Source organism: Oncorhynchus keta, chromosome 35, assembly GCF_023373465.1.
Source record: "Oncorhynchus keta strain PuntledgeMale-10-30-2019 chromosome 35, Oket_V2, whole genome shotgun sequence".
NCBI lineage: Eukaryota > Metazoa > Chordata > Actinopteri > Salmoniformes > Salmonidae > Oncorhynchus > Oncorhynchus keta.
This window is the reverse complement of record NC_068455.1, coordinates 2978112-3043545: the sequence shown is the minus strand read 5'-3', so window position 1 is coordinate 3043545 and position 65434 is coordinate 2978112. Positions and strand designations below refer to the sequence as shown.

At 44.1% G+C, this 65434-nt stretch overlaps 1 protein-coding gene and 1 long non-coding RNA gene across 2 annotated transcripts; one reads left to right on the top strand and one right to left on the bottom strand.

Moving 5' to 3' along the window:
• Positions 1-17376: 17376 nt before the first annotated feature.
• Positions 17377-44507, top strand: LOC118382839 (osteoclast stimulatory transmembrane protein-like). The gene is made up of 9 exons (XM_052495927.1): positions 17377-17593; positions 26386-26498; positions 38365-38563; positions 39009-39103; positions 39341-39439; positions 39549-39756; positions 43757-43936; positions 44065-44196; positions 44324-44507. Exons 1-8 carry the CDS (start codon positions 17450-17452, stop codon positions 44188-44190), a joined length of 1164 nt encoding a protein of 387 aa, XP_052351887.1. The 5' UTR covers positions 17377-17449; the 3' UTR covers positions 44191-44196; positions 44324-44507.
• LOC127915674 (uncharacterized) lies at positions 41515-43733 on the bottom strand. Its single transcript, XR_008091570.1, has 3 exons — positions 43330-43733; positions 42862-43199; positions 41515-41662 (listed from the first exon to the last, which is right to left on the bottom strand). It is a non-coding gene; the product is annotated as an uncharacterized LOC127915674 (long non-coding RNA).
• Positions 44508-65434: the final 20927 nt, after the last annotated feature.

The following is a 65434-nucleotide window of genomic DNA, read 5'->3' as shown; positions in this document are numbered from 1 at the left end:
TTAATCTACTGGCTGTGTCCCAGCCTTCATCTACTGGCTGTGTCCCACCCTTAATCTACTGGCTGTGTCCCACCCTTAATCTACTGGCTGTGTCCTACCCTTGATCTTGTAAAAATAGCCTCCTCTCTTCTGTCCCTCCTTGACTCTCCTCTGTACTTCAAAAATAAATGCCTACCCTTTGTATATCTGTTCCACTGCTCCTGCCATCTCTGCACCATCACTCAGTATCAGGCTACTCATCTACTGGCTTGACTTCCTCGACCCACTGCAAGGCCAACAGTATGGCCATCAACTCTGCCATATATACAGCCAGATGATCTGTACATCAGAGGGATATCACACTCCTGTGAGCTGAAGTAGCTACCTTCCTCTTCTTCTCCTCCTTCTTCTCCTCCTCCTTCTTCTTCTTCTTCTTCTCCTTCTCCTTCTTCTCCTCCTTCTTCTTCTTCTTCTTCTTCTTCTTCTTCTTCTTCTTCTTCTTCTTCTTCTTCTCCTTCTCCTTCTCCTTCTCCTTCTTCTTCTTCTTCTTCTTCTTCTTCTTCTTCTTCTTCTTCTTCTCTTCTTCTTCTTCTTCTTCTTCTTCTTCTTCTTCTTCTTCTTCTTCTTCTTCTTCTTCTTCTCCTTCTTCTTCTTCTTCTTCTTCTTCTTCTTCTTCTTCTTCTTCTTCTTCTTCTTCTTTTTTAAAGTTTTATTGCCCGACTACATCCAACAAATGTGTATTGTCGCCACCTACTGGGTAAAAACGGAGATATAAAAAATAAAACATCTATAATATTCCCCAAAATATTTACAAAAGTCAATGTACTCCTTTACTTGGTCAAATGTACACTTATCTCTACAGACTCTGGGGTCTGATCCCTACAGGTCTGATTCCTACAGGCTCTAGGGTCTGATCCCTACAGGCTCTGGGGTCTGATCTCTACAGGCTCTGGGGTCTGATCCCTACAGGCTCTGTGGTCTAATCCCTACAGGCTCCGGGGTCTAATCCCGACAGGCTCTGGGGTTTGGTCCCTACAGGCTCTGGGGCCTGATCCCTACATGCTCTGTGGTCTGATCCCTACATGCTCTGGGGTCTGATCCCTACAGGCTCTGGGGTCTAATCCCTACAGGCTCCTGGGTCTGATCTCTACAGTCTCTGAGGCCTGATCCCTACAGTCTCTGATTCTTGGCCCCTACAGGCTCTGGGGCCTGATGCCTAAAGGTTTTGGGGTTTGATCCCTACAGTCTCTGATTCCTGTCCCCTACAGGCTCTGGGGTCTAATCCCTGCAGGCTCTGTGGTTTGATCCCTACATGCTCTGGAGCCTGATCCCTACAGGTTCTGAGGCCTGATCCCTACAGACCATGAGGCCTAATCCCTACAGTCTCTGATTCCTGACCCCTACAGGCTCTGGGGTCTGATCCCTTCAGGCTCTGGCGTCTGAACTCTACAGGCTCTGGGGTCTGATTCCTACAAGCTCTGGGGCCTGATCTCTACAGGCTCTGGGGTCTATCCCTATCACATCTCTCTGATGTCACTTCCTGTACTCCTACCATGCAGTTCGGAAATACGTTCCTATCACATCTCTCTGATGTCACTTCCTGTACTCCTACCATGCAGTTTGGAAATACGCCCCTATCACATCTCTCTGATGTCACTTCCTGTACTCCTACCATGCAGTTTGGAAATACGTCCCTATCACATCTCTCTGATGTCACTTCCTGTACTCCTACCATGCAGTTTGGAAATACGTCCCTATCACATCTCTCTGATGTCACTTCCTGTACTCCTACCATGCAGTTTGGAAATACGTCCCTATCACATCTCTCTGATGTCACTTCCTGTACTCCTACCATGCAGTTTGGAAATACGTCCCTATCACATCTCTCTGATGTCACTTCCTGCACTCCTACCATGCAGTTCGGAAATACGTTCCTATCACATCTCTCTGATGTCACTTCCTGTACTCCTACCATGCAGTTCGGAAATACGTCCCTATCACATGTCTTGCACCAGAGAACCCTTCCTACTCTTTGCCTACCACCTCTCTTACCACAGTCACTTCCTGTGGCTATCTGCCTTTGCTCATCTTGGCCGGGCCTTCATACTGCACCTCCCCTGTGGGTTCTCCGCATACCTCACATGGGGCTATGTTCCTATAACCTTTCTGTCCTGAATCTGTGCACCTGCTTTCGTGCCACAGCCCTGGTATTCCCACGAACTACCACTCTGCTTTCGCCAGTTGTTCGTGTCTTAGATGAGTGGTTATCCATACAGGCATCCGAGCGTCTCACCTGTATTCCTGACCTGCAGGTCAACATGTGCAGCCACTCTGGATGAACTACTCTGGTGGACATACCTTTTAAATTGTGCAACGTCTACCGTTATATCGCCGTCTACTTTGATCGTGTTTGCACTGATCACGGCAATTACCTGGTGTCTTTTTCCGTCTCAGCCCGGTCTTATGTCTTGTTGGGAGACTGCTAGTTCCTATTCCCCGTGTCAGCTCCTGGTCTTAATCCTAATCCAGTCTCCCACCTGTAACACACAAGGTAGAGGGGGAGACTGCGCATTAGTTACTCTATTCCCGTGTCAGCTCCTGGTCTGAATCCTAATCCAGTCTCCCACCTGTAACACACAAGGTAGAGGGGAGACTGCGCATTAGTTACTCTATTCCCCCGTGTCAGCTCCTGGTCTGAATCCTAATCCAGTCTCCCACCTGTAACACACAAGGTAGAGGGGAGACTGCGCCACCTATTCCCCGTGTCAGCTCCTGGTCTTAATCCTAATCCAGTCTCCCACCTGTAACACACAAGGTAGAGGGGGAGACTGCGCATTAGTTACTCTATTCCCCGTGTCAGCTCCTGGTCTTATCTAATCCAGTCTCCCACCTGTAACACACAAGGTAGAGGGGAGACTGCGCATTAGTTACTCTATCCAGTCTCCCACCTGTAACACACAAGGTAGAGGAGACTCAGCTCCTGGTCTTATCGCTAATCCAGTCTCCCACCTGTAACACACAAGGTAGAGGGGGAGACTGCGCATTAGCTATTTCCACCACTGTGCTGATGTTGGGTAGTCCCATCAATTCTCTTGGGCTAGGCCCTGTGTCTGTTGGAGTTAAGTTCATTTCCACACAGGCCTGTGCCAATTTAGGTCCCCAATCTTTCTCTGCCTTCCATAACCCTAGGGTCGTCTTTAATTTCCCTATGGTCCTCGGGCACAGCCATTGGCCTGTGGGGTGTAAGGGGGAGTATATGTGTGCGACCCCATGGTCCACACACTACTCCTCCACCTTCTTATTCTTATACTGTCTTCCATTATCGGTTCTAATGGATGGAAAGGACCTAGAGCAAGGGTTCGAAGGTTAAGCATTTGCAACACTGGCACCGCATTGGATGAATTTGATGTGAGCACTATTGAGTATCCTGTAGCCATACACACCGCTACTATAGCGTACCTGTGCCCTAAGGAGGTGGCCACCTTCATAGGACCCATAGTATCTAATGGTATCTGCTTCCATGGTGTGGTGCACTTAATGTGTTGACCTGCTATCCTGCCTAGGTTACTAACCTTTTGTTCTTGGCATATGATGCATTTCTTGCATATTTCTAGTACTTCTTCTCTAGTATAGAAAATGCCCTCGTTTGTTAGCCTTTCATTGGGACCCCAAGTGGCCCCAATCCTCATGGAGTGCTCTCAGTTTGTCTTTTTCTCGTTTATAGAGAACTATTCTTCCCATTTGAACTAGTTCATCTACCTATTTATTGCCTAGTTGGTTAAAGTATGCTTCTGCACTTACTGACTCGGCAGTGTGAGCCTTTAATGACTTACCACTATGTCCATTTGATCCATTAACTCATGGATTTTCCTCCACTCACCCTCATATTGAATTGGCTTGTTTTTGGCACACCTCTGTACCCGTTATTCTGCCAAATCTTTTTATCCGAGGCCATAGCTCGCGCACAGTAATAACTGTCGGTCACTATTTCTATCCTTTTCAGGTTAGACCTCATACAGTGTAACAGTGCCTCCAGCACTGCCATTTCCTCTGCCTTTTGGGCTGTCCCTGTTATTGTTTGACTCTGTTTGGTCAGAGTATCTCCTGTAGCTTTATTTTTCTCTATAAAGCCCCATCTGTTTTTTTCCTGACTTCTCTGCTTCCATCCGTAAACACCACTATATCACTGCGTTTTCTTTGGTGTTTTATGCTTCCTTTGCCTTGCTTTAGGAGGTTCATCTTCTTGTTCCCAACCTTGTCTGCTATAAAGAGTACTCCCTTGGTTCCTACTACATTTCTCCATTTGTCCCAGGTGGTGGTTGTCACCTCTAGCATTTTCTTTGTGTGGTTGTCTGCCCATAGCCTGTTTAGCTCCTGTTTTTTTATTATCATTTGTTGACCCTGAGTCAGTGATACTATCTTGTTCCAATATATTTCTAATAGGGCCATCTTGGCTCCTGCATACCACTGCTGGCTTGCTTCTGAAGCTAAGCAGGGTTGGTCCTGGTCAGCAACATACCACCCTGCATACCACTGCTGGCTTGCTTCTGAAGCTAAGCAGGGTTGGTCCTGGTCGGGTCCTTGGATGGGAGACCAGATGCTGCTGGAAGTGGTGTTGGAGGGCCAGTAGGAGGAACTCTTTCCTCTGGTCTAAAACATCCCAGGGTAGTGATTGGGGACACTGCCCTGTGTAGGGTGCCGTCTCTCGTGTCGGATGGGACGTTAAAATGGTTATCCTGACTCTCTGAGGTCATTAAAGATCCCATGGCACTTATCGTAAGAGTAGGGGTGTTAACCCCGGTGTCCTGGCTAAATTCTCAATCTGGCACTCAAACCATCACGGTCACCTAATAATCCCCAGTTTACAATTGGCTCATTCATCCCCCTCCTCTCCCCTGTAACTATTCCCAGGTCGTTGCTGTAAATGAGAACGTGTTCTCAGTCAACTTACCTGGTAAAATAACGGATACATTTTTAAAATATTTTTTTATCACTGGTCCCTTTAAGTGTTTACTGTAGCACTTCACTGTTCTCTCCGATCCTTCATTGGCCACCCATATGAACCCGTCCCTATGTCCTCCCCTTCTAATTTTACAAATATCCATAGGGGCAGATCTGGGTTTCTTGGCTCATTAGTCTGGGCTACAGCTGCCATCTTTTAACTTTATCCATGATTCAGTCATTTGGCGACTCCTGGCGACTCCTGGCTGACTGGCGCCACTGGCGGCTCCTTGCAGACTGGCGGCACTGGAGGCTCCTTGCAGACTGGCGGCTCCTTGCAGACTGGCGGCTCTGGAGGCTCCTTGCAGACTGGCGGCTCCTTGCAGACTGGCGGCACTGGCGGCGCTGGGCAGACTGGCGACTCTGGTGGCGCTGGGCAGACTGGCGACTCTGGTGACGCTGGGCAGACTGGCAACTCTGATGGCGCTGGGCAGACTGGTAGCTCCGGCAGCGCCCGGACAGGCGGGAGCACCTGTAGGGAGGAGACAGAGAGACAGCTTGGTGCGTGGGGCTGCCACAGGACACACCAGCCTGGGGAGACCTCCAGGAGGCTTGGTGTTAGGAGGAGGCACCTGAAGAACCAAGCTGTGGGGAGCACTGGAGCTCTTGTGCGCAGCCTTGGCACCACTCCCCAGGCTGGATAACTACTCTAGCCCGGACCCTCCAGAGTGCAGGCACAGGTTGAACCGGGCTGTGGGTAAGCACGGGAGATCTAGTTCCTACTACGTGCACCTCTCCCTTAGGCTCCACTCCCACATTTGCCCGGCACGAGTGGAGTGCAGGCATAGGACGCACTGCACCCTCCCAGCGCCCGGAGACACAGCACGCAGAGCCGGCGCCGTATACCTGGCCCGAAACGGCGTACCGGCAACCAGACACGCTGAGCAGGCACCATACGCCCTTGCTGGATGCCCACACTCACATGACGCTCTCGGGGCTGCCCTATAGCGCACCGGGCTATGGACACGCACTGGCGACACCGTGCGCTTAACCGCATAACACGGTGCCTGACCAGTAACGAGCTGCTTATAATAAGCACGAGGAGTGAGCTCAGGTCTGCTACCTGGCTTAGCCCCACCCCTCGTGTGCCCCCACCCCTCGTGTGCCTCCCCCAAAAACATTTTGGGGGCTGCCTCTCTTGTACCCGTCGCTCTGCCGTGCTGCCTCCTCATATCGCCGCAGCTCAGCTTTCGCTGCCTCCAGCTCTGTGCCCAGGGTCCCTCTCCGTTCAATATCTCCTCCCATGTCCAGGAGTCCTGTGATGCTGGCCGCTGTTGTTACTGCTATATATATATAATACACCTATATAATATATAATATATATATATATAATACACTATATAACACACTATATAATATACCTTTATAATACACTATATAATATACCTTCATAATACACTATATAATACAATATATAATACACTATATAATATACTATATCATACACTACATAATACTCCTATATAGTAGATTATATAATACACCTATATAATACACTATATAATATACCTATATAATACACTATATAATACACTATATAATATACCTATATAATACACTATATAATATACCTATATAATACACTATATAATATACCTTCATAATACACTATATAATATACCTTCATAATACACTATATAATATACCTATATAATCCACTATATAATCCACTATATAATCCACTATATAATATACTATATAATATACCTATATAATGCACTATATAATATACCTTTATAATACACTATATAATATACCTTCATAATACACTATATAATACAATATATAATACACTATATAATATACCTATATAATACACTATATAATATACCTTCATAATACACTATATAATCCACTATATAATCCACTATATAATATACCTTCATAATACACTATATAATATACCTATATAATACATATATAATATACCTATATAATACACTATATAATATACCTTCATAATACACTATATAATATACCTTCATAATACACTATATAATATACCTATATAATCCACTATATAATCCACTATATAATACACTATATAATATACTATATAATATACCTATATAATGCACTATATAATATACCTTTATAATACACTATATAATATACCTTCATAATACACTATATAATACAATATATAATACACTATATAATATACCTATATAATACACTATATAATATACCTTCATAATACACTATATAATCCACTATATAATCCACTATATAATATACCTTCATAATACACTATATAATATACCTATATAATCCACTATATAATACACTATATAATCCACTATATAATATACTATATAATATACCTATATAATGCACTATATAATATACCTTTATAATACACTATATAATATACCTTCATAATACACAATATAATATACCTTCATAATACACTATATAATACACTACATAATATACCTATATAATACACTATATAATATACCTATATAATACACTATATAATATACCTTCATAATACACTATATAATACACTATATAATATACCTATATAATATACTATATAATATACCTTCATAATACACTATATAATACACTATATAATATACCTATATAATATACTATATAATATACCTTCATAATACACTATATAATACAATATATAATACACTATATAATATACCTTCATAATACACTATATAATACACTATATAATATACCTATATAATACACTATATAATACACTATATAATATACCTTCATAATACACTATATAATACACTATATAATATACCTTCATAATACACTACATAATATACCTATATAATACACTATATAATATACCTATATAATATACTATATAATATACCTTCATAATAAACTATATAATACAATATATAATACACTATATAATATACCTTCATAATACACTATATAATACACTATATAATATACCTATATAATACACTATATAATACACTATATAATATACCTTCATAATACACTATATAATACACTATATAATATACCTTCATAATACACTACATAATATACCTATATAATACACTATATAATATACCTATATAATACACTATATAATATACCTTCATAATACACTATATAATACACTATATAATAGACTATATAATATACCTTCATAATACACTACATAATATACCTATATAATACACTATATAATATAGTAGATTATAGTAGATTATATAATACACCTATATAGTAGATTATATAATACACCTATATAATAGATTATATAATACACCTATATAGTAGATAATATAATACACCTATATATATATATATATAGTAGATTATATAATACACCTATATAGTAGATTATATAATACACCTATATAGTAGATTATATAATACACCTATATAATAGATTATATAATACACCTATATAATAGATTATATAATACACCTATATAATAGATTATATAATACACCTATATAATAGATTATATAATACACCTATATAGTAGATTATATAATACACCTTTATAAAACACCAATGTAATAGACAGTTCTGTGAACATGTATTTTTATGTTTTTGTATATTTCCAACACTGAATGTTTCTAGATCTTCACCCAAAACCTAACATTAGATGAAAGGAACCGGAGGGAACAAATAACACAACATTTTGATAATTATTTCGTTTTATAAACAAGTTATGCAACACCCAATGCCCCTGTGTGAAAAAGTAATTGGCCCCTTAAGCTCAATAACTGGTTGTGCCACCTTCAGTAATGACCACAACCAAACACTTCCTGCAGTTGTTGATCAGCCTCCTGTGGTTTATTCCCCTTCGGCCTGTACAAGTATTGAATAGAACAACACATTCAGATCTTTCTGCCACAAATAAAGAATACACCGTCAATAGATTCATCGCCTGTGGATCTAACAATGTAGTGCATCTACTGTCTTGCACAACACACAGACAACTACGGTTACGCATCAACGAGCACGAGTGCCAATCCTCTAGAAAGGACCTGAAATCACCAGACACGTCCATGAGGCTAATCATACTGTGACTGATCTTAAGTTCTGTGACATTGACCGTGTTTTCTCAAACCGCAGATGGTACGGATGAGTGCCTTCTCCAGATGGTACGGATGAGTTCCTTCTCCAGATGGTACGGATGAGTGCCTTCTCCAGATGGTATGGATGAGTGCCTTCTCCAGATGGTACGGATGAGTGCCTTCTCCAGATGGTACGGATGAGTTCCTTCTCCAGATGGTACGGATGAGTTCCTTCTCCAGATGGTACGGATGAGTGCCTTCTCCAGATGGTACGGATGAGTGCCTTCTCCAGATGGTACGGATGAGTTCCTTCTCCAGATGGTACGGATGAGTGCCTTCTCCAGATGGTACGGATGAGTTCCTTCTCCAGATGGTACGGATGAGTGCCTTCTCCAGATGGTACGGATGAGTGCCTTCTCCAGATGGTACGGATGAGTGCCTTCTCCAGATGGTACGGATGAGTTCCTTCTCCAGATGGTACGGATGAGTGCCTTCTCCAGATGGTACGGATGAGTGCCTTCTCCAGATGGTACGGATGAGTGCCTTCTCCAGATGGTACGGATGAGTTCCTTCTCCAGATGGTACGGATGAGTTCCTTCTCCAGATGGTACGGATGAGTTCCTTCTCCAGATGGTACGGATGGCTCTTCCACTTAAAACTCTACTCCCCCAAGGGGTTAATGAGGAATTGGACTTTGTATGTTTCTTGTAGTGTTGTCCACACACATCAGCAGTCCCTTACACTTTAACATTTTGTGTTATTTCTTGTCATGGTTTTGAGTGTGAGTACTTTTTTTGAGCTCTCTCCACACACCAGCCGCCTTTCATTCTAGCCTGAGCACTAACCCTCGTACTGGCTTTCTCGGCCGCCTTCATTCTAGCCTGAGTGCTAACCCTCGACAGGCTTTCTCGGCAGTCTTTCATTCTAGCCTGAGTGCTAACCCTCGTACAGGCTTTCTACGGCAGTGTTTCATTCTAGCCTGAGTGCTAACCTGAGTTCAGGCTTTCTACGGCCGCCTTTCATTCTAGCCTGAGTGCTAACCCTCGTACAGGCTTTCTACGGCCGCCTTTCATTCTAGCCTGAGTGCTAACCTCGTACAGGCTTTCTACGGCAGTCTTTCATTCTAGCCTGAGTGCTAACCCTCGTACAGGCTTTCTACGGCAGTGTTTCATTCTAGCCTGAGTGCTGGCTTTCTACTACTGCCTTATTACACAGTCATACCAGTTAATGTCTGACACACAGGACATCTGAAGTTCCATTTCAACACAGTAGAAATGAATGTTTTTCAGACCCTGTATTTATCAACATATTACATAAGTGTTTCAGCCTGCCCATGGCCAGAAAAGAGGAACCCCTCAGGGCTGTACATAAATCAATCGGTCTCTTGAATTGGACGACCAAGGGCATTTCTACACTCAACACAGCACTGTGCCAGAGAACTGAAGGTATGTTATAAACTAAGATTCATAGATTCTACACGTAACACAGCACTGTGCCAGAGAACTGAACGTATGTTATAAACTAAGATTCATAGATTCTACACGTAACACAGCACTGTGCCAGAGAACTGAACGTATGTTATAAACTAAGATTCATAGATTCTACACGTAACACAGCACTGTGCCAGAGAACTGAACGTATGTTATAAACTAAGATTCATAGATTCTACACGTAACGCAGCACTGTGCCAGAGAACTGAATATAGGTTATAAACTACAATTTATATGAATATCTGTAGACATAATAGCAGAACTAATTGTTAAAATGTTATATTGTCTGAACCAATTCTGTTTTATATAAAACACAGAAAACACCATCGTTCAATATTTACTTGTTTATTTTTCTTTTTTAATAAAATTTTTTTTTTTTTTACCAATTTGTGAATATTTCACCCATTATGTTGTTGTTGATTTAAGCCCAGTCATTGAAGTCCTCATGGAGTCTGTCTCCAGCGGTCCACACCGAGCCTCAGGATTCCTGTGAGTCCAGAGTTAATCATCTGAACCGGAGTTCAACGTGGATGTGATTATTTGTTATGGAAATAAATACTTTCTGTTTATTTGATTATTATCAAATAAATGTGGCCAAAATGAACTACTTTTATTGGAAATACTTGAAATGATTTGAAAATTATTTCCTCAAAGTCGTCTACAATTTGAAAATGTTTTCAAGTGCTTATTTGCAAATACATTATTTTAAATACTCCTAGGACCTGGGTTCAAATGCATGGGGCTATTTATTTGTATTTGAAAATAATCTGAGTATTTGAGTATTATCAAATACATCCCAATACTTTCCCAAATACATTCCAATATTCAACTGCTTTTATTTTCAACTAGAAAATATCTGATTACTGAATTTAAAATGTATGTGAAAGAAATGGAAATAATTTAAATAGTATTTGAACCAGGTCTGTTATACAGTGTATTAATTATTTAGCATTATATAATATGTTTCATGTAATTGTTTTCAAAACCGATTAACCAGACTGCTAATATTATTGCTCTCGAGTGGTCAGGGCCGAGGGCCTCGAGGGGTCGAGGGGTCGAGGGCCCAGTTCACTGTGTGTAACCTGATTTGACACATTAAAATGAGAAGTAAGATGCAACCAGGTGTTGAATGTACATGGATGGACCTTCCAGGGCCACCTTACCTTCCAGGGCCACCTTACCTTCCAGGGCCACCTTACCTTCCAGGGCCACCTTACCTTCCAGGGCCACCTTACCTTCCAGGGCCACCTTACCTTCCAGGGCCACCTTACCTTCCAGGGCCACCTTACCATCCAGGGCCACCTTACCATCCAGGGCCACCTACCTTCCAGGGCCACCTTACCTTCCAGGGCCACCTTACCTTCCAGGGCCACCTTACCTTCCAGGGCCACCTTACCATCCAGGGCCACCTTACCTTCCAGGGCCACCTTACCTTCCAGGGCCACCTTACCTTCCAGGGCCACCTTACCTTCCAGGGCCACCTTACCATCCAGGGCCACCTTACCTTCCAGGGCCACCTTACCTTCCAGGGCCACCTTACCTTCCAGCGCCACCTTACCATCCAGGGCCACCTTACCTTCCAGGGCCACCTTACCTTCCAGGGCCACCTTACCTTCCAGGGCCACCTACCTTCCAGGGCCACCTTACCTTCCAGTGCCACCTACCTTCCAGGGCCACCTTACCTTCCAGGGCCACCTTACCTTCCAGGGCCACCTTACCTTCCAGGGCCAACTTACCTTCCAGGGCCACCTTACCTTCCAGGGCCACCTACCTTCCAGGGCCAACTTACCTTCCAGGGCCACCTTACCTTCCAGGGCCACCTTACCTTCAGGGCCACCTTACCTTCCAGGGCCACCTTACCATCCAGGGCCACCTTACCTTCCAGGGCCAACTTACCTTCCAGGGCCACCTTACCTTCCAGGGCCACCTTACCTTCCAGGGCCACCTTACCTTCCAGGGCCAACTTACCTTCCAGGGCCACCTACCTTCCAGGGCCACCTTACCTTCCAGGGCCAACTTACCTTCCAGGGCCACCTACCTTCCAGGGCCAACTTACCTTCCAGGGCCACCTTACCTTCCAGGGCCACCTTACCATCCAGGGCCACCTTACCTTCCAGGGCCAACTTACCTTCCAGGGCCACCTTACCTTCCAGGGCCACCTTACCTTCCAGGGCCACCTTACCTTCCAGGGCCACCTTACCTTCCAGGCCACCTTACCATCCAGGGCCACCTTACCTTCCAGGGCCACCTTACCTTCCAGGGCCACCTTACCTTCCAGGGCCACCTTACCTTCCAGGGCCACCTTACCATCCAGGGCCACCTTACCTTCCAGGGCCACCTTACCTTCCAGGGCCACCTTACCTTCCAGTGCCACCTTACCATCCAGGGCCACCTTACCTTCCAGGGCCACCTTACCTTCCAGGGCCACCTTACCTTCCAGGGCCACCTTACCTTCCAGGGCCACCTTACCTTCCAGTGCCACCTTACCTTCCAGGGCCACCTTACCTTCAGGGCCACCTTACCTTCCAGGGCCACCTTACCTTCCAGGGCCACCTACCTTCCAGGGCCACCTTACCTTCCAGGGCCAACTTACCTTCCAGGGCCACCTTTCCAGTGCCACCTTTCCAGGGCCACCTACCTTCCAGGGCCACCTTACCTTCCAGGGCCACCTTACCTTCCAGGGCCACCTTACCTTCCAGGGCCAACTTACCTTCCAGGGCCACCTTACCTTCCAGTGCCACCTTACCTTCCAGGGCCACCTTACCTTCCAGGGCCACCTTACCTTCCAGTGCCACCTTACCTTCCAGGGCCACCTTACCTTCCAGGGCCACCTTACCTTCCAGGGCCACCTTACCTTCCAGGGCCACCTTACCTTCCAGGGCCACCTTACCTTCCAGGGCCACCTACCATCCAGGGCCACCTTACCTTCCAGGGCCACCTTACCTTCCAGGGCCACCTTACCTTCCAGGGCCACCTTACCTTCCAGGGCCAACTTACCTTCCAGGGCCACCTTACCTTCCAGGGCCACCTTACCTTCCAGGGCCACCTTACCTTCCAGGGCCACCTTACCTTCCAGGGCCACCTTACCTTCCAGGCCACCTTACCTTCCAGGGGCCACCTACCTTCCAGGGCCACCTTACCATCCAGGGCCACCTTACCATCCAGGGCCACCTTACCTTCCAGGGCCACCTTACCTTCCAGGGCCACCTTACCTTCCAGGGCCACCTTACCTTCCAGGGCCACCTTACCATCCAGGGCCACCTTACCTTCCAGGGCCACCTTACCTTCCAGGGCCACCTTACCTTCCAGGGCCACCTTACCATCCAGGGCCACCTTACCAGGGCCACCTTACCTTCCAGGGCCACCTTACCTTCCAGCGCCACCTTACCATCCAGGGCCACCTTACCTTCCAGGGCCACCTTACCTTCCAGGGCCACCTTTCCTTCCAGGGCCACCTTACCTTCCAGGGCCACCTTACCTTCCAGTGCCACCTTACCTTCCAGGGCCACCTTACCTTCCAGGGCCACCTTACCTTCCAGGGCCACCTTACCTTCCAGGGCCAACTTACCTTCCAGGGCCACCTTACCTTCCAGGGCCACCTTACCTTCCAGGGCCAACTTACCCAGGGCCACCTTACCTTCCAGGGCCACCTTACCTTCCAGGGCCACCTTACCTTCCAGGGCCACCTTACCATCCAGGGCCACCTACCTTCCAGGGCCAACTTACCTTCCAGGGCCACCTTACCTTCCAGGGCCACCTTTACCTTCCAGGGCCACCTTACCTTCCAGGGCCAACTTACCTTCCAGGGCCACCTTACCTTCCAGGGCCACCTTACCTTCCAGGGCCAACTTACCTTCCAGGGCCACCTTACCTTCCAGGGCCAACTTACCTTCCAGGGCCACCTTACCTTCCAGGGCCACCTTTACCATCCAGGGCCACCTTACCTTCCAGGGCCAACTTACCTTCCAGGGCCACCTTACCTTCCAGGGCCACCTTACCTTCCAGGGCCACCTTACCTTCCAGGGCCACCTTACCCCAGGGCCACCTTACCATCCAGGGCCACCTTACCTTCCAGGGCCACCTTACCTTCCAGGGCCACCTTACCTTCCAGGGCCACCTGACCTTCCAGGGCCACCTTACCATCCAGGGCCACCTTACCTTCCAGGGCCACCTTACCTTCCAGGGCCACCTTGACCTTCCAGTGCCACCTTACCATCCAGGGCCACCTTACCTTCCAGGGCCACCTTACCTTCCAGGGCCACCTTACCTTCCAGGGCCACCTTTACCTTCCAGGGCCACCTTACCTTCCAGTGCCACCTTACCTTCCAGGGCCACCTTACCTTCCAGGGCCACCTTACCTTCCAGGGCCACCTTACCTTCCAGGGCCACCTTACCTTCCAGGGCCACCTTACCTTCCAGGGCCAACTTACCTTCCAGGGCCACCTTACCTCCAGTGCCACCTTACCTTCCAGGGCCACCTTACCTTCCAGGGGCCACCTTACCTTCCAGGGCCACCTTACCTTCCAGGGCCACCTTACCTTCCAGGGCCAACTTACCTTCCAGGGCCACCTTACCTTCCAGTGCCACCTTACCTTCCAGGGCCACCTTACCTTCCAGGGCCACCTTACCTTCCAGTGCCACCTTACCTTCCAGGGCCACCTTACCTTCCAGGGCCACCTTACCTTCCAGGGCCACCTTACCTTCCAGGGCCACCTTACCTTCCAGGGCCACCTTACCATCCAGGGCCACCTTACCTTCCAGGGCCACCTTACCTTCCAGGGCCACCTTACCTTCCAGGGCCACCTTACCTTCCAGGGCCACCTACCATCCAGGGCCACCTTACCTTCCAGGGCCACCTTACCTTCCAGGCCACCTTACCTTCCAGGGCCACCTTACCTTCCAGGGCCACCTTACCTTCCAGGGCCAGCTTACCTTCCAGGGCCAGCTTACCTTCCAGGGCCAGCTTACCTTCCAGGGCCACCTTACCATCCAGGGCCACCTTACCTTCCAGGGCCACCTTACCATCCAGGGCCACCTTACCTTCCAGGGCCACCTTACCATCCAGGGCCACCTTACCTTCCAGGGCCACCTTACCTTCCAGGGCCAGCTCCTTCTTGACCACTGGGTCGGCCAGTCAAAGTGAATTATTATTTGTTCAGATAGTGACGAAACAGAAAAAACAAGTGTCACAGAACTCGTCTGAAGGTAACCAATACAAATGAAGGGGAGGTTTTGTGCCAACAAAAAAAAGGACTTAAATACAGTTGAAGTTGAAGTTTACATACACTTAGGTTTGAGTTATTAAAAACTCGTTTTTCAACCACTCCACAAATGATCTTGTTAACAAACTATAGTTTTGGCAAGTGTCTTAGGACATCTACTTTCTGCAGGACACAAGTTATTTTCCCAATAGTTGTTTACAGACAGATTATTTCAACTTATAATTCACTGTATCACAATTCCAGTGGGTCAGAAGTTTACATACACTAAGTTGTCTGTGCCTTTAAACAGCTTGGAAATTTCCAGAAAATGATGTCATGGCTTTAGAAGTTTCAGATGGGATAATTTCAATAATTTGAGTCAGTTGGAGGAGTACCTGTGGATGTATTTCAAGGTCTACCTTCAAACTCAGTGCCTCTTTGCTTGACATCATTGGAAAATCAAAAGAAATCAGCCAAGACCTCAGAATGTTTAGTGGTAGATTTCCACAGGTCTGTTCATCTTTGGGAGCAATGTCCAAACGCCTGAAGGGACCACGTTCATCTGTACAAACAATAGTACGCAAGTATAAACACCATGGGACCATGCAGCCATCATACTGCTCAGGAAGGAGATGCGTTCTGTCTCCTAAAGATGAAAGTACTTTCGTGCGAAAAGTGCAAATCAATCCCAGAACAACAGCAAAGGGCCTTGTGAAGATTCTGGAGGAAACAGGTACAAAAGTATCTATATCCACACAAAAACAAGTCCTATATCGACATAACCTGAAAGGCCGCTCAACAAGGAAGAAGCCACTGCTCCAAAACCTCCATAAAGACGCCAGACTACAGCTTGCAACTGCACATGGGGACAAAGATCATACTTTTGGAGAAATGTCCTCTGGTCTGAAAAATATAACTGTTTGGCCATCATGACCATCATTATGTTTGGAGGAAAAGGGAGGCTTGCAAGCCGAAGAACACCATCCGAACTATGAAGCACGGGGTGGCAGCATCATGTTGTGGGGTGCTTTGTTGCAGGAGGACTGGTGCACTTCACAAAATAGATGGGCATCACGGGTAGGAAAATTATGGGATATATTGAAGCAACATCTCAAGACATCAGTCAGGAAGTTAAAGCTTGGTCACAAAAGGGTCTTCCAGATGGACAATGACCCCAAGCATACTTCCAAAGTTGTAACAAAATGGCTGAAGGACAACGAAGTCAAGGTATTGGAGTGGCCATCACAAAGCCCTGACCTTAATCCTATGGAAGATTTGTGGGCAGAACTGAAAAAGTGTGTGCGAGCAAGGAGGCCTACAAACCTGACGCAGTTACACCATGGGCCAAAATTCACCCAACTTATTGTGGGAAGCTCGTGGAACGCTACCCGAAACGTTTGACCCAAGTTAAACAATTTAAAGGCAATGCTACCAAATAATAATTGAGTGTAAACTTCTGACCCACTGGGAATGTGATGAAAGAAATAAAAGCTGAAATAAATCATTCTCTCTACTATTATTCTGACATTTCACATTCTTAAAATAAACCGGTGATCCTAACTGACCAAAAAATTATTTTTTTGTTTGTTTCTGTTTTGAATCTATAGATCCTCTTTAAAAAAGAAGACTATCTTCCCTGTTGACTTTCCAATGGGGTGTATATTCCAAACCTTCCCAAACTAGAACACGTTAGAGGTCTTCATCCTCTTCTGTTTCTGTCTCGTCATCGGTGCAGCGATAGGAGGTCTTCTACACGTCTGGATGGTCTACAGTCTGAACTACCAGCCCTTTACCTCAATGGTGGTGTCCAGTACCTGGGGCTGTATAGTAGTCCTGCTGTTGCTCCTCCTCCACCCCGTCCGCTGTGTCCTCTCTATGTCAGTGCCCTCCCTGGGAACCAAACAGGTAGAGTTGTCATTAGGGTTTCATTGGGGTTTCACATTAGGGTTTAATTATGGTTTCACATTAGGGTTTCACATTAGGGTTTCACATTAGGGTTTCATATTAGGGTTTCACATTAGGGTTTCATTAGGGTTTCATATTAGGGTTTCATTGGGGTTTCATATTAGGGTTTCATTAGGGTTTCATATTAGGGTTTCACATTAGGCTTTCATTATGGTTTCACATTAGGGTTTCACATTAGGGTTTAAATATGGTTTAATTAGGGTTTCACATTAGGGTTTCATTAGGGTTTCATTCGGGTTTCATTAGGGTTTCACATTAGGGTTTCACATTAGGGTTTCAATAGGCTTTCATTAGGGTTTCATTAGGGTTTCATTAGGGTTTCACATTAGGGTTTCACATTAGGGTTTCACATTAGGGTTTCACATTAGGGTTTCACATTAGGGTTTCATTAGGGTTTCATATTAGGGTTTCATTGGGGTTTCACATTAGGGTTTCACATTAGGGTTTCACATTAGGGTTTCATATTAGGGTTTCATTAGGGTTTCATTGGGGTTTCACATTAGGGTTTCATATTAGGGTTTCATTAGGGTTTCATTGGGGTTTCACATTAGGGTTTCACATTAGGGTTTCATTAGGGTTTCACATTAGGGTTTCACATTAGGGTTTCATTGGGGTTTCACATTAGGGTTTCATATTAGGGTTTCACATTAGGGTTTCACATTAGGGTTTCATATTAGGGTTTCACATTAGGGTTTCACATTAGGGTTTCATATTAGGGTTTCATTGGGGTTTCACATTAGGGTTTCATTAGGGTTTCATTAGGGTTTCACATTAGGGTTTCACATTAGGGTTTCATTAGGGTTTCACATTAGGGTTTCACATTAGGGTTTCATTAGGGTTTCACATTAGGGTTTCACATTAGGGTTTCACATTAGGGTTTCATTAGGGTTTCATTGGGGTTTCACATTAGGGTTTCACATTAGGGTTTTATATTAGGGTTTCACATTAGGGTTTCATTAGGGTTTCATTGGGGTTTCACATTAGGGTTTAATTATGGTTTCACATTAGGGTTTCACATTAGGGTTTCACATTAGGGTTTCATATTAGGGTTTCATTGGGGTTTCATATTAGGGTTTCATTAGGGTTTCATATTAGGGTTTCACATTAGGCTTTCATTATGGTTTCACATTAGGGTTTCACATTAGGGTTTAAATATGGTTTAATTAGGGTTTCACATTAGGGTTTCATTAGGGTTTCATTCGGGTTTCATTAGGGTTTCACATTAGGGTTTCACATTAGGGTTTCAATAGGCTTTCATTAGGGTTTCATTAGGGTTTCATTAGGGTTTCACATTAGGGTTTCACATTAGGGTTTCATTAGGGTTTCACATTAGGGTTTCATTGGGGTTTCACATTAGGGTTTCATTGGGGTTTCATATTAGGGTTTCATTGGGGTTTCACATTAGGGTTTCATATTAGGGTTTCATTAGGGTTTCACATTAGGGTTTCATTAGGGTTTCATATTAGGGTTTCATTGGGGTTTCACATTAGGGTTTCATATTAGGGTTTCACATTAGGGTTTCACATTAGGGTTTCATATTAGGGTTTCATTAGGGTTTCATTGGGGTTTCACATTAGGGTTTAATTAGGGTTTAATTGGGGTTTCACATTAGGGTTTCATATTAGGGTTTCATTAGGGTTTCATTGGGGTTTCACATTAGGGTTTCATATTAGGGTTTCACATTAGGGTTTCATTAGGGTTTCACATTAGGGTTTCACATTAGGGTTTCATTGGGGTTTCACATTAGGGTTTCATATTAGGGTTTCACATTAGGGTTTCACATTAGGGTTTCATATTAGGGTTTCACATTAGGGTTTCATATTAGGGTTTCACATTAGGGTTTCACATTAGGGTTTCATATTAGGGTTTCATTAGGGTTTCATTGGGGTTTCACATTAGGGTTTCATATTAGGGTTTCATTGGGGTTTCACATTAGGGTTTCATTAGGGTTTCATTAGGGTTTCACATTAGGGTTTCACATTAGGGTTTCATTAGGGTTTCACATTAGGGTTTCATTAGGGTTTCATTAGGGTTTCACATTAGGGTTTCACATTAGGGTTTCATTAGGGTTTCACATTAGGGTTTCACATTAGGGTTTCACATTAGGGTTTCATTAGGGTTTCACATTAGGGTTTCACATTAGGGTTTCATTAGGGTTTCACATTAGGGTTTCACATTAGGGGGTTTCACATTAGGGTTTCATTAGGGTTTCATTGGGTTTCACATTAGGGTTTAATTATGGTTTCACATTAGGGTTTCACATTAGGGTTTCACATTAGGGTTTCATATTAGGGTTTCATTGGGGTTTCATATTAGGGTTTCATTAGGGTTTCATATTAGGGTTTCACATTAGGCTTTCATTATGGTTTCACATTAGGGTTTCACATTAGGGTTTAAATATGGTTTAATTAGGGTTTCACATTAGGGTTTCATTAGGGTTTCATTCGGGTTTCATTAGGGTTTCACATTAGGGTTTCACATTAGGGTTTCAATAGGCTTTCATTAGGGTTTCATTAGGGTTTCATTAGGGTTTCACATTAGGGTTTCACATTAGGGTTTCACATTAGGGTTTCACATTAGGGTTTCATTAGGGTTTCATATTAGGGTTTCATTGGGGTTTCACATTAGGGTTTCATATTAGGGTTTCACATTAGGGTTTCACATTAGGGTTTCACATTAGGGTTTCACATTAGGGTTTCACATTAGGGTTTCATATTAGGGTTTCATTAGGGTTTCATTGGGGTTTCACATTAGGGTTTCATATTAGGGTTTCATTAGGGTTTCATTGGGGTTTCACATTAGGGTTTCATATTAGGGTTTCATATTAGGGTTTCATTAGGGTTTCACATTAGGGTTTCACATTAGGGTTTCATTGGGGTTTCACATTAGGGTTTCATATTAGGGTTTCACATTAGGGTTTCACATTAGGGTTTCATATTAGGGTTTCACATTAGGGTTTCACATTAGGGTTTCATATTAGGGTTTCATTGGGGTTTCACATTAGGGTTTCATTAGGGTTTCATTAGGGTTTCACATTAGGGTTTCACATTAGGGTTTCATTAGGGTTTCACATTAGGGTTTCACATTAGGGTTTCATTAGGGTTTCACATTAGGGTTTCATTAGGGTTTCATTAGGGTTTCACATTAGGGTTTCACATTAGGGTTTCATTAGGGTTTCACATTAGGGTTTCACATTAGGGTTTCACATTAGGGTTTCATTAGGGTTTCACATTAGGGTTTCACATTAGGGTTTCATTAGGGTTTCATTGGGGTTTCACATTAGGGTTTCACATTAGGTTTTATATTAGGTTTCACATTAGGGTTTCATTATGGTTTCACATTAGGGTTTCACATTAGGGTTTAAATATGGTTTAATTAGGGTTTCACATTAGGGTTTCACATTAGGGTTTCATTAGGGTTTCATATTAGGGTTTCACATTAGGCTTTCATTATGGTTTCACATTAGGGTTTCACATTAGGGTTTAAATATGGTTTAATTAGGGTTTCACATTAGGTTTCATTAGGTTTCATTCGGGTTTCATTAGGGTTTCACATTAGGGTTTCACATTAGGGTTTCAATAGGCTTTCATTAGGGTTTCATTAGGGTTTCATTAGGGTTTCACATTAGGGTTTCACATTAGGGTTTCACATTAGGGTTTCACATTAGGGTTTCACATTAGGGTTTCATTAGGGTTTCATATTAGGGTTTCATTGGGGTTTCACATTAGGGTTTCATATTAGGGTTTCACATTAGGGTTTCACATTAGGGTTTCATATTAGGGTTTCATTAGGGTTTCATTGGGGTTTCACATTAGGGTTTAATTAGGGTTTAATTGGGGTTTCACATTAGGGTTTCATATTAGGGTTTCATTAGGGTTTCATTGGGGTTTCACATTAGGGTTTCATATTAGGGTTTCACATTAGGGTTTCATTAGGGTTTCACATTAGGGTTTCACATTAGGGTTTCATATTAGGGTTTCACATTAGGGTTTCACATTAGGGTTTCATATTAGGGTTTCATTAGGGTTTCATTGGGGTTTCACATTAGGGTTTCATATTAGGGTTTCATTGGGGTTTCACATTAGGGTTTCATTAGGGTTTCATTAGGGTTTCACATTAGGGTTTCACATTAGGGTTTCATTAGGGTTTCACATTAGGGTTTCACATTAGGGTTTCATTAGGGTTTCACATTAGGGTTTCATTAGGGTTTCATTAGGGTTTCACATTAGGGTTTCACATTAGGGTTTCATTAGGGTTTCACATTAGGGTTTCATTAGGGTTTCACATTAGGGTTTCATTAGGGTTTCACATTAGGGTTTCACATTAGGGTTTCATTAGGGTTTCATTGGGGTTTCATTAGGGTTTCACATTAGGGTTTCATTAGGGTTTCATTGGGGTTTCACATTAGGGTTTCACATTAGGGTTTCACATTAGGGTTTTATATTAGGGTTTCACATTAGGGTTTCATTAGGTTTCATTGGGGTTTCACATTAGGTTTTAATTATGGTTTCACATTAGGGTTTCACATTAGGGTTTCACATTAGGGTTTCATATTAGGGTTTCATTGGGGTTTCATATTAGGGTTTCATTAGGGTTTCATATTAGGGTTTCACATTAGGCTTTCATTATGGTTTCACATTAGGGTTTCACATTAGGGTTTAAATATGGTTTAATTAGGGTTTCACATTAGGGTTTCATTAGGGTTTCATTCGGGTTTCATTAGGGTTTCACATTAGGTTTCAATAGGCTTTCATTAGGGTTTCATTAGGGTTTCATTAGGGTTTCACATTAGGGTTTCACATTAGGGTTTCACATTAGGGTTTCACATTAGGGTTTCATTAGGGTTTCATATTAGGGTTTCATTGGGGTTTCACATTAGGGTTTCATATTAGGGTTTCACATTAGGGTTTCACATTAGGGTTTCATATTAGGGTTTCATTAGGGTTTCATTGGGGTTTCACATTAGGGTTTCATATTAGGGTTTCATTAGGGTTTCATTGGGGTTTCACATTAGGGTTTCATATTAGGGTTTCATTAGGGTTTCATTGGGGTTTCACATTAGGGTTTCATATTAGGGTTTCACATTAGGGTTTCATTAGGGTTTCACATTAGGGTTTCATTGGGGTTTCACATTAGGGTTTCATATTAGGGTTTCACATTAGGGTTTCACATTAGGGTTTCATATTAGGGTTTCACATTAGGGTTTCACATTAGGGTTTCATATTAGGGTTTCATTGGGGTTTCACATTAGGGTTTCATTAGGGTTTCATTAGGGTTTCATTAGGGTTTCACATTAGGGTTTCATTAGGGTTTCACATTAGGGTTTCACATTAGGGTTTCATTAGGGTTTCACATTAGGGTTTCATTAGGGTTTCATTGGGTTTCACATTAGGGTTTCACATTAGGGTTTCATTAGGGTTTCACATTAGGGTTTCACATTAGGGTTTCATTAGGGTTTCACATTAGGGTTTCACATTAGGGTTTCACATTAGGGTTTCATTAGGGTTTCACATTAGGGTTTCATATTAGGGTTTCACATTAGGGTTTCATTAGGGTTTCATTGGGGTTTCATATTAGGGTTTCACATTAGGGTTTCACATTAGGGTTTCATTCGGGTTTCATTGGGGTTTCACATTAGGGTTTCATTAGGGTTTCATTGGGGTTTCACATTAGGGTTTCATATTAGGGTTTCATTAGGGTTTCACATTAGGGTTTCACATTAGGGTTTCATATTAGGGTTTCACATTAGGGTTTCACATTAGGGTTTCATTAGGGTTTCATTAGGGTTTCATATTAGGGTTTCATTAGGGTTTCACATTAGGGTTTCATATTAGGGTTTCACATTAGGGTTTCACATTAGGGTTTCACATTAGGGTTTCATATTAGGGTTTCATATTAGGGTTTCACATTAGGGTTTCATTAGGGTTTCACATTAGGGTTTAATTAGGGTTTCACATTTCATGGCAAAAAAGAAAGAAAGTACGAAGCAGACTAAACTCTTTAGTCCTTTAAGAACCTGCTTTATGTCAAACACTTGGAAAATAAAACATGTGGCTCATAACAGAACAACATAAGCTAAGGACGACAAGGAAAAGCTCAAACGAAACGTTTTCAACCCACTGGGTCATACAGCCTCAAAGATTGTTTTTGCACATGATCGAACAGGCATTTATTTATATGTCAAGATGAGATTAGGGGTGTAATTTCTCAGAACTGTTATCTGTTGCCCGATATACTGCCTAAATTTTGCGGTGTTGTCTTCGCGGTCATGTACTCTGTTCCCCTTTTCTCTCACAGTAACTTGAGGTCAGTAACTTTACACACACCAAAGTTCCTCTTTACCCCTAACATATACATTCCTTATACACGCGAAGTAATCAATACATTCTAGTATGGTAACATGAATAAGTACATTTCAAGCTAGAATCCAACAGTTTCTAATGGTAGGACTGTCTTCATCAGGACTCTTTGATAGACTAGTAGTGTTTCTAATGGTAGGACTGTCTTCATCAGGACTCTCTGATAGACTAGTAGTGTTTTTAATGGTAAGACTGTCTTCATCAGGATTCTGTGATAGACTAGTAGTGTTTCTAATGGTAGGACTGTCTTCATCAGGACTCTGTGATAGACTAGTAGTGTTTCTAATGGTAGGACTGTCTTCATCAGGACTCTGTGATAGACTAGTAGTGTTTCTAATGGTAGGACTGTCTTCATTAGGACTCTGTGATAGACTAGTAGTGTTTCTAATGGTAGGACTGTCTTCATCAGGACTCTGTGATAGACTAGTAGTGTTTCTAATGGTAGGACTGTCTTCATCAGGACTCTGTGATAGACTAGTAGTGTTTCTAATGGTAGGACTGTCTTCATCAGGACTCTGTGATAGACTAGTAGTGTTTCTAATGGTAGGACTGTCTTCATCAGGACTCTGTGATAGACTAGTAGTGTTTCTAATGGTAGGACTGTCTTCATCAGGACTCTGTGATAGACTAGTAGTGTTTCTAATGGTAGGACTGTCTTCATCAGGACTCTGTGATAGACTAGTAGTGTTTCTAATGGTAGGACTGTCTTCATCAGGACTCTGTGATAGACTAGTAGTGTTTCTAATGGTAGGACTGTCTTCATCAGGACTCTGTGATAGACTAGTAGTGTTTCTAATGGTAGGACTGTCTTCATCAGGACTCTGTGATAGACTAGTAGTGTTTCTAATGGTAGGACTGTCTTCATCAGGACTCTGTGATAGACTAGTATTGTTTCTGATAGCAGTACTGTCTTTATCAGGAGCCTGTGATAGTCTAGCGTCATGTCCAGGGGGTGTACTGGAACATCAAGCTGTCTAGGTTCCTCCTCCAATGAGCCGGTGGTTCCTGCTCCAATGAGCCGGTGGTTCCTGCTCCAATGAGCCGGTGGTTCCTGCTCCAATGAGCCGGTGGTTCCTGCTCCTATGAGCAGTTGGTTCCTGCTCCAATGAGCAGTTGGTTCCTGCTCCTATGAGCAGTTGGTTCCTGCTCCTATGAGCAGTTGGTTCCTGCTCCAATGAGCAGTTGGTTCCTGCTCCTATGAGCCGGTGGTTCCTCCTCCTATGAGCAGTTGGTTCCTGCTCCTATGAGCAGTTGGTTCCTGCTCCTATGAGCCGGTGGTTCCTGCTCCAATGAGCCGGTGGTTCCTGCTCCAATGAGCCGGTGGTTCCTGCTCCTATGAGCAGTTGGTTCCTGCTCCAATGAGCAGTTGGTTCCTGCTCCTATGAGCAGTTGGTTCCTGCTCCTATGAGCAGTTGGTTCCTGCTCCAATGAGCAGTTGGTTCCTGCTCCTATGAGCCGGTGGTTCCTCCTCCTATGAGCAGTTGGTTCCTGCTCCTATGAGCAGTTGGTTCCTGCTCCTATGAGCCGGTGGTTCCTCCTCCTATGAGCCGGTGGTTCCTGCTCCTATGAGCAGTTGGTTCCTGCTCCTATGAGCCGGTGGTTCCTGCTCCTATGAGCTGGTGGTTCCTGCTCCTATGAGCTGGTGGTTCCTGCTCCAATGAGCCGGTGGTTCCTGCTCCAATGAGTCGGTGGTTCCTGCTCCAATGAGTCGGTGGTTCCTGCTCCTATGAGCTGGTGGTTCCTGCTCCTATGAGCCGTTGGTTCCTGCTCCAATGAGCCGGTGGTTCCTGCTCCAATGAGCCGGTGGTTCCTGCTCCAATGAGCCGGTGGTTCCTGCTCCAATGAGCCGGTGGTTCCTGCTCCTATGAGCAGTTGGTTCCTGCTCCTATGAGCAGTTGGTTCCTGCTCCAATGAGCAGTTGGTTCCTGCTCCTATGAGCAGTTGGTTCCTGCTCCAATGAGCCGGTGGTTCCTGCTCCTATGAGCCGGTGGTTCCTGCTCCAATGAGCCGGTGGTTCCTGCTCCTATGAGCCGGTGGTTCCTGCTCCAATGAGCCGGTGGTTCCTGCTCCTATGAGCCGGTGGTTCCTGCTCCTATGAGCCGGTGGTTCCTGCTCCAATGAGTCGGTGGTTCCTGCTCCTATGAGCCGGTGGTTCCTGCTCCTATGAACCGGTGGTTCCTGCTCCTATGAACCGGTGGTTCCGGCTCCTATGAGCCGTTGTTGGTTGTGGCTCGAACAAGGCTATTCACATAATTCCTCACGATATTGAATCCAGCTTCATGTTTTGTTTCCTTGCCATGGTACTTCCTGGTACGGCGATACTTCCTGGTACGGCGATACTTCCTGGTGTCATCACTGCAACCCTACAAACAGGGCAGGAAGATCCTCATCTCCACCGCCCTGGTTATTGTGGTGACCAGCTGCATCCCCAACATGACCAGGAACTTGAGCCGCTCCGTTGATATGATCAAGTGCTCCTCCCACAGGTGAGCCCCTCTGTTGACATGATCAAGTGCTCCTCCCACAGGTGAGCCCCTCTGTTGATATGAACAAGTGCTCCTCCCACAGGTGAGCCCCTCTGTTGATATGAACAAGTGCTCCTCCCACAGGTGAGCCCCTCTGTTGATATGATCAAGTGCTCCTCCCACAGCTGCGTTGCCATTGGCCCGTGGTAGCCCTCCCAGCTCCATGCACATTCGGGACTCACCCCTGGGAGGCGTGTTGCCTTCTCATTTGGAATATCTCATTTGCATACTTCTTGCATCCTATCTTTCCTCGTCTCCGTCTCACTACCCATTGGATGAGAAAGGACCTGACTGACTACATATTTTAGTTATAGGACTACAATTACCAATGTTCATATTAATGGAAGTGTTGTGGACTACAGAGTTCATATTTTAGTTATAGGACTACAATTACCAATGTTCATATTAATGGAAGTGTTGTGGACTACAGAGTTCATATTTTAGTTATAGGACTACAATTACCAATGTTCATATTAATGGAAGTGTTGTGGACTACAGAGTTCATATTTTAGTTATAGGACTACAATTACCAATGTTCATATTAATGGAAGTGTTGTGGACTACAGAGTTCATATTTTAGTTATAGGACTACAATTACCAATGTTCATATTAATGGAAGTGTTGTGGACTACAGAGTTCATATTTTAGTTATAGGACTACAATTACCAATGTTCATATTAATGGAAGTGTTGTGGACTACAGAGTTCATATTTTAGTTATAAGACTACAATTACCAATGTTCATATTAATGGAAGTGTTGTGGACTACAGAGTTCATATTTTAGTTATAGGACTACAATTACCAATGTTCATATTAATGGAAGTGTTGTGGACTACAGAGTTCATATTTTAGTTATAGGACTACAATTACCAATGTTCATATTAATGGAAGTGTTGTGGACTACAGAGTTCATATTTTAGTTATAGGACTACAATTACCAATGTTCATATTAATGGAAGTGTTGTGGACTACAGAGTTCATATTTTAGTTATAGGACTACAATTACCAATGTTCATATTAATGTAAGTGTTGTGGACTACAGAGTTCATATTTTAGTTATAGGACTACAATTACCAATGTTCATATTAATGGAAGTGTTGTGGACTACAGAGTTCATATTTTAGTTATAGGACTACAATTACCAATGTTCATATTAATGGAAGTGTTGTGGACTACAGAGTTCATATTTTAGTTATAGGACTACAATTACCAATGTTCATATTAATGGAAGTGTTGTGGACTACAGAGTTCATATTTTAGTTATAGGACTACAATTACCAATGTTCATATTAATGGAAGTGTTGTGGACTACAGAGTTCATATTTTAGTTATAGGACTACAATTACCAATGTTCATATTAATGGAAGTGTTGTGGACTACAGAGTTCATATTTTAGTTATAGGACTACAATTACCAATGTTCATATTAATGGAAGTGTTGTGGACTACAGAGTTCATATTTTAGTTATAGGACTACAATTACCAATGTTCATATTAATGGAAGTGTTGTGGACTACAGAGTTCATATTTTAGTTATAGGACTACAATTACCAATGTTCATATTAATGGAAGTGTTGTGGACTACAGAGTTCATATTTTAGTTATAGGACTACAATTACCAATGTTCATATTAATGGAAGTGTTGTGGACTACAGAGTTCATATTTTAGTTATAGGACTACAATTACCAATGTTCATATTAATGGAAGTGTTGTGGACTACAGAGTTCATATTTTAGTTATAGGACTACAATTACCAATGTTCATATTAATGGAAGTGTTGTGGACTACAGAGTTCATATTTTAGTTATAGGACTACAATTACCAATGTTCATATTAATGGAAGTGTTTTGGACTACAGAGTTCATATTTTAGTTATAGGACTACAATTACCAATGTTCATATTAATGGAAGTGTTGTGGACTACAGAGTTCATATTTTAGTTATAAGACTACAATTACCAATGTTCATATTAAGAGTTGTGCGTTTGAACTTCAGACTTCTGGGTTTGCACCATTGGATTAGTTGATTTCTTCTGCATCCATTGATGCCAACTAGGTATATATATATATAACAGTTATAACAGTAACTAGGCTGTGTGATTAATGAGGGCTTTAGATATAACAGTGTTTTGTGAGACAAGGGGAGAGGCACGGGCCAGGTCAACTAGGCTGTGTGATTAACGAGGGCTTTAGATAGTGTTTTGTGAGACAAGGGGGACCCGAAGAGGCACGGGCCAGGTCAACTAGGCTGTGTGATTAACGAGGGCTTTAGATAGTGTTTTGTGAGACAAGGGGGACCCGAAGAGGCACGGGCCAGGTCAACTAGGCTGTGTGATTAACGAGGGCTTTAGATATAACAGTGTTTTGTGAGACAAGGGGAGAGGCACGGGCCAGGTCAACTAGGCTGTGTGATTAACGAGGGCTTTAGATCGTGTTTTGTGAGACAAGGGGGACCCGAAGAGGCACGGGCCAGGTCAACTAGGCTGTGTGATTAACGAGGGCTTTAGATAGTGTTTTGTGAGACAAGGGGAGAGGCACGGGCCAGGTCAACTAGGCTGTGTGATTAATGAGGGCTTTAGACAGTGTTTTGTGAGACAAGGGGGACCCGAAGAGGCACGGGCCAGGTCAACTAGGCTGTGTGATTAACGAGGGCTTTAGATAGTGTTTTGTGAGACAAGGGGAGAGGCACGGGCCAGGTCAACTAGGCTGTGTGATTAACGAGGGCTTTAGACAGTGTTTTGTGAGACAAGGGAAGAGGCACGGGCCAGGTCAACTAGGCTGTGTGATTAACGAGGGCTTTAGACAGTGTTTTGTGAGACAAGGGAAGAGGCACGGGCCAGGTCAACTAGGCTGTGTGATTAACGAGGGCTTTAGATAGTGTTTTGTGAGACAAGGGGAGAGGCACGGGCCAGGTCAACTAGGCTGTGTGATTAACGAGGGCTTTAGATAGTGTTTTGTGAGACAAGGGAAGAGGCACGGGCCAGGTCAACTAGGCTGTGTGATTAACGAGGGCTTTAGATAGTGTTTTGTGAGACAAGGGGAGAGGCACGGGCCAGGTCAACTAGGCTGTGTGATTAATGAGGGCTTTAGATATAACAGTGTTTTGTGAGACAAGGGGAGAGGCACGGGCCAGGTCAACTAGGCTGTGTGATTAACGAGGGCTTTAGATATAACAGTGTTTTGTGAGACAAGGGAAGAGGCACGGGCCAGGTCAACTAGGCTGTGTGATTAACGAGGGCTTTAGATATAACAGTGTTTTGTGAGACAAGGGAAGAGGCACGGGCCAGGTCAACTTGGCTGTGTGATTAATGAGGGCTTTAGATATAACAGTGTTTTGTGAGACAAGGGGAGAGGCACGGGCCAGGTCAACTAGGCTGTGTGATTAACGAGGGCTTTAGATAGTGTTTTACAAGGGGACCCGAAGAGGCACGGGCCAGGTCAACTAGGCTGTGTGATTAACGAGGGCTTTAGATAGTGTTTTGTGAGACAAGGGGAGAGGCACGGGCCAGGTCAACTAGGCTGTGTGATTAATGAGGGCTTTAGATAGTGTTTTGTGAGACAAGGGGAGAGGCACGGGCCAGGTCAACTAGGCTGTGTGATTAACGAGGGCTTTAGATATAACAGTGTTTTGTGAGACAAGGGGAGAGGCGCGGGCCAGGTCAACTAGGCTGTGTGATTAACGAGGGCATTAGATAGTGTTTTGTGAGACAAGGGGAGAGGCACGGTCCAGGTCAACTAGGCTGTGTGATTAACGAGGGCTTTAGATATAACAGTGTTTTGTGAGACAAGGGGAGAGGCACGGGCCAGGTCAACTAGGCTGTGTGATTAATGAGGGCTTTAGATAGTGTTTTGTGAGACAAGGGGAGAGGCACGGGCCAGGTCAACTAGGCTGTGTGATTAACGAGGGCTTTAGATAGTGTTTTGTGAGACAAGGGGAGAGGCACGGGCCAGGTCAACTAGGCTGTGTGATTAACGAGGGCTTTAGATAGTGTTTTGTGAGACAAGGGGAGAGGCACGGTCCAGGTCAACTAGGCTGTGTGATTAACGAGGGCTTTAGATATAACAGTGTTTTGTGAGACAAGGGGAGAGGCACGGGCCAGGTCAACTAGGCTGTGTGATTAACGAGGGCTTTAGATATAACAGTGTTTTGTGAGACAAGGGGAGAGGCACGGGCCAGGTCAACTAGGCTGTGTGATTAACGAGGGCTTTAGATAGTGTTTTGTGAGACAAGGGGAGAGGCACGGGCCAGGTCAACTAGGCTGTGTGATTAACGAGGGCTTTAGATAGTGTTTTGTGAGACAAGGGGAGAGGCACGGTCCAGGTCAACTAGGCTGTGTGATTAATGAGGGCTTTAGATATAACAGTGTTTTGTGAGACAAGGGAAGAGGCACGGGCCAGGTCAACTAGGCTGTGTGATTAACGAGGGCTTTAGATAGTGTTTTGTGAGACAAGGGGAGAGGCACGGGCCAGGTCAACTAGGCTGTGTGATTAACGAGGGCTTTAGATAGTGTTTTGTGAGACAAGGGAAGAGGCACGGGCCAGGTCAACTAGGCTGTGTGATTAACGAGGGCTTTAGATAGTGTTTTGTGAGACAAGGGGAGAGGCACGGGCCAGGTCAACTAGGCTGTGTGATTAATGAGGGCTTTAGATATAACAGTGTTTTGTGAGACAAGGGGAGAGGCACGGGCCAGGTCAACTAGGCTGTGTGATTAACGAGGGCTTTAGATATAACAGTGTTTTGTGAGACAAGGGAAGAGGCACGGGCCAGGTCAACTAGGCTGTGTGATTAACGAGGGCTTTAGATATAACAGTGTTTTGTGAGACAAGGGAAGAGGCACGGGCCAGGTCAACTTGGCTGTGTGATTAATGAGGGCTTTAGATATAACAGTGTTTTGTGAGACAAGGGGAGAGGCACGGGCCAGGTCAACTAGGCTGTGTGATTAACGAGGGCTTTAGATAGTGTTTTACAAGGGGGACCCGAAGAGGCACGGGCCAGGTCAACTAGGCTGTGTGATTAACGAGGGCTTTAGATAGTGTTTTGTGAGACAAGGGGAGAGGCACGGGCCAGGTCAACTAGGCTGTGTGATTAATGAGGGCTTTAGATAGTGTTTTGTGAGACAAGGGGAGAGGCACGGGCCAGGTCAACTAGGCTGTGTGATTAACGAGGGCTTTAGATATAACAGTGTTTTGTGAGACAAGGGGAGAGGCGCGGGCCAGGTCAACTAGGCTGTGTGATTAACGAGGGCATTAGATAGTGTTTTGTGAGACAAGGGGAGAGGCACGGTCCAGGTCAACTAGGCTGTGTGATTAACGAGGGCTTTAGATATAACAGTGTTTTGTGAGACAAGGGGAGAGGCACGGGCCAGGTCAACTAGGCTGTGTGATTAATGAGGGCTTTAGATAGTGTTTTGTGAGACAAGGGGAGAGGCACGGACCAGGTCAACTAGGCTGTGTGATTAACGAGGGCTTTAGATAGTGTTTTGTGAGACAAGGGGAGAGGCACGGGCCAGGTCAACTAGGCTGTGTGATTAACGAGGGCTTTAGATAGTGTTTTGTGAGACAAGGGGAGAGGCACGGTCCAGGTCAACTAGGCTGTGTGATTAACGAGGGCTTTAGATATAACAGTGTTTTGTGAGACAAGGGGAGAGGCACGGGCCAGGTCAACTAGGCTGTGTGATTAACGAGGGCTTTAGATATAACAGTGTTTTGTGAGACAAGGGGAGAGGCACGGGCCAGGTCAACTAGGCTGTGTGATTAACGAGGGCTTTAGATAGTGTTTTGTGAGACAAGGGGAGAGGCACGGGCCAGGTCAACTAGGCTGTGTGATTAACGAGGGCTTTAGATAGTGTTTTGTGAGACAAGGGGAGAGGCACGGTCCAGGTCAACTAGGCTGTGTGATTAATGAGGGCTTTAGATATAACAGTGTTTTGTGAGACAAGGGAAGAGGCACGGGCCAGGTCAACTAGGCTGTGTGATTAACGAGGGCTTTAGATAGTGTTTTGTGAGACAAGGGGAGAGGCACGGGCCAGGTCAACTAGGCTGTGTGATTAACGAGGGCTTTAGATAGTGTTTTGTGAGACAAGGGAAGAGGCACGGGCCAGGTCAACTAGGCTGTGTGATTAACGAGGGCTTTAGATAGTGTTTTGTGAGACAAGGGGAGAGGCACGGGCCAGGTCAACTAGGCTGTGTGATTAATGAGGGCTTTAGATATAACAGTGTTTTGTGAGACAAGGGGAGAGGCACGGGCCAGGTCAACTAGGCTGTGTGATTAACGAGGGCTTTAGATATAACAGTGTTTTGTGAGACAAGGGAAGAGGCACGGGCCAGGTCAACTAGGCTGTGTGATTAACGAGGGCTTTAGATATAACAGTGTTTTGTGAGACAAGGGAAGAGGCACGGGCCAGGTCAACTTGGCTGTGTGATTAATGAGGGCTTTAGATATAACAGTGTTTTGTGAGACAAGGGGAGAGGCACGGGCCAGGTCAACTAGGCTGTGTGATTAACGAGGGCTTTAGATAGTGTTTTACAAGGGGGACCCGAAGAGGCACGGGCCAGGTCAACTAGGCTGTGTGATTAACGAGGGCTTTAGATAGTGTTTTGTGAGACAAGGGGAGAGGCACGGGCCAGGTCAACTAGGCTGTGTGATTAATGAGGGCTTTAGATAGTGTTTTGTGAGACAAGGGGAGAGGCACGGGCCAGGTCAACTAGGCTGTGTGATTAACGAGGGCTTTAGATATAACAGTGTTTTGTGAGACAAGGGGAGAGGCGCGGGCCAGGTCAACTAGGCTGTGTGATTAACGAGGGCATTAGATAGTGTTTTGTGAGACAAGGGGAGAGGCACGGTCCAGGTCAACTAGGCTGTGTGATTAACGAGGGCTTTAGATATAACAGTGTTTTGTGAGACAAGGGGAGAGGCACGGGCCAGGTCAACTAGGCTGTGTGATTAATGAGGGCTTTAGATAGTGTTTTGTGAGACAAGGGGAGAGGCACGGGCCAGGTCAACTAGGCTGTGTGATTAACGAGGGCTTTAGATAGTGTTTTGTGAGACAAGGGGAGGGCACGGGCCAGGTCAACTAGGCTGTGTGATTAACGAGGGCTTTAGATAGTGTTTTGTGAGAAAAGGGGAGAGGCACGGTCCAGGTCAACTAGGCTGTGTGATTAACGAGGGCTTTAGATATAACAGTGTTTTGTGAGACAAGGGGAGAGGCACGGGCCAGGTCAACTAGGCTGTGTGATTAACGAGGGCTTTAGATATAACAGTGTTTTGTGAGACAAGGGGAGAGGCACGGGCCAGGTCAACTAGGCTGTGTGATTAACGAGGGCTTTAGATAGTGTTTTGTGAGACAAGGGGAGAGGCACGGGCCAGGTCAACTAGGCTGTGTGATTAACGAGGGCTTTAGATAGTGTTTTGTGAGACAAGGGGAGAGGCACGGTCCAGGTCAACTAGGCTGTGTGATTAATGAGGGCTTTAGATATAACAGTGTTTTGTGAGACAAGGGAAGAGGCACGGGCCAGGTCAACTAGGCTGTGTGATTAACGAGGGCTTTAGATAGTGTTTTGTGAGACAAGGGGAGAGGCACGTGCCAGGTCAACTAGGCTGTGTGATTAACGAGGGCTTTAGATAGTGTTTTGTGAGACAAGGGGAGAGGCACGGGCCAGGTCAACTAGGCTGTGTGATTAACGAGGGCTTTAGATATAACAGTGTTTTGTGAGACAAGGGGAGAGGCACGGGCCAGGTCAACTAGGCTGTGTGATTAACGAGGGCTTTAGATATAACAGTGTTTTGTGAGACAAGGGGAGAGGCACGGGCCAGGTCAACTAGGCTGTGTGATTAACGAGGGCTTTAGATAGTGTTTTGTGAGACAAGGGGAGAGGCACGGGCCAGGTCAACTAGGCTGTGTGATTAACGAGGGCTTTAGATAGTGTTTTGTGAGACAAGGGGAGAGGCACGGGCCAGGTCAACTAGGCTGTGTGATTAACGAGGGCTTTAGATATAACAGTGTTTTGTGAGACAAGGGAAGAGGCACGGGCCAGGTCAACTAGGCTGTGTGATTAACGAGGGCTTTAGATAGTGTTTTGTGAGACAAGGGGAGAGGCACGGGCCAGGTCAACTAGGCTGTGTGATTAACGAGGGCTTTAGATAGTGTTTTGTGAGACAAGGGGAGAGGCACGGGCCAGGTCAACTAGGCTGTGTGATTAACGAGGGCTTTAGATATAACAGTGTTTTGTGAGACAAGGGGAGAGGCACGGGCCAGGTCTTTTTTTAATAAAAAAAACGTCCGAATGGTTTGAAATTATTAAAAGCTATGAAGACTCTCACAAACATGTGGATATAATGGGTTACATGTTTTGCTGTCACAAATGCCAAACTCCACACAGTTGTCACTAACAAGTTGGATATTAATTTCCCACTGAGCAAACCATTTCTGTACTTATGGTATTTATATACACTATCAGTCAACAGTTCGGACACACCTACTCATTCAAGGGTTTTTCTTTATTTGTACTATTTTCTACATTGTAGAATAATAGTGAAGACATTAAAACTATGAAATAACACATAGCAAAAAAAAGTGTTAAACAAATCAAAATATATTTTATATTTGAGATTCTTCAAATTGCCATCCTTTGCCTTGATGACAGCTTTGCCCACTCTTGGCATTCTCCCAACCAGCTTCATGAGGTAGTCACCTGGAATGCATTTCAATAAACAAGTGGGCCTTCTGAAAAGTTAATTTGAGGAATTTATTTCCTTGTGCGTTTGAGCCAATCAGTTGCGTAAAACGCTCTACATCAAAGCTTTCTTAGTGTCCAACAAGCTTTCTCTGCCCTTAACCTTATTCTGAACACCTCCAAAACAAAGGTCATGTGGTTCGGTAAGAAGAATGTCCCTCTCCCCACTGCTGTGATTACTACCTCTGAGGGTTTAGAGTTTGAGGTAGTCACCTCATACAAGTACGTGGGAGTATGGCTAGACGGTACACTGTCCTTCTCTCAGCACATACAACAACTGCAGGCTAAGGTTAAATCTAGACTTCCTCTATCGTAATCACTCGTCTTTCACCCCAGCTGCCAAACTAACCCTGATTCAGATGACCATCCTACCCATGCTAGATTACGGAGACCTAATTTATAGATGTTCTTTACCATTCGGCCATCAGATTTTCCACCAATGCTCCTTATAGGACACATCACTGCGCTCTGTACTCCTCTGTAAACTGGTCATCTCTGTATAGCTGACGCAAGACCCACTGGTTGATGCTTATTTATAAAACCCTCTTAGGCCTCACTCCCCCCTATCTGAGATATCTACTGCAGCCCTCATCCTCCATATACAACACCTGTTCTGCCAGTCACATTCTGTTAAAGGTCCCCAAAGCTCACACATCCCTGGGTCGCTCCTCTTTTCAGTTCGCTGCAGCTAGCGACTGGAATGAGCTGCAACAAACACTCAAACTGGACAATTTTCTCTTCATTCAAAGACTCAATCATGGACACTCTTACTGACAGTTGTGGCTTCTTTGCGTGATGTATTGTCGTCTCTACCTTCTTGCCCTTTGTGCTGTTGTCTGTGACCAATAACATTTGTACCATGTTTTGTGCTGCTACCATGTTGTGTTGCTACCATATTGTTGTTATGTGGTGTTGCTACCATGCTGTGTTGTCATGTGTTGCTGCCATGCTATGTTGTTGTCTTAGGTCTCTCTTTATGTAGTGTTGTGCTGTCTCTCTTGTCGTGATGTGTGTGTTGTACAATAATTTATTTTTTATCCCAGCTACGTCCATGCAGGATGACTTGTCTTTTGGTAGGCCGTCATTGTTCCTAGACCAGTTAACCCACTGTTCCTAGACCAGTTAACCCCCTGTTCCTAGACCAGTTAACCCATTGTTCCTAGACCAGTTAACCTACTGTTCCTAGACCAGTTAACCCATTGTTCCTAGACCAGTTAACCCATTGTTCCTAGACCAGTTAACCCACTGTTCCTAGACCAGTTAACCCATTGTTCCGAGACCAGTTAACCCATTGTTCCTAGACCAGTTAACCCATTGTTCCTAGACCAGTTAACCCACTGTTCCTAGACCAGTTAACCCATTGTTCCGAGACCAGTTAACCCATTGTTCCGAGACCAGTTAACCCATTGTTCCTAGACCAGTTAACCCACTGTTCCTAGACCAGTTAACCCATTGTTTCTAGGCTGTCATTGTAAATAAGAATTTCTTCTTAACTGACTTGCCTAGTTAAATAAAGGTAAAATAAACAAAATAAGTAACAATTAAAAACGGGAGAAGCTTCCAGAAGGACAACCATCTCTGCAGCACTCCACCAATCAGGTCTTTATGGTAGAGTGGCCAGACGGAAGCCACTCCTCAGTAAAAGGCACATGACAGCCCGCTTGGAGTTTTCCAAAAGGCACCTAAAGACTCTCAGACCTTGAGAAACATGATTCTCTGGTCTGATGAAACCAAGATTGAACTCTTTGGCCTGAATATGAAACGTCACGTCTGGAGGAAACCAGGCACCATCCCTACGGTGAAGCATGGTGGTGGCAGCATCATGCTGTTGGGATGTCTTTCAGCGGCAGGGACTGGGAGACTAGTCAGGATCAAGGCAAAGATGAACGGAGCAAAGCACAGAGAGATCCTTAATGACAACCTGCTCCAGAGCGCTCAGGACCTCAGACTGGGGCGAAGGTTCACCTTCGAACAGGACAACGACCCTAAGCACACAGCCAAGACAACGTATGAGTGGCTTTGGGACAAGAATCTGAACGTCCTTGACTGGCCTCGCCAGAGCCCAGACTTGAACCCGATCGAACATCTCTTAAAGAGACCTGGAAATAGCTGTGCAGCAACGCTCACCATCCAACCTGAATGAGCTTGAGAGAATCTGCAGAGAAGAATGGGAGAAACTCCCCAAATACAGGTGTGCCAAGCTTGTAGCGTCATACCCAAGAAGACTCAAGGCTGTAATTGCTGCCAAAAGTGCTTTGGTCTAAGGCACTGCGTCTCAGTGCTAGAGGCGTCACTACAGCCACCCTGGTTTGTATCCAGGCTGTATCACAACCGGACGGGATTGGGAGCCCCATATGGAGGTGCACAATTGGCCCAGCATCGTCTGGGTTTGGACGGTGTAGGGCCGTCATTGTAAATAAGAATTTGTTCTTTAACGGACTAGTTAAATAAAGGTTAAAAAAAATACTAATAAGTACTGAGTAAAAGGTCTGAATACTTATGTAAATGTGATACTTCAGTTTCTTATTTTAATAAAATCCTGTTTTTGCTTTCTTATTATGCAGTATTGTGTGTAGACGAGGGGGAAAATGATATGATCAATGTTAGAATATGTCTGTAACCATATTATATTTATATTATATAATAATATAAAATGTGGGAAAAGGGTTCTGAATACTTTCCGAAGGCAGATCTCTCTGTTCAACATCACTCACCATTTCTTGACCAATTTGTTGGCAAGTTCAAATTCATGACTCATTGCAAGAATGCTACATATTACGCATTAAAAACGGAGAACATGTAATCATTATTTGTATGGATATAGTGGCCATTAACTCAACTTAGCCTTTGGCCTTTTGGCTCCAGCCATTCGCACGAGCCCATCCTCCTCAATTAAGGTGCCACCAACCGCCTGTGCTGAACTTACCCCACTATCCCATGAAGCATGAAGGAGAGATGTTATTTAATCAAGAAGCTAAACAGACTAACAGACTAAACTCTTAAAGAACCAGCTGTATGGAAAAAAAGTGTGTCTTATATCATGGAAAATAAATAAATGTGACTCCATGTAACACACTTTGAAATGGTTCCCACAGCACCGCAGAGAGAATCCTGGCCTCCACCAGTCAAGTAAACAACGCCCTACACGACATGAAGAATTTCATCGGAAGCATACCGAGAATTGTGAACAGCGACCGGTTCTTGCAGATGGAGCAGAAAGTGGATGTGGAGGAGATGAAGATGGGTATCAGAAACGCCTCGGCCAGACTGAAGGCTGAGTTCAAAGCCATGCAGGTGAGGTGTATCGTGTTATTGGAAACTCACGTTGTTCTGCGGGGCAGGCCTGCCGGTTTTGACTAGATGGGGAGTACGGCAGACGTAACTTTTTATAGCAGGTTAGGAGAACTCAATCAGAAGGTTAGAATAATTAACATAGCAGGTTAGGAGAATTAGGTTGAGTTTAGGAAAGGGTTATTGTCGTAGTTTGCAAAAAAAAAAAAAAAAAATCCTGACGCTATTTGAACACAAGCAACAGCCTTTGTTTTCAATAACGCAATTCTGCTTCAGGTGAAACCAACATCATCAGTGTGTTGCTAACAGCTTCACTTCATCAGTCTGATCGCGAACTCCACCGCCCTCTTTGAAAAAACATACCAATCAGTTGTGACACCAAACAAATTAATATTTTCGATGGCACCAGATTTTCAGCTTAAGGCAAATTCTTAACTCCCTTACACAGGATACTCTGGAGGTCACAGGTCACGTAGCCCAGAAGGTCATCGCCTCCTCCTTCATCATGCTGCTGCTGGGGAGTTCTGCCAGTTACCTGGTCAGGTAATCTATCCAATACAGCTGAAGAGGACACCCCTCTGAGTTCCTCTCTAGGTTTATTTCTAGGTTCCTGCCTAACTACTGTAGGTCCCCTTCTTCTAGGGAGGCTTGCTCTTTAGGGTGGGTATCTGTGTACTGCTGACGGAAAAAGGATTTATAAAATACATTTGATGTGATGGAGTTTTGGTTCCAGGCTCCCTTTTCATATGTTTAGACGAGGAGTTCTCTTCTTTTCCTCAGGTATCTCACAGACCTAAAGCACGACAATGTGTGTCAGACACACCAGCTACAGGAGTTACTGAGGGCCCGCGGGGTGGAGGAGCTCCCAGAGGCCTACAGGTGGGAAACCTGTAGGTCTCTTCAGATCCAGGCTGGGTATCTGTAGAGCACTTTGTGCCAACTACTGTAAAAAGGAATTTATAAAGTACATTTGATTGATTGATTACAGAAAGAGGCTGGTGAGGACCAGGGGCTGGAGGATGACACAGAGGGAGCTAAGACGATGCCTGTGGGGAGGCACCATCCTGGGCTTCTACTGCCTGGTATGTGCCCTGGTCCTAGGGTTCGACCACCTCATCTACTCTGTCCTGCAGACGTCTCTGAGCTGGGCACAGGACATTCCTGAGGTGAAAACTACCATCTCACTCCGTGTGACGGTTAGTATATTCAACAAAGACTTTTCTTTCATGAGTCGGACGTGAAGGATTTACTCCAGACATCCGACGAGGATCCGGTGACGAGTGGAAAATCTGCCGTTACTCATTGACTCTGGTACCCTGTCTATATATTATATATATAGTTACTCATTGACTCTGTACTGGTACCCCGTGTATGTATATATTATATATACCTGGTTAGATTACCTGGTTACGTTACCTGGTTAGATTACCTGGTTAGATTACCTGGTTACACTACCTGGTTAGATTATCTGGTTATGTTACCTGGTTAGATTATCTGGTTACGTTATCTGGTTAGATTATCTGGTTACGTTACCTGGTTACCTTACCTGGTTAGATTATCTGGTTACGTTTCCTGGTTAGATTACCTGGTTACGTTACCTGGTTAGATTATCTGGTTACGTTACCTGGTTACGTTACCTGGTTAGATTATCTGGTTACACTACCTGGTTAGATTATCTGGTTACACTACCTGGTTACGTTACCTGGTTAGATTATCTGGTTACACTACCTGGTTACATTACCTGGTTAGACTATCTGGTTATGTTACCTGGTTAGATTACCTGGTTAGATTATCTGGTTACGTTACCTGGTTACGTTACCTGGTTAGATTATCTGGTTACGTTACCTGGTTAGATTATCTGGTTACGTTACCTGGTTACGTTACCTGGTTAGATTATCTGGTTACGTTACCTGGTTAGATTACCTGGTTAGATTACCTGGTTAGATTATCTGGTTACGTTACCTGGTTACGTTACCTGGTTAGATTATCTGGTTACGTTACCTGGTTACGTTACCTGGTTAGATTACCTGGTTACACTACCTGGTTAGATTATCTGGTTACGTTACCTGGTTACGTTACCTGTTTACGTTACCTGGTTACGTTACCTGGTTACACTACCTGGTTAGATTATCTGGTTACGTTACCTGGTTAGATTATCTGGTTATGTTACCTGGTTACGTTACCTGGTTACACTACCTGGTTAGATTCTGGTTACACTACCTGGTTAGATTATCTGGTTACGTTACCTGGTTAGATTACCTGGTTACACTACCTGGTTAGATTATCTGGTTACGTTACCTGGTTACGTGACCTGGTTACGTTACCTGATTACATTACCTGGTTACACTACCTGGTTAGATTATCTGGTTACGTTACCTGGTTAGATTATCTGGTTACGTTACCTGGTTACGTTACCTGGTTACGTTACCTGATTACATTACCTGGTTAGATTATCTGGTTACGTTACCTGGTTACATTACCTGGTTACGTTACCTGATTACATTACCTGGTTACAATACCTGGTTACACTACCTGGTTAGATTACCTGGTTACGTTACCTGGTTAGATTATCTGGTTACGTTACCTGGTTACGTTACCTGGTTACGTTACCTGGTTACGTTACCTGGTTACGTTACCTGGTTACACTACCTGGTTACGTTACCTGGTTAGATAACCTGGTTACACTACCTGGTTAGATTATCTGGTTACGTTACCTGGTTACGTTACCTGGTTACACTACCTGGTTACGTTACCTGGTTACACTACCTGGTTAGATTATCTGGTTACGTTACCTGGTTAGATTACCTGGTTACGTTACCTGGTTACGTTACCTGGTTACGTTACCTGGTTAGATTATCTGGTTACACTACCTGGTTACGATACCTGGTTAGATTACCTGGTTACACTACCTAGTTGGATTATCTGGTTACGTTACCTGGTTACGTTACCTGTTTACGTTACCTGGTTACGTTACCTGGTTACACTACCTGGTTAGATTATCTGGTTACGTTACCTGGTTAGATTATCTGGTTATGTTACCTGGTTACGTTACCTGGTTACACTACCTGGTTAGATTCTGGTTACACTACCTGGTTAGATTATCTGGTTACATTACCTGGTTAGATTACCTGGTTACGTTACCTGGTTACACTACCTGGTTAGATTGTGGTCCTTCTGTGGCTCAGTTGGTAGAGCATGGCGCTTGTAACGCCAGGGTAGTGGGTTCGATTCCCGGGACCACCCATACGTAGAATGTATGCACACATGTCTGTAAGTCGCTTTGGATAAAAGCGTCAGCTAAATGGCATATATTATTATTACGTTACCTGGTTACTTTACCTGGTTACGTTACCCGGTTACGTTACATGGTTACGTTACATGGTTACGTTACCTGGTTACACTACCTGGTTAGATTATCTGGTTACGTTACCTGGTTACGTTACCTGGTTACGTTACCTGGTTAGATTATCTGGTTTCGTTACCTGGTTAGATTACCTGGTTAGATTACCTGGTTAGGTTACCTGGTTAGATAACCTGGTTACATTACCTGGTTACGTTACCTGGTTACGTTACCTGGTTAGATTATCTGGTTACGTTACCTGGTTAGATTATCTGGTTACATTACCTGGTTACACTACCTGGTTACATTACCTGGTTACACTACCTGGTTAGATTATCTGGTTACGTTACCTGGTTACGTTACCTGGTTACACTACCCAGTTTGATTATCTGGTTACGTTACCTGGTTACGTTACCTGGTTACGTTACATGGTTACGTTACCTGGTTACGTTACATGGTTACGTTACATGGTTACGTTACCTGGTTACACTACCTGGTTAGATTATCTGGTTACGTTACCTGGTTACTTTACCTGGTTACATTACCTGGTTATGTTACCTGGTTACGTTACCTGGTTAGATTACCTGGTTACTTTACCTGGTTACACTACCTGGTTAGATTATCTGGTTTCGTTACCTGGTTAGATTACCTGGTTAGATTACCTGGTTAGGTTACCTGGTTAGATTACCTGGTTACATTACCTGGTTAGATTACCTGGTTACACTACCTGGTTAGATTATCTGGTTACGTTACCTAGTTACGTTACCTGGTTACGATACCTGGTTACACTACCTGGTTAGATTATCTGGTTACATTATCTTGTTACGTTACCTGGTTACGTTACCTGGTTACGTTACCTGGTTACACTACCTGGTTACATTACCTGGTTAGATTATCTGGTTACGTTACCTGGTTACATTACCTGGTTACACTACCTGGTTACGTTACCTGGTTAGATTACCTGGTTACGTTACCTGGTTAGATTACCTGGTTACACTACCTGGTTAGATTATCTGGTTACGTTACCTGGTTAGATTATCTGGTTATGTTACCTGTTTAGATTATCTGGTTACATTACCTGGTTACACTACCTGGTTAGATTATCTGGTTACGTTACCTGGTTACGTTACCTGGTTAGATTATCTGGTTACACTACCTGGTTAGATTATCTGGTTACGTCACCTGGTTACGTTACCTGGTTACACTTCCTGGTTAGATTATCTGGTTACGTTACCTGGTTACGTTACCTGGTTACACTTCCTGGTTAGATTATCTGGTTACGTTACCTGGTTACACTACCTGGTTAGATTACCTGGTTAAACTACCTGGTTAGATTATCTGGTTACGTTACCTGGTTACGTTACCTGGTTACACTACCTGGTTAGATTACCTGGTTACACTACCTGGTTAGATTATCTGGTTACGTTACCTGGTTACGTTACCTGGTTACACTACCTGGTTAGATTATCTGGTTACGTTACCTGGTTAGATTACCTGGTTACGTTACCTGGTTACACTACCTGGTTAGATTATCTGGTTACGTTACCTGGTTAGATTACCTGATTACGTTACCTGGTTACACTACCTGGTTAGATTATCTGGTTACGTTACCTGGTTAGATTATCTGGTTACGTTACCTGGTTACGTTACCCGGTTACATTACCCGGTTTCGTTACCCGGTTTCGTTACCTGGTTACGTTACCCGGTTACGCTACCCGGTTACGTTACATGGTTACGTTGCCCGGTTACGTTACATGGTTACGTTACCCGGTTACGTTACCTGGTTACGTTACCCGTATCAACAGTATCAGCTGTATTACCATCCACAAAGCTCCACCCTCTGTCTCTGTTTTTAGATTACAGCCCTAATCATTGGCTTTATCCATAAACCTGTGAGGGAAATGAACAAAGAGTATTGCTACAGGATCCTGCTGTTGCCCCCGGACTGCGTACGTCCCCTGTCCCCCCCAGACCCGTCTGTCCTCTCCACCACCGCAGCCCTCTTCCTCACCGCCCTGGTCATGATTCTGGGAGAGGTGAGAGGTGGTCCTGTGTAGATCTTTTGTTTGCTGCCACCCATTTGAAAACGTTACTACTCTACGTAACGTTTGGATAAAAAGCTTCTGCAAATGCCATGTATCATATTACGATGTTATTATGTCAGGTGTTCTCCAGGAGGATCAGGAGGAAGATCTGCTCGTCCTTCTACAGAGACAGAGAGGAGGAACGAGCCTTGTACCTGCGGGACAAGATTCTATTAAAGCTGGAGGATGAGGGAAATATTTCCTAGATCGGTGTATGGAATTAGTATTCTTTTGGTTATTTCACATCTTCATGATGTCCATTCTTTAGATCAATCAATCATTGAATGAATCAATAATGTGATTATGATACAGGAAGTAAAATTGAAATCTACTTTATAGAAACTGGAAGGCGGATCAGACCATAAACCTTGGGAACAAGATTCTACTGCAGACCAACGATGACTGGAAATGAACAAGATTCTACTGCAGACCAACGATGACTAGAAATGAACAAGATTCTACTGCAGACCAACGATGACTAGAAATGAACAAGATTCTAAATATACACAAATCAATCAATCATGTCAATCAATCATGTTTAAATCTTATTAAAATCAGCATTACCTATCCATCTGACTCTGTTTTCAATGTCATCATACGGAAGGAAGCACACTAACTGGAAATACCCTGTCTACCATTACACCAAAAAGTGTTGGTTATTTATCAAACATATTAATCACTACAACAAACAGCACCAGCTATTTATAAAACATATTAATGATTACACTGCGGGAGAAAATTATGACAGTTCAGGAACAAGGAGCTTGTTTCAGAAGCTGCCTGTATATGGCCCTGTTGGGTCCCAGTTTATATCAAGCCTACTATATGGCCATGTTGGGTCCCAGTTTATATCAAGCCTACTATATGGCCCTGTTGGGTCCCAGGTTATATCAAGCCTACTATATGGCCCTGTTGGGTCCCAGTTTATATCAAGCCTACTATATGGCCCTGTTGGGTCCCAGTTTATATCAAGCCTACTATATGGCCCTGTTGGGTCCCAGTTTATATCAAGCCTACTATATGGCCCTGTTGGGTCCCAGTTTATTTCAAGCCTACTATATGGCCCTGTTGGGTCCCAGTTTACATCAAGCCTACTATATGGCCCTGTTGGGTCCCAGTTTATATCAAGCCTACTATATGGCCCTGTTGGGTCCCAGTTTATATCAAGCCTACTATATGGCCCTGTTGGGTCCCAGTTTATATCAAGCCTACTATATGGCCCTGTTGGGTCCCAGTTCATATCAAGTGGCTCTTATAGCAAGGTATTTACATTGGACTTACAGTGTAATGGTGTGGATACACACTGACTGTACCAAACATTAGGAATACCTTTCTATTATTGAGTCCCCCCCACACACACACACCCCTCAAACCGGTGTTTCTGACACCTACTGCAATACCCCATTCAAAGGCGCTTAAATATTTTGTCTTGCCCATTCACCCTCTGAATGGCTTAAAAATCCTTATTTAACCCGTCTCCTCCCCTTCATCTACGTGTCTCCTCCCCTTCATCTACATGTCTCCTCCCCTTCATCTACATGTCTCCTCCCCTTCATCTACACTGATTTGAAGTGGATTTAACAAGTGACAGCAATACGGGATCACATCTTTCACCTGGATTCACCTGGTCAGTCTGTCATGGAAAGAGCAGCTGTTCCTAATGTTTTGTAAATACTCAGTTTACATATTGTAATATACTGTATTCCCCCAATCAGTTGTCTGGAAAATAGTCAAATGAATCAACTCAAGGTAGTTTGATAATATAATTGCACAAACACCAAATAGACATGCAGTTTCAAGAACCTTCCAAATAGCTAGGCTAATACTAACATTAAACATCGTAGAGCATATTATGTTTGGGCATCTAGCTCATTAGGATCATGCAAAGAGGATAACCAGCATCAGTGAGTATTAACATGACTGTTATTAAAAACATGACTGTTATTAAAAACATGACTGTTATTAAAAACATGACTGTTATTAAAAACATGACTGTTACTAAAAACATGACTGCTACTAAAAACATGACTTATTAAAAACATGACTGTTACTAAAAACATGACTGTTACTAAAAACATGACTGTTATTAAAAACATGACTGTTATTAAAAACATGACTGTTATTAAAAACATGACTGTTATTAAAAACATGACTGTTACTAAAAACATGACTGTTACTAAAAACATGACTGTTATTAAAAACATGACTGTTATTAAAAACATGACTGTTACTAAAAACATGACTGTTACTAAAAACATGACTGTTATTAAAAACATGACTGTTATTAAAAACATGACTGTTATTAAAAACATGACTGTTATTAAAAACATGACTGTTACTAAAAACATGACTGTTATTAAAAACATGACTGTTACTAAAAACATGACTTATTAAAAACATGACTGTTATTAAAAACATGACTGTTATTAAAAACATGACTGTTACTAAAAACATGACTGTTACTAAAAACATGACTGTTATTAAAAACATGACTGTTACTAAAAACATGACTGTTACTAAAAACATGACTGTTATTAAAAACATGACTGTTACTAAAAACATGACTGTTACTAAAAACATGACTGTTATTAAAAACATGACTGTTACTAAAAACATGACTGTTACTACTAAAAACATGACTGTTACTAAAAACATGACTGTAATTAAAAATAAGATAAACACAATTGGATCTATTTATAAAATGTACCAGGGGTGCAACTTTCCCCGGGGACGAGGGAGAGGGGGTCATGTCTCCCCAACATTCTGAAATTGCATTTTTTTTGTTGTGTTCAGCCTGCTGGATTTAGGACAATTTGGACACCACAGTGCAGAATAACAGGTTGTGTGAAGCCTACTATATGGCCCCGTTGGGTCCCATTTTACATCAAGTGATCATAGTAACCTATCCTATGGTCACCATAGTAGCCTAACCTATGGTCACCATGGTAACCTAAACCTATGGTGCCCATAGTAACCTTACCTATGGTCACCATAGTAACCTAACCTATGGTCACCATGGTAACCTAAACCTGTGGTCACCTATGTGCGAGTTGTGCCTTTCAATCATCTTTTACATTTTTTTTTTAACCTTTATTTAAGTCAGTTAAATAATAATAATAATATAATAATAATGACGGCCTGGGAACAGTGGGTTAACTGCCTGTTCAGGGGCAGAACGACAGATTTGTACCTTGTCAGCTCGGGGGTTTGAACTCGCAACCTTCTGGTTACTAGTCCAACGCTCTAACCACTAGGCGACGCTGCCGCGCCCATAATTACATATTTTCATTGTACTTCCACTCACGTTGGTTGAGCACCCTCTTTGTTCCATTATCAATATTTATTTACAGACACTGTAGTAAAACTACATTCTAATCATATTTAATTTAATTTCATATTTAAGTTTAACTGCGACTTGATTCTCCGCCCATGTACTCTACTTAGTGAGAACACCCACTGAGACCACGCAATTGAACTCTCATGCACAACAAGGAGAGTTCGGCTACTGAAGATGAAGCAACGAATTCTGAGTGTATGAGTAATGCGAAAAATATGTAATTTTAATACAATAGTTAGGCTAACGCATATACATCAGAAAGAGGACAATTTCCTAATTATCTGTGGGACAGCAAAAATATATTCATCCCAAACATCGTCTGTCTCTCCGCCCGCTCAGATCAATTCAGGATTTAAAGTATGATTTTTCCTCCTGTGACTCCCACGGAAGTGGATCGTGTGTGTTCACGCGCTCTGTCCAAAAGTGTTCCAAGTCAGGAAAGATCTTCCGCGCTGCGGTGTCTGTGCGCAGATCGCACCCCTCTGGCGTCTCCAAAGACGCATGTTTCAAGTCCACGAGCGGATAGATGACAATGGCTCCTCTTCCCTCTGCTCCGTTCTCCTCCATATTTGGACTTGTGCTACTACTGGTGCGTTTCGAGCGTCTGCAAGTTCTGAAAAGCCACAGACTTTTGAGCCCATGACGCACGTCTTCATATGCGGTGAGGAATATGATGGGAGACAGAGCGCTACATGAGTACATGAGGACCTGAGAGAAGATGACGAACCCCACAGGAGGTGTGTAGTTGTTACTGTATCCCAGCCGAGCCCAAGTCCACGAGCTCCATTCAGGCAGTAGCATGAGCGCGTTGGCCACACTGACGGATAACCACACGGTAGTGGCCCCCTTGTCCTGGGGTTGAACACTGGTCACGTCGAGGTCCCCCTTCGGCTTCGTGTCCACTAGTGTCTTGGTGTAGTGCGCAACGGTAAAGAGAATGGGCACCAGGTAAGTTAGGGTTGGGTAGATCTTGTAGAACACATCCATGAACCCAGATGCGCAAAATGGTATTTCAGTTACGCACAGCTTGACGTCATGGTATGGCTGTAAAGACGCGAATATCGTAAGAGGGGTGGAGGAGACCAGTGATGCTATCCAGATGAAAGCCAGGGCTCCATAGATGTGCATGTGGCTAAAATATTTGCTATCAGAGGAGCCTGAAACAAAGATACATCTTGCCCCGGTTGTTGCCGCCAGGGTGAACGTTTTGGCGACCAGGCAGGAGTGCTGAAACCAATCCGCTGTTTGGCACAACAAGCTTCCCAAGATCCAGGTCTGTCTGTAGTAGGTGACTGCGCGCACAGGTGCACACAACAGTGTGATCAATAGGTCTGTAGAGCTCAGACCGGCAAGTAGCGCTTTGACTTCGGATGCTGTCCCGTTTCTCAGGTCGTGGATGAGACTCAGTAGTACCAGAAGGTTCCCTATGACTCCAGTCCAACAGATCCCTATCAGAATAAGAGGGAGGACTGACCTGGCGTTCTCTCCGTGGAGTAGTTGAACTCCCCCGGTAAAGTCAAAAAATGAAACGTTCCTCGGTCGGTCAAAATCCATATTTTCTGTAATCTGTGTTTAGGTTTTTTAAAATATTTTTTAAATGCGGTAATCAACTAGTTCAAATGGATTGATCTCTGGATTTTTCCCTTAGAAAGAAAGATCTGTCCCTGAGCTGTGGTGCCGAAATGCTGCTGATCTGATAAGACATGTATGTAGTGGTTGAAAGGACTGGCAGGCAAAGCTATTTCAAGTGCTGCCGTTTATTGTTGTCGTCGACCACTTTCGTCATTGATGGCTGTGGCTCCAGGGTACTATTCTGAGAGGAAGGGTACTTGAGTGTGCTGTCGGCAAAATCTACACTTACATTTAAAAAAAAAATTGACTAAAGGCTTATTTTCTAAAAGACATTCAATTCATTCAAACTAAAATAGGCCAAAGTTAGGACCTATGTCCAGTGTTCAGTGGCTTGTGTTGAGTAGCAGCAGTGACATACGACCCCTGGTCCCGTAGATATCATATGAACACGTCATAAGCCTTGGATTTATTTTTATTTTTTAGAATTGCACGACGTTACTTGTTTTCCTTTAAACAAACTAAAAAAAGACTGCTATAACCTTATGGAGGAGGAAGGTGTGTGTCTGTCTGTGTGGGTTACAATGGCACCCACACCAGGCTCTCACCTCCTTGTTGAGAAGGCCTGTTAGGAAGATATATGACACCACCACAGAGCTGTGTAAAGGGGAAGCGTTATGAACTACAACACAGAGATTAATAAGGAGACTGAACGTCTACAGGAGAGAATAGGGGGACTGTAATGGCAGCGCCTCATTACTAACCCCTCAAATCAAGAGGCTGCTGGACAGGAAGGTTGAATCCCCCAGAATCTGTACAGTCCTGTGTATAGCATCACACATTTATAGAGCTTCAGTGTTCTCTGTTAGGTTATCTTTAGGTATGATTATTCATATTTACTGCCCGTGGTCTTTCCTCTCAGTCTAATAATATCTTTTTGCTTTATCCAGTCAGGCCTTATTAAATTCTGTGGCACATGTGGTGCCTGCTTACACAAGGGCACTCTGTGTGGTCCTCTACTCAGCTAACTGACTCCCTCCTCTACTCAGCTAACTGACTCCCTCCTCTACTCAGCTAACTGACTCCCTCCTCTACACTCAGCTAACTGACTCCTCTACACTCAGCTAACTGACCACTCTACTCAGCTAACTGACTCCCTCCTCTACTCAGCTAACTGACCACTCTACTCAGCTAACTGACCACTCTACTCAGCTAACTGACTCCCTCCTCTACTCAGCTAACTGACCACTCTACTCAGCTAACAGACTCCCTCCTCTACTCAGCTAACAGACTCCCTCCTCTACTCAGCTAACAGACTCCCTCCTCTACTCAGCTAACAGACTCCCTCCTCTACTCAGCTAACTGACTCCCTCCTCTACTCAGCTAACTGACCACTCTACTCAGCTAACTGACCACTCTACTCAGCTAACTGACTCCCTCCTCTACTCAGCTAACTGACCACTCTACTCAGCTAACTGACTCCCTCCTCTACTCAGCTAACTGACCACTCTACTCAGCTAACTGACTCCCTCCTCTACTCAGCTAACTGACCACTCTACTCAGCTAACTGACCACTCTACTCAGCTAACTGACTCCCTCCTCTACTCAGCTAACTGACCACTCTACTCAGCTAACTGACTCCCTCCTCTACTCAGCTAACTGACCACTCTACTCAGCTAACTGACCACTCTACTCAGCTAACTGACCACCCTACTCAGCTAACTGACCACTCTACTCAGCTAACTGACCACTCTACTCAGCTAATTGACTCCTCTACTCAGCTAACTGACCACTCTACTCAGCTAACTGACCACTCTACTCAGCTAACTGACCACTCTACTCAGCTAACTGACCACCCTACTCAGCTAACTGACCACTCTACTCAGCTAACTGACTCCTCTACTCAGCTAACAGACTCCTCTACACTCAGCTAACAGACTCCCTCCTCTACTCAGCTAACTGACCACTCTACTCAGCTAACTGACTCCTCTACTCAGCTAACAGACTCCCTCCTCTCCACTCAGCTAACAGACTCCCTCCTCTACTCAGCAAACTGACTCCCTCCTCTACTCAGCTAACAGACTCCCTCCTCTACACTCAGCTAACAGACTCCCTCCTCTCCACTCAGCTAACAGACTCCCTCCTCTACTCAGCTAACTGACTCCCTCCTCTACTCAGCTAACGGACTCCCTCCTCTACTCAGCTAACTGACTCCCTCCTCTACTCAGCTAACTGACTCCCTCCTCTACTCAGCTAACAGACTCCCTCCTCTACTCAGCTAACTGACTCCCTCCTCTACTCAGCTAACTGACTCCCTCCTCTACTCAGCTAACAGACTCCCTCCTCTACTCAGCTAACTGACTCCCTCCTCTACTCAGCTAACAGACTCCCTCCTCTACACTCAGCTAACAGACTCCCTCCTCTACTCAGCTAACTGACTCCTCTACACTCAGCTAACTGACTCCCTCCTCTACACTCAGCTAACTGACTCCCTCCTCCACTCAGCTAACAGACTCCCTCCTCTACTCAGCTAACTGACTCCCTCCTCTACTCAGCTAACAGACTCCCTCCTCTACTCAGCTAACTGACTCCCTCCTCTACTCAGCTAACAGACTCCCTCCTCTACTCAGCTAACAGACTCCCTCCTCTACTCAGCTAACTGACTCCCTCCTCTACTCAGCTAACTGACTCCCTCCTCTACTCAGCTAACTGACTCCCTCCTCTACTCAGCTAACTGACTCCCTCCTCTACTCAGCTAACAGACTCCCTCCCCTGGGGACCAACACAGAAAACACAACACAAACAACAAAGCCAATAACGCTCCACGAGATTGTTAAAGAAATGAACGGCGGAAATGTTCCCTTTTCAGAGATTCCAAACCCTTCGGTGAAACCGACGGGATGTAAAGTATGTTTTACACCGCAGGCGGAACGGCCATCACCCCACCGAGAATGAAAGGGAACACGTCAAGTAGGCCACACCGTATATTCTTTCAAAGCACATGTCAAGTAGGCCACACCGTATATTCTTTCAAAGAACATGTCAAGTAGGCCTAGTCATATATTCTCTAAAATAACATGTCAAGTAGGCCACACCATATATTCTCTAAAAGAACATGTCAAGTAGGCCACACCATATATTCTCTAAAAGAACATGTCAAGTAGGAAACACCATATATTCTCTAAAAGAACATGTCAAGTAGGCCTAGTCATATATTCTCTAAAATAACACGTCAAGTAGGAAACACCATATATTCTCTAAAAGAACATGTCAAGTAGCCCACACCATATATTCTCTTATGGAACACGTCAAGTAGGCAACACCATATATTCTCTAAAAGAACATGTCAAGTAGCCCACACCATATATTCTCTAAAAGAACATGTCAAGTAGGCCTAGTCATATATTCTCTAAAATAACACGTCAAGTAGGAAACACCATATATTCTCTTATGGAACACGTCAAGTAGGCAACACCATATATTCTCTAAAAGAACATGTCAAGTAGCCCACACCATATATTCTCTAAAAGAACATGTCAAGTAGGCCTAGTCATATATTCTCTAAAATAACACGTCAAGTAGGAGACACCATATATTCTCTTATGGAACACGTCAAGTAGGCAACACCATATATTCTCTAAAAGAACATGTCAAGTAGCCCAAACCACATATTCTCTAAAAGAACATGTCAAGTAGGCCACACCATATATTCTCTAAAAGAACATGTCAAGTAGGCCACACCATTTATTCTCTAAAAGAACATGTCAAGTAGACCACACCATTTATTCTCTAAAAGAACATGTCAAGTAGGCCACACCATATATTCTCTAAAAGAACATGTCAAGTAGGCCAAAACATATATTCTCTAAAAGAACATGTCAAGTAGCCCACACCATTTATTCTCTAAAAGAACACGTCAAGTAGGCAACACCATATATTCTCTAAAAGAACATGTCAAGTAGGCCACACCATATATTCTCTAAAAGAACATGTCAAGTAGCCCACACCACATATTCTCTAAAAGAACATGTCAAGTAGGCCACACCATTTATTCTCTAAAAGAACATGTCAAGTAGGCCACACCATATATTCTCTAAAAGAACATGTCAAGTAGGCCACACCATATATTCTCTAAAAGAACATGTCAAGTAGGAAACACCATATATTCTCTAAAAGAACATGTCAAGTAGGCCTAGTCATATATTCTCTAAAATAACACGTCAAGTAGGAAACACCATATATTCTCTAAAAGAACATGTCAAGTAGCCCACACCATATATTCTCTTATGGAACACGTCAAGTAGGCAACACCATATATTCTCTAAAAGAACATGTCAAGTAGCCCACACCACATATTCTCTAAAAGAACATGTCAAGTAGGCCACACCATATATTCTCTAAAAGAACATGTCAAGTAGGCCACACCATTTATTCTCTAAAAGAACATGTCAAGTAGGCCTAGTCATATATTCTCTAAAATAACACGTCAAGTAGGAAACACCACATATTCTCTAAAAGAACATGTCAAGTAGCCCACACCATATATTCTCTAAAAGAACATGTCAAGTAGGCCACACCATTTATTCTCTAAAAGAACATGTCAAGTAGGCCACACCATTTATTCTCTAAAAGAACATGTCAAGTAGGCCACACCATATATTCTCTAAAAGAACATGTCAAGTAGGCCTAACAATATAATCTCTAAAAGAACACGTCAAGTAGGCCACACCATATATTCTCTAAAAGAACATGTCAAGTAGCCCACACCATATATTCTCTAAAAGAACACGTCAAGTAGGCAACACCATATATTCTCTAAAAGAACATGTCAAGTAGGCCACACCACATATTCTCTAAAAGAACATGTCAAGTAGGCCACACCATATATTCTCTAAAAGAACATGTCAAGTAGGCCAAAACATATATTCTCTAAAAGAACATGTCAAGTAGGCCACACCATTTATTCTCTAAAAGAACATGTCAAGTAGGCCTAACAATATAATCTCTAAAAGAACACGTCAAGTAGCCCACACCATATATTCTCTAAAAGAACATGTCAAGTAGCCCACACCATATATTCTCTAAAAGAACATGTCAAGTAGGCCAAAACATATATTCTCTAAAAGAACATGTCAAGTAGGCCACACCATATATTCTCTAAAAGAACATGTCAAGTAGGCCAAAACATATATTCTCTAAAAGAACATGTCAAGTAGCCCACACCATTTATTCTCTAAAAGAACACGTCAAGTAGGCACCACCATATATTCTCTAAAAGAACATGTCAAGTAGGCCACACCATATATTCTCTAAAAGAACATGTCAAGTAGCCAACACCATATATTCTCTAAAAGAACACGTCAAGTAGGCCACACCATATATTCTCTAAAATAACATGTCAAGTAGGAAACACCATATATTCTCTAAAAGAACATGTCAAGTAGGAAACACCATATATTCTCTAAAAGAACATGTCAAGTAGGAAACACCATATATTCTCTAAAAGAACATGTCAAGTAGGCCTAACAATATAATCTCTAAAATTAGATGTTCCAAAAACCCTTTCCAGAAATCGTTGATGCAGAAATGCTGCGATCTAGTTTGGAATGTTTGTTAGACTGTCCGTGGCTCTCGGATTGTGTGTGTTTACATACATCGTAAGAATAAACACGTGCTTCTGATTTGATTGGCTGCTCCATGCAACACCCTATCTACGTCCCAAATGGACCCATAGTCCCTAGATAGTGCACTACTTTAGACCAGGCCCCTATAGAACCCTATTCCCTATATAGTGCACTACTTTAGACCAGGCCCCTATAGAACCCTATTCCCTATATAGTGCACTACTTTAGACCAGGCCCCTATAGAACCCTATTCCCTATATAGTGCACTACTTTAGACCAGGCCCCTATAGAACCCTATTCCTATATAGTGCCTACTTTAGACCAGGCCCCTATAGAGACCCTATTCCCTATATCAGTGCTACTTTAGACCAGGCCCCTATAGAACCCTATTCCCTATACAGACTCCACTACTTTAGACCAGGCCCCTATAGAACCCTATTCCCTATACTCAGTGCACTACTTTAGACCAGGCCCCTATAGAACCCTATTCCCTATATAGTGCACTACTTTAGACCAGGCCCCTATAGAACCCTATTCCCTATATATAGTGCACTACTTTAGACCAGGCCCCTATAGAACCCTATTCCCTATATAGTGCACTACTTTAGACCAGGCCCCTATAGAACCCTATTCCCTATATAGTGCACTACTTTAGACCAGGCCCCTATAGAACCCTATTCCCTATATATAGTGCACTACTTTAGACCAGGCCCCTATAGAACCCTATTCCCTATATAGTGCACTACTTTAGATCAGGCCCCTATCAGCTAACCCTGATTCCCTATATATAGTGCACTACTTTAAACCAGGCCCCTATAGAACCCTATTCCCTATACTAGTGCACTACTTTAGACCAGGCCCCTATAGAACCCTATTCCCTATATAGTGCACTACTTTAGACCAGGCCCCTATAGAACCCTATTCCTATATAGTGACTACTTTAGACCAGGCCCCTATACTGAACCCTATTCCCTATATATAGTGCACTACTTTAGACCAGGCCCCTATAGACCCTATTCCCTAGCTAACTGACTACTTTAGACCAGGCCCCTACTGACCCTATTCCCTATATACTGCAGCTACTTTAGACCAGGCCCCTATAGAACCCTATTCCCTATATAGAGTGCCTACTTTAAACCAGGCCCCTATAGAACCCTATTCAGACCTATATAGTGCACTACTTTAGACCAGGCCCCTATAGAACCCTATTCCCTATAGTGCACTACTTTAGACCAGGCCCCTATAGAACCCTATTCCCTATATCAGCTACTACTTTAGACCAGGCCCCTATAGAACCCTATTCCCTATATATAGTGCACTACTTTAGACCAGGCCCCTATAGAACCCTATTCCCTATATAGTGCACTACTTTAGACCAGGCCCCGATAGAACCCTATTCCCTATATAGTGCACTACTTTAGACCAGGCCCCTATAGAACCCTATTCCCTATATAGTGCACTACTTTAGACCAGGCCCCTATAGAACCCTATTCCCTATATAGTGCACTACTTTAGACCCCTATAGAACCCTATTCCCTATATAGTGCACTACTTTAGACCAGGCCCCTATAGAACCCTATTCCCTATATAGTGCACTACTTTAGACCAGGCCCCTATAGAACCCTATTCCCTATATAGTGCACTACTTTAGACCAGGCCCCTATAGAACCCTATTCCCTATATAGTGCACTACTTTAGACCAGGCCCCTATAGAACCCTATTCCTATATAACAGACTCCCTTTAGACCAGGCCCCTATAGAACCCTATTCCCTATATAGTGCACTACTTTAGACCAGGCCCCTATAGAACCCTATTCCCTATATAGTGCACTACTTTAGACCAGGCCCCTATAGAACCCTATTCCCTATATAGTGCACTACTTTAGACCAGGCCCCTATAGAACCCTATTCCCTATATATAGTGCACTACTTTAGACCAGGCCCCTATAGAACCCTATTCCCTATATAGTGCACTACTTTAGACCAGGCCCCTATAGAACCCTATTCCCTAAATATAGTGCACTACTTTAGACCAGGCCCCTATAGAACCCTATTCCCTATATAGTCCACTACTTTAGACCAGGCCCCTATAGAACCCTATTCCCTAAATATAGTGCACTACTTTAGACCAGGCCCCTATAGAACCCTATTCCCTATATATAGTGCACTACTTTAGACCAGGCCCCTATAGAACCCTATTCCCTATATAGTGCACTACTTTAGACCAGGCCCCTATAGAACCCTATTCCCTATATATAGTGCACTACTTTAGACCAGGCCCCTATAGAACCCTATTCCCTATATAGTGCACTACTTTAGACCAGGCCCCTATAGAACCCTATTCCCTAAATATAGTGCACTACTTTAGACCAGGCCCCTATAGAACCCTATTCCCTAGATAGTGCACTACTTTAGACCAGGCCCCTATAGAACACAGTGGACTTCCTGCTAGGCCACACCGCCTCAGTGCTGACAGTATAACACACAGGCACATGATTACTGCATACATTAACTGTAGGATCAGCAGAGACATGCAGGGTAGTTAGAGGGACATACAATAGGTTAATTACATTGTGTCTTCCAACACCCCTGGGATAATGTACATTTTGCTGAAGCATTATGATGACTCAGTGTCACAATGGTGGGGATTAACTGAGCAGGGTTTGGGTCATTGATAAGTCATTGTCTCAAAGTGTAAGGATCCAGGAACCCAGATGATTTGGGTGGATCCCATCCTCCTTATAATGCTGTGAAAGGATCCAGGAACCCAGATGATTTGGGTGGATCCCATCCTCCTTATAGTGCTGTGAAAGGATCCAGGAACCCAGATGATTTGGGTTATCCTCCTTATAAAACATGTTTTGTTTCCAGAAGGTTTCAAAATCGTCAATAAATGTTACACTCACAGAGCTACAATAGTCTGGCAGACAGTAATTGAGGGATAAACGTCTGCTGAACTGTTCAATGACACCTTTTAGGGAGGTCAGAGGGACAGATATTATGGGGCGTTTGTTGGTGTCAAGTAGAGACCCAATCAGTTCATTAAAATGTATCTTCAACTGTTCAGAGCTGCCCTTCATAGTGTCATTGAATCACACATCAACTATGCAACACTTAATTTCCTGATGCTGGTTTATAATGTGTGGGGAGCAGTTTATTGATGTCCTGTAATCGTGCTCCTGAATATTGTAACGTTTTTGCTCCAGAAACTGAGACGTTTCTCACCTTCGAACTGCCCAATACAACGAAATTGACACACACAATTCGTTAGCGTGCGCCCGCTACTCCTGGCGATAGGTCCGGGACCTCCCACAGCATGTAGTGCATCGTCAGATCCAGAGAAAGGAGGAGAAGGAGCCGAACTCGATGACAAAGCCACAGCTGGAGTCAGACACAAACGGTCCCGGAGCTGAAGGCAGAGGTAGATTAGGCCCCACAGGCGTCAGACACAAACGGTCCCGGAGCTGAAGGCAGAGGTAGATTAGGCCCCACAGGAGTCAGACACAAACGGTCCCGGAGCTGAAGGCACAGGTAGATTAGGCCCCACAGGAGTCAGACACAAACGGTCCCGGAGCTGAAGGCACAGGTAGATTAGGCCCCACAGGAGTCAGACACAAACGGTCCCGGAGCTGAAGGCACAGGTAGATTAGGCCCCACAGGAGTCAGACACAAACGGTCCCGGAGCTGAAGGCACAGGTAGATTAGGCCCCACAGGAGTCAGACACAAACGGTCCCGGAGCTGAAGGCACAGGTAGATTAGGCCCCACAGGAGTCAGACACAAACGGTCCCGGAGCTGAAGGCAGAGGTAGATTAGGCCCCACAGGAGTCAGACACAAACGGTCCCGGAGCTGAAGGCAAAGGTAGATTAGGCCCCACAGGAGTCAGACACAAACGGTCCCGGAGCTGAAGGCAGAGGTAGATTAGGCCCCACAGGAGTCAGACACAAACGGTCCCGGAGTTGAAGGCACAGGTGACATGGGATCGTGATGTTGTGGTGATTGTATTGTGTGTTTAAAATGGGATCGTGATGTTGTGGTGATTGTATCGTGTGTTTAAAATGGGATTGTGATGTTGTGGTGATTGTATCGTGTGTTTAAAATGGGATCGTGATGTTGTGGTGATTGTATCGTGTGTTTAAAATGGGATTGTGATGTTGTGGTGATTGTATCGTGTGTTTAAAATGGGATTGTGATGTTGTGGTGATTGTATCGTGTGTTTAAAATGGGATTGTGATGATGTGGTGATTGTATCGTGTGTTTAAAATGGGATCGTGATGCCCTATCCACAAAGTGTCTCAGAGTAGAAAATGGGTTGTAAGTTCTGAGAATTGAGAACTCTAATGGGTGAAAATGAAATATTTAACCTTTACCCTTATTTTGACACGAAGTCATACTGAAACCAGGGTCTGTTTTACAGATGAGCCTAAAAACATCAAATCAAATCAAATTTTATTGGTCACATGCACATATTTCTCAGATTTTATTGTGGGTGTAGCGAAATGCTTGGTGATTGTATCGTGTGTTTAAAATGGGATTGTGATGTTGTGGTGATTGTATCGTGTGTTTAAAATGGGATCGTGATGTTGTGGTGATTGTATCGTGTGTTTAAAATGGGATTGTGATGTTGTGGTGATTGTATCGTGTGTTTAAAATGGGATCGTGATGTTGTGGTGATTGTATCGTGTGTTTAACATGTTGTATCATTGTGTTTTGCTGCTGCCTTCTTGGCCAGGGGCCACATATCCACAAAGTGTCTCAGAGTAGAAAATGGGTTGTACGTTCTGAGAATAGAGACATTTTACTCTTATGGGTGAAAATGAAATATTTAACCTTTACCCTTATTTTGACACGAAGTCATACTGAAACCAGCGTCTGTTTTACAGATGAGCCTAAAAACATAAAATCAAATCAAATTTTATTGGTCACATGCACATATTTCTCAGATTTTATTGTGGGTGTAGTGAAATGCTTGTGTTCCTAGCTCCAACAGTGCAGTAGTATCTAACAATTCACCACAATACACACAAGTCTAAAAGTAAAAGAATGGAAATAAGAAAAACATAAATATTAGATTGAGCAATGTCAGAGTGGCATTGACTAAAATACAGTAGAATGTCACTCCTGCTCTTCCCCCTGGCGCTCGAGGGGTGGTGGTCGGATTCGCCAGGCTCCCCAGCATTACGCACTCCTGCCACCACCATTACACACACCTGCCTTCCCCCCTTCACGCACATCAGCGATTATTGGACTCACCTGGACTCAATCACCTCTGTCATTACCTCCCCTACATCTGTCTGTTCCCCTGCTCTGTTCCCAACCGCAGCATTCATTGTCATATGTCCTTGTGTGTTGACAGTGTTCCTGTCTTGTTACGATTAAATGTTTGACTCCCCTGCTTCTCCACTCCGGGGTCTTACAAGAATAGAATACATGTAAACATTATTTAAACATTATTAGATTGACTAGTTGTCCATTATTAAGGTGGCCAGTGATACCAAGTCTATGCATATAGGGCAGTAGCCTCTAATGTGCTAGTGCTGGCTATTTAACAGCCTGAAGGCCTTTAGATAGAAGCTGTTTTTCTGTCTCTCGGTCCCAGCTTTGATGCACCTGGACTGACCTCACCTTCTGGATGATAGCGGGGTGAACAGGCAGTGGTTGTTGTCCTTGATGATCTTTTTGGCCCTTCTGTGAAATCGGGTGCTATAGATGTCCTGGAGGGCAGGTAGTTTGTCCCCGGTAATACGTTGAGCAGACCGCACCACCCTCTGGAGAGTTTTGCGGTTGCGGGCGGTGCAGTTGCCGTACCAGTGGTGATATATCCCGATAGGATACTCTCAATTGTGCATCTGTAAATGTTTGTGAGGGGTTTTTTCCTGGCACCACACTCCCAGGGCCCTCACCTCCTCCCTGTAGGCTGTCTAGTCATTGTTGGTAATCAGGCCTACTACTGTTGTGTCGTCTGCAAACTTGATGATTGAGTTGGAGGCGTGCAAGGCCACGTAGTCATGGGTGAACAGGGAGTACAGAAGGGGGCTGAGCACACACCCTTGTGGGGCCCCAGTGTTGATCAGGATCAGCAGAATGGAGGTTTTGCTTCTTACCTTCACCATTCGGGGGCGGCCCGTCAAGAAGTCCAGGACCCAATTGCACAGTGCGGGATTCATACCCAGGGCCCAATTGAATGCTGAGCTATAGTCAATGAACAGCCATCTTACAGGAAGTGACGCAGGTACAGAGGACAAAGAGCCGTATGCCTGGTCAGGACCCGGAAAAGTCAAGTGGGAAACCTGCCGTTACCGTCAATACTACTCGCCAACGTGCAATCATCGGACAATAAACTAGACGAGGTACGATCACGAATATCCTAGTAAATAACTGTAATATCCATGTTTCACGGAATCATGGCTGAATGGCGACATGGATATTCAGCTAGCGGGATACACGCTGCACCGGCAAGATAGAACAGCACACTCCGGTAAGACAGGGGGGGGGGGTCTGTGCATATTTGTAAACAACAGCTGGTGCACGAAATCTAAGGAAGTCTTTAGATTTTGCTCGCCTGAAGTAGAGTATATTGTGATAAACTGCAGGCCACACTACTTGCCTAGAGAGTTCTCAGCTATACTTTTCGTGGATGTTTATTTACCACCACAGACAGATGCTGGAAATAAGGCCGCACTCAGTCAGCTGTATAAGGAAATAAGCAAACAGGAAACCACTCACCCAGAGTTGCGCTCCTAGTGGCCGGAGACTTTAATGCAGGGAAACTTGAATCAGTTCCACCAAATATATATCAACATGTTAAATGTGCAACCAGAGGGGGAAAAAATTCTCTATCACCTTTACTCCCACACACAGAGACGCATACAAAGCTCTCCCTCGCCCTCCATTTGGTAAATCCAACCACAACTCTATCCTCCTGATTCCTGCTTACAAGCAAAAATTAAAGCAGGAAGCACCAGTGACTCGGTCTATAAAAAAATGGTCAGATGAAGCAGATGCTAAACTACAGGACTGTTTTGCTATCACAGACTGGAATATGTTCCAGGATTCTTCCAATGGCATTGAGGAGTAAACCACATCAGTCACTGGCTTTATCAATAAGTTAATCGAGGACGTCGTCCCCACAGTGACTATACGCACATACCCCAACCAGAAGCCATAGATTACAGGCAACATTCGCACTGAGCTAAAGGTTAGGGCTGCCACTTTCAAGGTGCGGGACTCTAACCCGGAAGCTTACAAGAAATCCTGCTATGCCCTGCGACAAACCATCAAACAGGCAAAGCGTCAATACAGGGCTAAGATTGAATCATACTACACCGGCTCCGACGCTCGTCGGATGTGGCAGGGCTTGCAAACTATTACAGACTACAAAGAGAAGCATAGCCGCGAGCTGCCAAGTGACACGAGCCTACCAGACGAGCAAAATCACTTCTATGCTCGCTTCGAGGCAAGCAACACTGAGGCATGCATGAGATCATCAACTGTTCCGGACGACTGTGTGATCACGCTCTCTGTAGCCGACCTTTAAACAGGTCAACATACACAAAGCCACGGGGCCAGACGGATTACCAGGACGTGTGCTCCGGGCATGTGCTGACCAACTGGCAGGTGTCTTCACTGACATTTTCAACATGTCCCTGATTAAGTCTGTAATACCAACATGTTTCAAGCAGACCACCATAGTCCCTGTGCCCAAGAACACAAAGGCAACCTGCCTAAATGACTACAGACTTGTAGCACTCACGTCCGTAGCCATGAAGTGCTTTGAAAGGCTGGTAATGGCTCACATCAACATCATTATCCCTTTTTAAATGAATTTATCTTATTAACACTTTGTTCTAGCTAGCTATTTGTGTAGGTAGCTATCAAGTAAACGCAATGATAATTGCCCACTCCAATTTGCATACCGCCCAAACAGATCCACAGATGATGGAATCTCTATTGCACTTCACACTGCCCTTTCCCACCTGGACAAAAGGAACACCTATGTGAGAATGCTATTCATTTACTACAGCTCAGCGTTCAACACCATAGTGCCCTCAAAGCTCATCACTAAGCTAAAGATCCTGGGACTAAACACCTCCCTCTGTAACTGGATCCTGGACATCCTGACGGGTCGCCCCCAGGTGGTGAGGGTAGGTAGCAACACATCTGCAACGCTGATTCTCAACACTGGAGCTCCCCAGGAGTGCGTGCTCAGTCCCCTCCTGTACTCCCTGTTCACCCATGACTGCATGGCCAGGCATGACTCCAAAACCATCATTAAGTTTGCAGACGACACAACAGTGGTAGGCTTGATCACAGACAATGATGAGACAGCCTATAGGGAGGAAGTCAGAGACCTGGCCGGGTGGTGCCAGAATAACAACCTCTCCCTGAACGTAACCAAGACTAAGGAGATGATTGTGGACTACAGGAAAAGGAGGACCAAGCACGGCCCCATTCTCATTGACGGGGCTGTACTGGAGCAGGTTGAGAGCTTCAAGTTCCTTGGTGTCCACATCAACAACAAAGTAGAATGGTCCAAACACACCAAGACAGACAGGGCACGACAAAGTCTACTCCCCCTCAGGAAACTAAAAAGATTTGGCATGGGTCCTGAGATCCTCAAAAGGTTCTACAGCTGCAACATCGAGAGCATGATTGCATCACTGCCTGGTACGGCAACTGCTCGGTCTCTGACCGCAAGGCACTACAGAGGGTAGTGTGTACGGCCCAGTACATCACTGGGGCTAAGCTGCATGCCATCCAGGACCTCTACACCAGGACCTCTATCAATATTTGCCATCCAGGACCTCTATCAGTATTTGTACATAAAGGCTTTTCCACCGCCATTTCTCTCTAAATTTATTTTACAGACACAAAAAGGTCCCAATGAACAAATGATCTCTCGGCATTTATACAACTTTACGTCAACTTCCTGTTTCCATCTGTCATGATTTGTATTATTCTGTATTATTAGATTTTAAACTAAACGACGGAGGAGGATGGAACAGAACAGTGCATGGCGATGTCCTGAGTCTGAATTTAGAAAAACATCGTCTGCATCATCTGCGGTATAGTGTAGTATAGTGGATTCATCCCAAATCGCACGCTATTCCCTATATAGTGCACTACTTTTGACCTGAGCCCTATTCCCTATATAGTGCACTACTTTTGACCTGAGCCCTACAGACCTGGTCAAAAGTAGTGCCCTAAATAAGGAATAGGGTGCCATTGGGACTTCTCCAATGACTGAACAGAAACCCAGGGGAAGGAGACGAGACACCCGGCTTCCTGAGCCAATGTCTTTACTTATGACTCATTCTGAGAAAGATAAATTGCACCCTATTCCCTATGTAGTGGTGTCTCCAATGGCACCCTATTCCCTATATAGTGGCACTCTATTCTCTATATAGTGGCACCCTATTCCCTATATAGTGGCACCCTATTCTCTATATAGTGGCACCCTATTCCCTATATAGTGGCATCTCCAATGGCACCCTATTCCCCTATGCAGTGGCATCTCCAATGGCACCCTATTCCCTATGCAGTGGCATCTCCAATGGCACCCTATTCCCTATGCAGTGGCATCTCCAATGGCACCCTATTCCCTATGTAGTGGTGTCTCCAATGGCACCCTATTCCCTATGCAGTGGCATCTCCAATGGCACCCTATTCCCTATGTAGTGGCGTCTCCAATGGCACTCTATTCCCTATATAGTGGCATCTCCAATGGCACCCTATTCCTATATAGTGGCATCTCCAATGGCACCCTATTCCCTATGTAGTGGCATCTCCAATGGCACCCTATTCCCTATGTAGTGGCATCTCCAATGGCACCCTATTCCCTATGCAGTGGCATCTCCAATGGCACCCTATTCCCTATTACTTTGACCAGGGCCGAAAGGGAATAGCGTGCCATTTTGGGGCACAGTGTTGTTGAGTTTTATTACATGAGAGGAAATACATGTCTAGTCTTCACAGAAAAGATCTCTGAAACCAAGCAGCCACTTTAACATGTCTGTTTACATTACTCATCATCAGGAGACTGGCACCTTGTGGTAAACATGACACTCTACACTTCTCATCAGGAGACTGGCACCTTGTGGTAAACATGACACTCTACACTTCTCATCAGGAGACTGGCACCTTGTGGTAAACATGACACTCTACACTTCTCATCAGGAGACTGGCACCTTGTGGTAAACATGACACTCTACACTTCTCATCAGGAGACTGGCAGCTTGTGGTAAACATGACACTCTACATTTCTCATCAGGAGACTGGCACCTTGTGGTAAACATGACACTCTACACTTCTCATCAGGAGACTGGCACCTTGTGGTAAACATGACACTCTACACTTCTCATCAGGAGACTGGCACCTTGTGGTAAACATGACACTACACTTCTCATCAGGAGACTGGCACCGTGTGGTAAACATGACACTCTACACTTCTCATCAGGAGACTGGCACCGTGTGGTAAACATGACACTCTACACTTCTCATCAGGAGACTGGCACCTTGTGGTAAACATGACACTCTCATCACACTTCTCACACTCAGGAGACTGGCACCTTGTGGTAAACATGACACTCTACACTTCTCATCAGGAGACTGGCACCTCATGACACTACACTTCTCATCAGGAGACTGGCACCTTGTGGTAAACATGACACTCTGCACTTCTCATCAGGAGACTGGCAGCTTGTGGTAAACATGACGACTCTACACTTCTCATCAGGAGACTGGCACCGTGTGGTAAACATGACACTCTACACTTCTCATCAGGAGACTGGCACCTTGTGGTAAACATGACACTCTACACAGTTCTCATCAGGTTCTTTCCAGACTGGCACCAGGTGTGGTAAACATGACACTATTGATGTCACTTCTCATCAGGAGACTGGACCGGTGGTAAACATGACA

Bases quoted from the DNA above. Each gene is read 5' to 3' on its own strand.
- LOC118382839 (XM_052495927.1), top strand. From the start codon at position 17,450: ATGGTCTACAGTCTGAACTACCAGCCCTTTACCTCAATGGTGGTGTCC. The intron at 39,440-39,548 runs GTGGGAAACCTG...GATTGATTACAG, and splicing joins GAGCTCCCAGAGGCCTACAG to AAAGAGGCTGGTGAGGACCA. The intron at 43,937-44,064 runs GTGAGAGGTGGT...TTATTATGTCAG, and splicing joins TGGTCATGATTCTGGGAGAG to GTGTTCTCCAGGAGGATCAG.